The sequence below is a fragment of the Cervus canadensis genome, chromosome 16 (assembly GCF_019320065.1).
Source record: "Cervus canadensis isolate Bull #8, Minnesota chromosome 16, ASM1932006v1, whole genome shotgun sequence".
NCBI lineage: Eukaryota > Metazoa > Chordata > Mammalia > Artiodactyla > Cervidae > Cervus > Cervus canadensis.
Window position 1 is genome coordinate 44,718,050 of NC_057401.1, and position 72,089 is coordinate 44,790,138.

Sequence of the window (72,089 nt, forward strand, 5' to 3'; positions counted from 1 at the left end):
ATAAATTAGAAATTGTGAAGATTCTAGCAGTTATTTGAATATATGCATGTGTGCTCAGTCATGTCCTGCTCTTTGCCACCCTATGTACTGTAGCCTGCAAGGTTCCTCCGTCCATGGGATTTCCCAGGCAAGAGTACTGGAGTGGGTTGCCAGTTCCTCCTCCAGAGGATCTTCCTAACCCAGGGACTGAACTGCATATCCCGCAGCCCTGCATTGGCAGGTGGATTGTTTACCCCTGAGGCAGATGGGAAGCCCTGTTTGAACATATATCCATATATCAATAAAACAAATGTGATTAAAACTGATATTATTTAGCTATATAATGAAACAATAATAAACCAACAAATATAAGTTCAGTAGCTCAGTCATGCCCAACTCTTTGTGACTCCATGGACTGCAGCACACCAGGCTTCCCTGTCCATCAGCAACTCCTGAAGTTTACTCAAACTCATGTCCATCGAGTTGGAGATGCCATCCAGCCATCTCATCCTCTGTCGTCCCCTTCTCCTTCTGCCTTCAATATTTCCCAACATCAGAGTCTTTTCCAATGACTCAGTACTTCACATCATGTGGCCAAAGTATATCAGGTGGCCAACAAATAAAATTACACAAAAATATTTGCCTATAAAAATGACATTTAAAGTGCTGACCATTCTTTGGGTTTTGTGATTGGGTTTTTTATATTAATAAAAAATCCTTGTATAATATCCACATTTTCTCTACTGACCCTGCTGCTGTTACAACAAAGATTTTTTTCTTTATATGTTAAGAAAAAGTTAATTGCTGTCCGCTTGCATATCTCCAAGAGAACACAAAAGAATGTTGATGGTTGGCCAACTCCTGGGAATGTATCCCTCAGAAGCGTCTTAATGTTAATTATTGAAGATTTCGTTGTTACACCCATAACAACATATCATGATGCATCAGCTTGTCAGGCTTCCTTTGTTGTTGTTGTTCACTTGATAAGTCATGTCCAACTCTTTGTGACCCTATGATCTGCCACACACCAGGCTTCCTTGTCCTTCATTATCTTCCAGAGTTTGCTCAAACTCATATTCACTGAGTCAGTGATGTCATCCAACCATCTCATACTCTGTTGCTCCCTTCTCCTCTTGCCCCCAATCTTTCCCAGCATCAGGGTCTTCTCCAATGAGTCAGCTCTTCACATGAGATGGCCAAAATATTGAAGCTTCAGCTTCAACATCAGTCCTTTCAATGAATATTCAGAGTTAATTTCCTTTAGGATTTACTGGTTTGAATTCCTAGCTGTCCAAGGTACTCTCAAGAGTCTTCTTCAGCACCACAGTTTGAAAGCATCAATTCTTAGTACTCAGCCTTCTTTATGGTCCAACTCTCACATCCTTACAGGACTACTGGAAAAACCATAGCTTTGGCTATATGAACCTTTGTTGGCAAAATGATGTCTTGCATTTTATTACACTGTCTAGGTTTGTCATAGCTTTTCTGCCCAAAGGCAAGCATCTTTCAGTTTCATGGCTGTAGTCACCATCTGCAGTGATTTGGGAGCCCAAGAAAATAAAGTCTGTCACTGTTTCCATTGTTTCCCCATGTATTTGCCATGGAGTGATGGGACCAGACACCATGATCTTTTTTTTTTTTTTTTTTCCTTTTGAATGTTGACCTTTAATCCAGATTGTTCACTCTCCTCTTTCACTCTTTCACCTTAATCAAGAGGATCTTTGTTCCTCTTCTCTTTCTGCCATTAGTGTATTATCATCCCCGTGTCTGAGGTTGTTGATTTTTCCCCCTGCAATCTTGATTACAGCTTGTGCTTTATCCAGCCTAGCATTTCACTTGATGTATTCTCCATAGAAGTTAAACAAGCAGGGTGACAATATATAGCCCTGACATACTCCTTTTCCCATTTTTAACCAGTCTGTTGTTCCATATCTGGTGAAATCTTGCTACCTGTCTTGCATACAGGTTTCTTAGAAGGCAGGTAAGGTGTTCTGGCATTCCCATTTATTTAAGAATTTTACACAATTTGTTGTGATCCACAGTCAAAAGCTTTAGCATAGTAAAGAAGCCGATTCTTGAGATAGATTTTATGGATTTAAGGCTAGAATCAGAAAGATTTATTAGAATGCCATTAGTCTCATTTACGTAGCAGATTATTATGACCTGAGTGGAGTGAGGATAGTGGAGAGAAATGAACTCCCTTGAAATATTACTTAGAGATAGAATAGATAGAAATCAATGGGTGAGAATATATGGGGGATGCTACAAATTCAAAAAACATGCATTTGTATTTTTGCTTGGCCACAAATACATAGAGGTGTAGCTTACTAAAACTGTGGCAAAATCTTACTTGGCAATAATAGTTTTGAAAATGACTATTTAAGCAAAAATAATAAAGAAGGTGATTTGTGGAGTGTGTCTTATTTGAAAAGATAGAAAAGATTGTCATTACTTCTAAAACTGTGCTGTCTATCACACTAGTCACTAGTCATATATAATTTTTTAATTAATTAAGATTAGTAAAATTTAAAATTAACTTCCTCTGATGCACCAGTCAGATGTGAAGTGTTCGATAGCCACACATAGCTATTGACTGTTCTATTGGTCAGTACTAATAGCAGACCATTTTCATCATTATCAAATGTTCCAATGAACAACACTGCCTAAAAACTCTGGATTTGGGAATAGACAAAGGGATAGCAATTATCATACAAGCCTATGATTCAGTAGCTAGAAAAAGAGGAGAAAAGCAGGAGGAAATACTGTAGAAAAAAATAGAGAATTTTTAAAGGTCAATTACATCACATGTTAAAGGGAGCTCAAACAGCATTAGAATTAAAATGGCCCTTTCTCAGTCCCAAAACATTCAACTGTCTTTATAACTGACTTTCATATTCAAGCATATGTATTAACTGGCTAGAAGATGCTTAAACAAGTGAGATTTAGAAGCTACTTAGATCTCTTCAAGAAAATTAGAGATACCAAGGGAACATTTCATGCAAAAATGGGTTCAATAAAGGACAGAAATGGTATGGATCTAACAGAAGCAGAAGGTATTAAGAAGAGGTGGCAAGAATACACAGAAGAACCGTACAAAAAAGATCTTCACAACACAGATAATCACAATGGTGTGATCACTCACCAACCTAGAGCCAGACATCCTGGAATATGAAGTCAAGTGGGCCTTAGAAAGCATCACTACGAACAAAGCTAGTGGATGTGATGGAATTCCAGTTGAGCTATTTCAAATCCTGAAAGATGGTGCTGTGAAAGTGCTGCACTCAATATGCCAGCAAATTTGGAAAACTCAGCAGTGGCCACAGGACTGGGAAAGGTCAGTTTTCATTCCAATCCCGAAAAAAGGCAGTCCCAAAGAATGCTCAAACTATCTCACAATCGCACTCATCTCACACGCTAGTGAAGTAATGCTCAAAATTCTCCAAGCCAGGCTTCAGCAATACGTGAACCGTGAACTTCCAGATGTTCAAGCTGGTTTTAGAAAAGGCAGAGGAACCAGAGATCAAATTACCAATATCCGCTGGATCATCGGAAAAGCAAGAGAGTTCCAGAAAAACATCTATTTCTGCTTTATTGACTACACGAAAGCCTTTGACTGTGTGGATCACAATAAACTGTAGAAAATTCTAAAAGAGATGGGAATACCAGACCACCTGACCTGCCTCTTGAGAAATCTGTATGTAGGTCAGGAAGCAACAGTTAGAACTAGACATGGAGCAACAGACTGGTTCCAAATAGGAAAAGGAGTAGGTCAAGGCTGTATATTGTCACCCTGATTATTTAACTTACATGCAGAGTACATCATGAGAAATGCTGGGCTGGAAGAATCACAAGCTGGAATCAAGATTGCCGGGAGAAATATCAATAACCTCAGATATGCAGATGACACCACCCTTATGGCAGAAAGTGAAGAGGAACTGAAGAGCCTCTTGATGAAAGTGAAAGAGGAGAGTGAAAAAGTTGGCTTAAAGCTTAACATTCAGAAAACTAAGATCATGGCATCTGGTCCCATCACATCATGGGAAATAGATGGGCAGACAGTGGAAACAGTGTCAGACTTTATTTTTGGGGGCTCCAAAATCACTGCAGATGGTGACTGCAGCCATGAAATTAAAAGACGCTTACTCCTTGGAAGGAAAGTTATGACCAACCTAGATAGCATATTAAAAAGCAGAGACATTACTTTGCCAACAAAGGTCGGTCTGGTCAAGGCTACAGTGGTCATGTATGGATGTGAGTTGGACTGTGAAGAAAGCTGAGTGCCGAAAAATTGATGCTTTTGAACTGTCGTGTTGGAGAAGACTCTTGAGAGTCCCTTGGACTGCAAGGAGATCCAACCAGTCCATCCTGAAGGAGATAAGTCCTAGGTGTTCATTAGAAGGACTGATGCTGAAGCTGAAGCTCCAATACTTTGGCCACCTCATGCAAAGATTTGACTCGTTGGAAAAGACCCTGATGCTGGGAGGGACTGGGGGCAGGAGGAGAAGGGCATGACAGAGGATGAGATGGCTGGATGGCATCACCGACTCGATGGGTTTGAGTTTGAGTAAACTCCAGGAGTTGGTGATGGACAGGGAGGCCTGCCATGCTGCAATTCATGGGGTCGCAAAGAGTCGGACAGGACTGAGTGACTGAACTTTAACATACATCAGTTCAGTTCAGTCGCTCGGTTGAGTCCGACTCTTTGCAATCCCTTAGACTACAGCACACCAGGCTTCCCTGTCCAACATCAACTCCCAAAGCTTGCTCAAACTCATATCCATAGAGTCAGTATTTTCCAGTGGGTCAAATCCTTGCATCAGATGGCCAAAGTATTGGAGTTTCAGCTTCAGCATCAGTCCTTCCAATGAATATTCAGGACTGATTTTCTTCAGAATGGACTGGTTTGATCTCCTTGCTGTCCAAGAGACTCTCAAGAGTCTTCTCCAACACCACAGTCCAAAAACATCAATTCTTTGGTGTTCAGCTTTTGTTATGGTCCAACTCTCACATCCATACATGACCACTGGTAAAACCATAGCTTTGACTAGACAGACCTTTGTTGGCAAAGTAATGTCTCTGCTTTTAAATATGCTTTATAGGTTGGTCATAGCTCTTCTTCCAAGGAGCAAGCATCTTTTGATTTCATGGCTGCATTCACCAACTGCAGTGATTTTGGAGCCCAAGAAAATAAAGCCTATATTTGTATAGCTATATATACATAGTCTGAAAAGTTTGAACATTTCTGCTTCCTCACCTATTTTTCTGCATTCAGTAACCACTAATACAGTACACTTCAAGAAGGCATAAAGGGCAAGTTATAAGCACTTAATGTTTAAGTAATGAATCAACAAAGTTCCAAAGACTATTTTGTCTGTCTGAGCAGATTAAGACATATGTACACAGGATCATTCCCAGGATAAGTTAAGGATCATTTATATTGCTAAATAGAAAAGAAAAAAAAAAAAAAAAAAAACTGCTATCACAGATAGAGAAAAGTGGGCCCTTCCAGCAAAACACATATTTCCTTTCTACATTTTAAAAACATTGCTGCATTGGAGGCTGAATTTCTTATCTTTTATTCTTCAACATATTGGTTGTGTAAAATAGTTTTGAGAGTCACTAAAGTATATTCTACTTGCTTTTATTTTAAGGTGAGAGTCCTTCAAATGCTTTATATACTTCTTGTTACACATAATAATTTTATTCCTAGAGACTTTTGTTCCTTTTTTATTATATTACTGGTATTTTATTTCCATATAGGCTCTACACATTTCGTCTTTCAATATACAATATTGAATGTTGCCTTTCTTTAATATTTCATATAGAATTATCTTCATAGCTTCCTGTGAATGCTAAACTCTCCAGACATTAACCTATTGTCTACATTTTCTCCCTGTCTTTTTTTTGGTTTAAATATCTATTTAAGTTAGGAAAACCTTTTCACATTGTTACAATAAAATGATGACTTTCTGGAGACGAACTGAATGTGTAGGAATAATAAAAGTCAAGGAGAATAAAAAAGAAGTAAAAACACATCAATAGCATATATACACCTGGAAGCTTTATTAATACATGTGAAAAAGTGAATTTAAAATAATCACAGAGAAAGATCTGAAATAGTAGTGAGCCATTTCATAGGTTGTATAATAATCACAGAAGTTCTTGAAGAAACAAAACGCAATTAGAGCTGTGAAAACTGATTTAGGATTTATGAAGCAAATTATAATTTAATAAATATATATATATATGACACTAAAAGAGTATGATTTCTTGAAGTAAAATTTCTTGTATTTGGCATGACAGTGAAATATTAAAAGTAATGAAATTATAGTATCATTTGTGGAGAAGCATTTTGGAATTGATATGGGAAATAAAAAGGTAAAGCTAAGAAAATTATATGTGTAATCTGCCATATTTATTTGACTGAAAAAGCTGCTTAACTTAGCACTGTAAATTCTACTAACACTTTTTATTTGTTTGTTTATGTACATGATTTTTTTAATGTGGAAATTATAACCTTTCTCACTAAATATAGGGTCTTTGTGATGAGACAAGGCAACCATAAAATGAAATAATCACAACACTTATATGGGTCTATAGTTGATTATTTTTCTTAATTGATTTTCCCCTTATTGACATGGTAGAAGAAACAAATACTATAAAATATTTACTGTGGCAAAATGTGTCTTTTAATGCAGGAAAGAATATATCCAAAAATATTCTTTTATAGTATAATATTATGCAAAATTAGCAATGAAGGAAAGCTAATTGATAAATATTTGAAAAAAATCCCTTTCAATATTTGTCTTGTGAGAGTTATTCAGATGAAAATAACTTATCCTGAGAAAATCCTGTTTTCGATGGTATGAAATTTTGGTATACCATTTTGTTGCACATTGCAATGGACCCTGAAATTACACAGGTAAGCTCAAATATTCTTGTTGAATTTTTGTGTATGCCTTTGGGAAATGTCAGTTCCTTGCCTTACTTTTATCATTTGCAAAATGGGGATAATTATGCCTAAGCTGCAGGACCATTGCAAAGATCATAAGTAATCACATGATTAAAACATTTAGTTCAGAATACTGTATGTTATTTCTTTTAAGTATATTTAAAATACGTGCAAATAAGTGGATAGGATTTGACATTAAGGAATTGCTAGGCAGGTGTTTTTCTTAAGTCTACTGTACGTTTGCATTGCTTGCTATTCTTAATAACAAAATTTTCATATTCAGTAAAATGAAAATGTCTATACTATAAATGGGGCTTCCCTGGTAGCTCAGCTGGTAAAGAATCTGCCTACAATGCAGGAGACCTGGGTTTGATCCCTGCCTTGGGAAGATCCTCTCGAGAAGAAATGGCAACCCACTCCAGTTTTCTTGCCTGGAGAATCCCATGGACAGCGGAGCCTGGCAGGCTACAGGGGCTGCAGAGTTGGACATGACTGAGTGACTTTCACTTCCATACTGTAAATGAAAGGCACACTTATAATATTTAAGATAGAAAATGTTTGCACAAGATGGAGATTATGTTACTATTATGAACATTTTAAAATGTGTATATGATATAATTGATTAAACAAATTAATTTAATGATATTTATTACTTTATTTACTCCTGAGGGGTCACCTTTTTTTTTTTTTAAACTGGGAGGAAAAAATATTAAACAGAGTCTCACTGTGATATGATTTCCCAGATTAAAATTTGAATCTGAATGAGCTAACTCACCAAGTTTCCTTTGGCTGTCCTTATGGAAGAACTGTTCATTGTCATTTTATATTCATAAAGCAATCCAATTTTATACTGGAAAACAAATCTAAATTCTCAAAGGCACAAGAAAGCAGATTGTTGATGAGGCTATTTGTATATGAAACAATATTATTTTTCATCAAAATAGAATAATCCTCAATGTCTTTCAGTACTTAAAGTGACTTCTTATTCTTGGTATTGTGGAATAACACACACATATGCACAAACTAAATAAAAATTATTGGTTACTATAAAATTATCAGGGTTCTTATTTTTTAAAAATATATTTTTTAAAAATAAAAATAGTGAAATGAGGAATCCACTAATTTTCAATATCCCCAGATAGTAATGCTTCATTGAGTACATACACACTTTTGGATATTCATGTGACCTATAATTTCTATGAAACATTAATATGAATTCCCAAATTAATCATTCATTCTTAGTCTGTCATGAAGGGTTTGTATTCTCCAAGCTCTGTAACATTTTAAATGGATAGGCTTAGGGAAAAAGACAATTATATTGACAAACTCTTCGTATACTTTGAATTTAGTAATTTGTTACTGTCATATTTTCCACAATGGTTAAAGAGATTTTTAGACATAAAATTAGTGTCAAAAGGTGATAGAAATTTTTATGAGAAATCCAGGTACCTAACTCCTTATGTTCAGATATAAAATAATTTGTAACGAAAATGGTCAATACGTAAAAATCAGAATGTGCAAATGAATAAAGGGGAAAGGGAAGTACAATGTAAGCTATACATAATCCCATGTTGCAAGGACAGAGTCAGTAGCGTATTGTTACATATATAGCATAATAATTATAGGTATAATTAAAACAATATTTTATGAATATTTATTATGTGCACGCATTATACATATTTGTCTTATTTGATTATTAATAAATTTACAGGTCTTCTTGTCTTTTTAAATTTAAGAAGATTAAAATCATTCTTTGCAGTCACAATAAAATGATCCCATTTAATAAAATATTAATATTAATATCTTAATATTCATGTTAAATTTTACCTAATGTACTGAGAACATTTTTTATAATTGATTTATCCTAAGCAAGAGAACCACATTTCATCTTGTCAATATGTCCCTTGAGTCACTTAATTTAGATAAATATATTTCTTTGTTATTGAATTCTGAAGACATTTGAGCTGGTAGAATTCACCATGTTCTGGAATTTATTAAATGTATATTCATGGTGTCACTTAGCTTTTCTCCTCTCACTTTCATTACCTACTAAAAAATGTATCTACCAGCTGCCTTAAATCCAAGAAAATATTTTTAACACCAATGCGTCACATATGCTATTATGTTAATATTGTTCCATATCAGGGAACAACTAATATTTTTTTTTCCCATTATGTGTCCTGAGAAATTCATTTTAACAGTGTAATTTTCTTCACCCTTGAGACAAAAAGTAGTCTCTGCAATATCATACTGGCTCTATATAAGCTTTCAATTCCACATCAGACATTTACCTGATGGATTTACTACCAATTGATAATACCTGCTTGAGGAAATGTTTTTTATTATATTTTGAAAATGATGTTGTGATATCTTAATCATTTATCATTCTTCGGACTAATGCATTCCAAGAGTAGGTGATCTGTGTCACTTAAGAGTTTGTTAAATAAGCATTTGTTAAGTAAAACAGGCTCCAGGATGTAAGCCTTCAGTTTAATTCAGTTGCTCAGTCGTGTACGACTCTGCGACCGCATGAACCTCAGCACGCCAGGACTCCCTGTCCATCACCAACTCTCAGAGTCTACCCAAACTCATGTCCATTGAGTTGGTGATGCCATTCAACCATCTCATCTTCTTTCGTCCCCTTCTCCTCCTGCCCTCAATCTTTCCCAGCATCAGGGTCTTTTCAAATGAGTCAGCTCTTTGCATCAGGCAGCCAAAGTACTGGAGTTTCAGCTTCATCAGTCCTTCCAATGAACACTCAGGACTGATCTCCTTTAGGATGGACTAGTTGGATCTCCTTTCAGTCCAAGGGACTCTCAAGAGTCTTCTCCAACATCACAGTTCAAAAGCATTAATTTTTTGGTGCTCAGCTTTCTTTATAGTCCAACTCTCGCATCCATACATGACCACTGGAAAAACCATAGCCTTGGTTAGATGGACTTTGTTGACAAAGTAATGTCTCTGCTTTTTAATATGCTGTCTAGGTTGGTCATAACTTTCCTTCCAAGGAGCAAGTGTCTTTTAATTTCATGACTACAATCACCATCTGCAGTGATTTTGGAGCCCAAAAAGAATAAAGTCAGCCACTCTTTCCATTATTTCCCCATTTATTTGCCATGAAATGAGGGGACCAGATGCCATGATCTTAATTTTCTGAATGTTGAGCTTTAAGCCAACTTTTTCCACTCTCCTCTTTCAATTTCATCAAGAGGCTCTTTAGTTCTTCTTCACTTTCTGCCATATGGTGGTGTCATCTGCATATCTGAGGTTATTGATATTTCTCTTAGCAATCTTGATTCCAGCTTATGCTTCTTTCAGCCCAGTATTTCTCATGATGTACTCTACATATAAGTTAAATAAGCACAGTGACAATGTACAGTCTTGATGTACATTTCCTATTTGGTACCAGTCTGTTGTTCCATGTCTAGTTCTAACTGTTGCTTTCTGACCTGCATACAGGTTTCTGAAGAGAGAAGCCTTGGTTCAACAGAAACCACAAGAAAACTTAAATGTAGAATTTTGTTACTCACAGGGCCTGGAGGAAGTACATGGCATGTCTGGAGGGGACATATGGGGAGGTCAAGGCAGGCTGCTAGCCTAGAGAGAGGTACAACCTGGGGGCACTTACCTTAACTAGGTTTCCTGCTTCCCTGGTGGCTCAGTGGGTAAAGAATCCACCTGCAGGGAAGAAGACCCTGGTTTCATTCCTGGGTTGGGAAGATCTGCTGGAGAAGGGATAGGCTACCCATTCCAGTACTCTTGGGCCTCCCTGGTTGCTCAGACAGTAAAGAATCCACCTGCAATATGAAAGACCTGGGTTTGATCCCTGGGTTGGGAAGATCCCCTGCAGATGGTAACAGCTGCCCATTCCATATTCTGGCCTGGAGAATTCTGAGTACAGAGGAGCCTGTCAGGCTACAGTTCATGGGGTCGTAAAGAGTTGGACATGACAGAGTGACTCTCACTTTCTTTCTCTCTGGTTAGAGTGCTTTGGGGTTCCTGGACAAAGGCGGAATCTAAATCTATCAATTTACTCTAAAAAGAATGGGTTTGGGAAACTTTGGGTCAGGGGAGGGAGTCTCACTTAATGGGCACAGGAGGAGAAGACAGTGAGAGATGGAGGAGACTGCTTTTCACAAGGTTTGTTGGAAGAAATTTACATTTGCATGTGACTCTCCAGGCTGTTATATAGGAAGTTATATGTGCTTGTTATATGTGCTTGCAAGACAATGCCACTGTCAGTTTAAGATACCAGCAGGCCACTTTTCTCAGTAAAATGGATGACAAGGCAGTAAAACCATGGGATAGCTTAGCTAAAGTCTCAACAATCACTTTCTGCTTGAGACAGCTTGTTGTCTGAAATCTGCCTGTTTTAATTGTATGAGACCAGCAAAAATTTGTTCCTCTATGGATGCGAATGTCAAGAAAGAAATATTTAGCTAATCTTTTTAAATGCATATTTATGTAAAATTGTAAAAACTAAAGAAAAATATTACCAAAGTAAACCCTCCACTATAATACAAAATAAGGTAGTGCATTTTAACACAATAATTAAGACATAATAATACTACTTTTGGGCTTCCCTGATGGCTCAGATGGTAAAGAATCGTCCTGTAATTCAGGAGACATAGGTTTGATCCCTGGTTCAAGAAGATGTCCTGGTGAAAGGTATGACTACCCACGCCTTTATTCTTACCTGGGAAACCCCATAGACAGAGGAGCTTGGTCCATGGGGTCATCCCAGGTGGATCAATGGTAAAGAATCTGCCTGCAGTACAGGAGACGTGAGTTCAATCCCTAGTTTGGGAAGATCCCCTGGAGAAGGGGATGGTAACTTGCTCCAGTATTCTTGCCTGGAGAATTCCAGGGAGAAGAACCCAGTGGTGCATAGAGTCAAAAAAGAGTCGGACATGACTGAGTGACTGTATGTCTAATGGAAAGTTTAATACAAATTGACTAAGTAATTTCCAGTCCATAAATGCAAAAATGACTCAATGTAAGTTAAATACTTTTTAAAAATAAAATAAATTTATTAATCACAAATCAATTTATAAATGTAAATCCAATTAGAATTCTGCAAATTAGATTCAATAATTTATGTGTCTGCTTAGTTGTGTCTGACACCTTGCCATCCTTTGGACTGCAGCCTGCCAGGCTCCTCTGTCTATGGGACTCTCCAGGCAAGAACAGTGGAGTGGGTTGCCATTTTCCTCATGCAGGGGACTTCCCCGACCCAGGGATCAAACCCAAGTCTCTTGTGTCTCCTGCACTGCAGCTGGATTCTTTACCTGCTGAGCAATCTGTTGCTGATGCTAAGTCACTTCAGTCATGTCTGACTGTTTGTGACCGCATGGACTGAAGTCTGCCAGGCTCCTCTGTCCAAGGGGTTCTCCAAGCAAGAATACTGGGATGGGTTGCCATTTCCTTCTCCAGGGTATCCTCCCATCCCAGGGATTGAACTTGTGTCTCTTGTATCTTCTGGATTGTCAGGCAGGCTCTTTCTTACTAGCACCACCTGGGACAAATTCTGGAATCAAATTTCTGGGATTAAATTCTGAAAATGCACTCTCACAATCTTTCCGTCACCTATAAAACAGAGATGCTGCTGTTGATGCTTAACTGGATTTTGTGAGAATGAGTTGAATAAGAGTTGTAAAAGACAGAATAATGCTTGGCATATAGAAAGTAAAGACACTGTTGAGTAAACAAAAATTGAAAACATATATTTCAAGTAGGCACTTGACTTAATGGCATAGGGATCAGCAAAACTATTGAGGAAAGAGATTAGAAACACCCCCACATAGATCACTTTTCACACCAGTAAATCAATTGCTTGCATTTAATCTCCTCCCCTCATCCCCACCCCTATTCCATGTTACTTGTTTGACTCCTTGCTACCCATGTATTTTGTTCCTTTCATGTTCAACAACTGTAGTTGTTAAAGAATTATTTGATAATTTGTTAAACTAGCACTTGATAACACTATACCATACAGATGAAAAGTATTACAGTCTATAATGTTTCCTATTCATTGTGAACAAAAATACTGGCAGATGCAATATTAATTTTTGTAAATGAACAATGGCAACTGAAGTATCTTAGTTGTCTTAATTCTTAGTGACTTTTAAAATAGAATGCAAATCTTATTTCTAAGTCCTATAGATCAGTACAGGAAGAAAATGTCTATGCTGGAAAAGCTTCTAAATGAAAGATTGGTACACTGATATTTAGTATTTGTTGAAAAGTACTATTCTTCCCTTAGAATGATTTGATTCTTTATATCAAAGACAGAGCTTGAAAATACACAAAATAAAATGAAATAAAATCACCTAAGTGCTTGAGATAAGGACACTGGTTAGGAATAGGGAGAGATGATATTTTCCAGCCCCATTTTGGTTAGATTTGAAATTTTTGATTGAATTCCAGCTAATGGGATGAGAGTGGAAATGTATATAACACTTCTAGACCATGAAATCACTTACCATTCCACACTCCCCTTCTCATTCTTCAGAGACCATGATGGCTATGTATCATAAGACAAAAGAGGTCACAATTATCTAATTACAGAAAATTGAAATACACTAATTCAAGGCATAAGCACCAAGGATAGTGGTTCAAGCTTGTTCTCAAAAAAGAAGGAAAAAGAAATAGGGTTTGTTGAAATATGTTACTAAGAAAGGGCTTCCCTGGTGGCTCAGAAGGTAAAAAAACTGCCTACAATGCAGGAGATCCAGGTTCAATCCCTGGGTTGGGAAGATCCCCTGAAGAAGGGAATGGCAACCCACTCCAGTATTCCTGCCTAGAGAATCCCATGGAACAGAGGAAACTGGAAGACTACAGTCTATGGGGCTGCAGAGAGTCGGCACAAATGAGCAAATAACACACATGTTACTAAGATTTCAGAAAGGGAATGTTTACTACAAATTGTTGATACTAATTAGGCTACACAATCTCAAAAATGACAGAATGATCTCTGTTCATTTCCAAGGCAAATCATTCAATATCACAGTAATCCAAGTCATTGCCCCGACCAATAATGCTGAAGAAGCTGAAGTTGAATGGTTCTACAAAGACCTACAAGATCTTCTAGAACTAACACCCAAAAAAGCTGTCTTTTTCATTATAGAGGACTGGATGCAAAAGTAGGAAGTCCGGGAATACCTGGAGTAACTGCAGATTTAGCCTTGGAGTAGAGAATGAAGCAGGGCAAAAGCTAAAAGAGTTTTGCCAAGAGAATGCACTGGTCATAGCAAATACCCTCTTCCAACAACACAAGAGAAGACTCTACACATGGACATCACCATATGGTCTTCATACCAATATCAGATTGATTATATTTTTGCCGCCAAGATGGAGAAGTTCTACACAGTCAGCAAAAACAAGAGTGGGGACTGACTGTGGCTCAGATCATGAACTCCTTATTGCCAGATTCGGACTTAAATTGAAGAAAGTAGGGAAAACCACTAGACCATTCAGGTCTGACCTAAATCAAATCCCTTATGACTATACAGTGGAAGTGAGAAATAGATTCTAGGGATTAGATCTGAAAGGTAGAGTCCCTAGAGTACTATGAATGGAGGTTCATGACATTGTACAGGAGACAGGGATCAAGACCATCCCCAAGAAAAAGAAATGCAAGAAAGCAAAATGGCTGTCGGAGGAGGCCTTACAAATAACTGTGAAAAGAAGAGAAGTGAAAGGCAAAGGAGAAAAGGAAAGATATATCCATTTGAATGCAGAGTTCCAAAGAATAGCAAGGAGAGATAAGAAAGTCTTCCTCACTGACCAATGAAAATAAACAGAGGAAAACAATAGAATGGGAAAGACTAGAGATCTTTCAGGAATCTTTCAGGAATACAAAGGGAACATTTCATGCAAAGATGGGCACAATAAAAGACAGAAGTGGTATGGAACTAACAGAAGAAGAAGATATTAAGAAGAGGTGGCAAGAATACACAGAAGAACTATACAAAAAAGATTTTCATGACCCAGATAATCACAATGGTGTGATCACTCACCTAGTGCCAGACATCCTGTAATGTGAAACCAAGTGGACCTTAGGAAATATCACTATGAACAAAGCTAATGGAGGTGATGGAATTCCAGTTGAGCTATTTCAAATCCTAAAAGTTGATTCTGAAAGTGCTGCACTCAATATGCCAGCAAATTTGGAAAGCTCAGCAGTGGCCACAGGACTGGAAGAGGCCAGTTTTCATTCCAATCCCAAAGAAAGTCAAAACGAAAGAATGCTCAAGTGAAGTGAAAATTGCTCAGTCATGTCCAAAAGCTGGATTTGGAGAAGACAGAGGAATGAAAGATCAAACTGCCAACATCTGTTGGATCATCAAAAAAGCAAGAGAGTTCCAGAAAAACATCTACTTCTTCTTTATTGACTATGCCAAAGCCTTTGACTGTGTGGATCACAACAAATTGTGGAAAATTTTTCAAGAGATGGGACTACTAGACCATCTGACCTGCCTCCTGAGAAATCATTATGCAGATTAAGCAACAGTCAAAACTGGACATTGAACAAACTGGTTCCAAATAGGAAAAGGAGTACATCAAGGCTATATATATTGTCACCCTGCTTATTTAACTTATATGAGAGTTCAGTTCAGTTCAGTTCAGTCCCTCTGCCATGTCTGACCCTTTGTGACCCCATGAACCACAGCACACCAGGCCTCCCTGTCTATCACCAACTCTTGGAGTCTACCCAAACCCATGTTCATTGAGTCAGTGATGCCATCCAACCATCACATCCTCTGTTGTCCCCTTCTCCTCCTGCCCTCAATCTTTCCCAGCATCAGGGTCTTTTCACATGAGTCAAGTCTTCATATCAGGTGGCCAAAGTATTGAAGTTTCAGCTTCAGCATCAGTCCTTTCAATGAATACCCAGGACTGATCTCCTTTAGGATGGACTGGTTGGATCTCCTTGCAGTCCAAGGGACTCTCAAGAGTCTTCTCCAAAACACAGTTCAAAAGCATCAATTCATTGGCACTCAACATTCTTTATAGTCCAACTCTCACATCCATACTTGATTACTGGAAAAACCATAACCTTGACTAGATGGACCTTTGTTGAGAAAGTAATGTCTCTGCTTTTTAATATGCTGTCTAGGTTGGTCATAACTTTCCTTCCAAGGAGTAAACTTCTTTTAATTTCATGGCTGCAATCACCATCTGCAGTAATTTTGGAGCCCAGAAAAATAAAGTCTGCCACTGTTTCCACTGTTTCCCCATCTAATTGCCATGAAGTGATATGTAGAGTACATCATGAGAAATGCTGGGCTGGATGAAGCACAAGCTGAAATCAAAATTGCTGGGAGGAATATCAATAACCTCAGATAAGCAGATTATACTACCCTTATGGCAGAAAGTGAAGAACTAAAGAGCCTCTTGATAAAAGTGAAAGAGGAGAGTGGAAAAGTTGGCTTAAAGCTCAACATTCAGAAAATTAAGATCATGGCATCCGGTCCCATCACTTCATGTCAAATAGATGGGGAAATAGTGGAAACAGTGACAGACTTTAATTTTTTGGCTCCTAAATCATTGCAGATGGTGACTGCAGCCATGAAATTAAAAGACACTTGCCCCTTGGCAGAAAAGTTAAGACCAACCTAGACAGCATATTAAAAAGCAGAGACATTACTTTGCCAACAAAAGTCCATCCAATCAGGGCTATGGTTTTTCCAGTAGTCATGTATGGATGTGAGAGTTGGACTATAAAGAAAGTTGAGTGCCAATGAATTGATGCTCTTGAACTGTGGTTTTGGAGAAGACTCTTGAGAGTCCCTTGGACTGCAAGGAGATCCAACCAGTCCATCCTAAAGGAAATCAGTCCTGGGTATTCACTGGAAGGACAGATGTTGATGCTGAAACTCCAATACTTTGGCCACCTGATGGGAACAATTGACTCATTTGAAAAGATCTGATGCTGGGAAAGATTGAGGGCAGGAGTAGAAGGGACGACAGAGGATGAGATGGTTGGATAGCATCATCAACTCAATGGACATGAGTTTGAGTAGCTCCAGGAGTTGGTGATTGATAGGGAGGCCTGGCATGCTGCAGTCCATGGGGTTGCAAAGAATCAGACACGACTGAGCTACTGAACTCAACTGAACTTTCTATTACTTTATATATATATATATATATATATATATATATTTATTTATTTATTTATTTATTTATTTATTTATTTATTTATTTATTTATTTATTTATTTATTTATTTATTTATTTATTTATTTATTTATTTATTTATTTATTTAGGCTGTGCTAGTTCTTACTTGAAGCACCCAGAATCTATAGTCTTCCATGCTTGATTTCCTTTGACATTAGTTCCAGCATATGGAATTTAGTTCTCTGACCTGGGATTGAATCCATGTCCCCTGAACTGGGAGCATGGAGTTTTAGCCACTGGACTACCAAGGATATCTATTTATTTACTAGATCTTTTGAGGGCATTTTCATATAATGTATTCTCATTCATAATTAATCCTCTTTTCTTATTTATATGTTTCTAAAATTATTCTATTTTCTTTATAAGGAGTTGTGATTATTCTCATGAAATTTTGTTCAAGATCATGAAAATTGTTCCTGTTGTACAACCTCATGTAGCATTTTTCATTTCATTTTCTTTGTAACATTTATCATGGATGTACTTTCTGCACAATAGCAATATTGAAATAGCAATAGATCTGTCTATATCTCTATTAACTCAACAAAAGCATTCGTGCTTGAGGCAGTATCCTGGAGGGAGGAGGGTGAAAAATAACCACTGTTTAGTTTTTGTATATATTTTTGGGCCAGGTTACCTCTTATAATTGTGGGGCTTCTTTCAATGTGGATGAGTTTATACTCTAGGTGAGAAATCATCATGATGACAAATTGTATATTGAGTGTTCTCTTTGGTGATTTACAGTGTATTCATTACTCTTCAACCGACTTTGGAAGTAATTAGAGAAGGCAATGGCAACTCACTCCAGTACTCTTGCCTGGAAAATCCCATGGACAGAGGAGCCTGGTAGGCTGCAGTCCATGGGGTCGCGAAGAGTGGACATGACTGAGCAACTTCACTTTCACTTTTCACTTTCACGCATTGGAGAAGGAAATGGCAATCCACTCCAGTGTTCTTGCCTGGAGAATCCCAGGGATGGGGGAGCCTGGTGGGCTGCCGTCTATGGGGTCGCACAGAGACGGACACAACTGAAGTGACTTAGCAGCAGTGGCAGAAGTCTTTGACACTTGATCTCTTTTCTCCTGTGATCTCACTCCAGACCATTTTTTGGTGTGTGTGTGGTGGGAGATACTATTGTCTATGATGTGGTAATGGGTCAAACCAGGAAAATGTCTCCTCTTTTCTATGCCCCATTCATGTCTGTAAACCTATAAATCATCATTAGTCAGTGTTTTTTTTTTTTTTCTTTTCAAATCATTTCACATAGCTTTATTCTAATTTTATACCAATTTTAGTTGCTGTTTTATTACTTTGTATTCTTTATAGTTGTATCATTTATAATTTATTATAATAAAGATATTTTTCTAATTTTGTATTATCTGTCTTCAAAAAATACAGAAAAGGAATTAAAATAGCTAGATTTTGCTACCTTTTAAAAAATTGAATATTATAAATTTAAAGTCTTATTTTAAATAACTAAAAACTGTATTCTTATCCATCAGGTGCATTTTTTGGATGAGATAATACCTATCTTTATAAAATATAAAATTATGCAATGTAAATTCATATATATAATGCATACATTTAATGTCTTCCAATTTTCCCATTTATTCCTTAAAATTCAATAAAGTTGTGTGCACATATCTTATAAGTAACATCTCAAGGCACTTTATTTTTTACAGGATATATCCTATGTAACCTCTTTCCTCCTGTAGATTGTTATCATGATAAGAAACTATGAAAATTAGATTTTTGTAAATTAGATGCATAGAAGTATTTTTCTTATTATATTCAGTAATATAAGTAAGCACTAAAGTAATAATAATTACTTTAAAAAGTGCCACTAGCCCATAACTTATTTGATTTAGATGTTTTCATTTACTAATTATTCATTGTTGTTGTTGTTCAGTCACCCGATCATGTTTGACTCTGTGACCCCAAGGACTGCAGCATGGCAGGCCTCTCTGTCCCTCACCGTCTCCCAGAGTTTACCCAAATTCATGTCCACTGCATCGGTGATGTCATCCAGCCAGCTCATCCTCTGACACTCTTCTTCTGCCCTCAATCTTTCCTACCATCAGGGAATTTTCCAATGAGTCAACTGTTTGCATCAGATATAATGAGCTTCACTTGTGGCACAGTAACAAAGAATCCTCCTGCAAATGCAGGAGACTCAGGAGACACGGGTTCAATCCTTGTATCAAGACGATGCCTTGGAAGAGGACATGGCGACCTACTCCAGTATTCTTGCCTGGAGAATCCCATGGCCAGTGGAGCCAAGCTGGCAACAGTCCATGGGATTTCAGAGTCAGACATGAATGAGCACAAGCCCTGACATATACAGCAATTGTTTGATACCAAGCACACGGTTTCCTTGTTCTCAAGTCTATGAAGTCTCATCTAATCAGGGAAATACATTTATTGGAAATTTTATGAATCTGAAGCTTCAGAAGTCATTATGATTGTGGTTAGAGGAGATCACTTCCTATTCCTCCTAAATTTCTTCCTCTGAGGAAACACCCATACAGTAATTACAGGCAGCCGTCGTTGCAGGCCATGTTCACTTTGAAAGCTGGCACATTCTGTTATGTGTGCAGAGAAATTCCTTAAATGTGCTGCAACTACAGGGTACAAAAGCCATTCTCTCAACACACTTCTCCTATCAGAGATTGCTGAGACAGAAGACACATAGATAGCCTCACAGTTTTTTCTACGTGTTTATGTTTTTTTTCTAATTTTAAGTGTTTTAAAAATAAATTTAAAAGCACTAACAAAAATGGAAAGACGATTATAGTAAGCATCTATAGGCTTGCTATTCACATCCAAGAATTTCAACATTTTGACCGTGTTTTTGATTCTATTTCCTATCTTTGCAACAGTGCTGTTTTATTTTAAAGTAAGTCTGTGACTGTGTTGTTTTTTCCCCTATAAATGCCTCAGTTTGAATGTCTAATTGATAAGTGATTTGATTTATAAAACCACATGACTTGTATCTTGTACCAGTGGGTAAATTATATAACTTCTCTATGATACTTTCTCTCTCACCTAATTTGCCTCACCATTATTCCATCTAGTTTCTTGCAACAAATATCTATTTTTCTTTTCCTTCAGTATTATTTTCTCTAATCTGTATCTTAAATGGTACTTTCTCTGGTCTTTTGTAAAGCAAACCTGATCACATCACTCCCAAGTTTAAAAACTTCTAAGAGCAATCTGTTACTTTCTGAATAATGTTCAGGTTCCTTAATAAAATATTCCTTTTATTTCTTAATACAAATCCGATACATGGAATATCAGATTCCATAATATTCCTCATATGGTCCTTTGTAGATTGGCTACTGATTACTTTTCCAGCCTTATCTTATAACTGATTCAATGTAATGGCCACATAGTCAGGATTTTATCTAATATTAACCAATGGGTGTTTATATACACCATTTCTTTGATGAAATAATCATTGCCGATTTTTTGGGTTACCTTCAGATATTTTTTGGCGTGTTATGCTAACTGATCTCCCAAGTCTTGGATAGCCATTCTTTCTGAATGTTCACCTGCTGCTGCTGCTAAGTCGCTTCAGTCGTGTCCAACTCTGTGCGACCCCATAGACGGCAGCCCACCAGGCTCCTCCGTCCCTGAGATTCTCCAAGCAAGAACACCTAGCATACTATAATTTACTACACTGAGGAGCAAGTTCTTGAGCACTTCTCTCTATTATTATTGATTTATCTTTCAACCCTGTAGCTAGGCTAATCAATCCGCAGATTTAGTGGCTGTTCTGTCCTGTGCTTTGTCTATCAGTTGTGTTCAACTCTTTGTGACCCCAGGGACTGTAGCCTGTCAGGCTCCTCTGTCCATGGGATTCTCCAGGCAAGAATACTGGAGTGGGTTGCCATGCCCTCCTCTAGGAGATTTTCCCAACCCAGGCTGACTGCATTGAAGGCAGATTCTTTAACAAGTGAGCTACCAGGGAAGCCCAGATTTGGTTGATCTTACTGCAAACAATTTGAATGTGTTCACTTCTCTCCATAACCACTGTTTCTAACCTAACCTAGTCACCACATGCTATGGCTTAATTACTAGTCTCTGCTTCATTTTTTACTCATTCGACAAATATCTACAATATGATTTTTTAAATATCCAGTGAAATTTACTATCATACTATTTTAAAATCACATGATAATGATTAGTCTTTGAATAAATTACTTTCTTTTCCCCAATATGATCTATATGGTATAGTCTTTGCCCACTCCTTCTACTTTATCATTTTATGTCACTGCTCCTTTCAAAGTGCTCAAGCCACACACATTTTATATTTTCCTAGAAAATGTTGATTTATTTTTTTTTTTTTTGGTCCATCCAAGGGAATTTTAAATTCTGCTTCTTCTCTCTAGAGGGTTCTTCCAACAACTTTTGTAGCGATGGCTCCTTCGTATGCTTTATGTTGAATGTTTTGATCAGGGAAACCTTGTTTGAATTCTTCCATTTTCTCATTATCATTTAATGCCTGTGACCTATTAAATTTGTAGACTAAAGAGCAGTTGAAACTTGAAAGATGCAGGAGTTGGGCACTGACTCCCTACACCCTCAAAAAATCCATGCATAATTTATGGTGAGCCCTCTCATATCCATGATTTCATATCCATCAATTCAACTAACTGCAATCACAGATAGTATGATGCTGTGTATGTGATATGCACTTGTTGAAAAAAAAGATCATATGAAAGTGGACCTGTATAATTCAAACCCACTAGTTGTTCAAGGGTCAATTGTATAACCATTTTTCCTTCATTGTTGATGAATATTCTAACAATTCTTGAAAATAAGTAGTTCTTTTTACTGGAGGTGTTTATTGGTCACAGTTTTCAGAAAAACAGAAACAATCGGGTGTATACTTATACAGAGCTATTTATTATAAGGAATTATAAGGGTCATACAATTATAAGAGCTGGCATGTCCAAAATCTACAGTGTGAGCTAGCAAGCTAGAGACCCAGAGTAGCTGATATTCCAACTCAAACCTGAAAGCTATCTGCAGAAGAATTCTCTTTTATTCAGGGGTGGATCAGTCATTTAGTTACACCAGACCTCCAACTGATTGGATGAGGCTCTATGGAGACCACATGGAGACCAGTTTGTTTACTCAAGCCCACCAATTTAGATGCTAATCTCATTCAAAAACACCCCACATAAATGCTTCGAATAATGTTGGCCCAACAATTTAGGCATCATGACTCAGGCAAATTGATACATAAGATTAACCATGAGAAGGTCCAAGTTCTATAACTATGTGTAATATCTTCTCTATCTATTATGATTATGTGGTTTAGATCTACTCAACTCCACCTTTTCCTTCACTTTTTGTATTTAGATTGAGAGAGGTATATTGATGACATCTATTGATACTATTTTTTTCTCCCTTACATCTCTTAGATTCAGATTTATGAAAATTAGAGTTGTACTGTTTTTAGATGAATAATTAATAACATACACTCTATAATAACATACACTCTTCATTGTTATTTGTAGGTTGTATCATAAAAAAAGATTTTTGCCTCATTTATTTTATTCTAGTTTTAACCTTCTAAGCATCTCTAGGTGTGTTACTTTCATTTAGAATGATTTTAGATTTTGCTTTGATAGTCAATCTGAAAATATTTTTGATGAATGAGTTGAAACTACTTATAGTTATTTTGTCAACATTATTAATTTTTAACCCCATTTGCATAATTTAATTTTGTTCTTTTTTTGACTATGTTGTACAGCTTGCAGAATCAGAGTTCCCAACCAGGGATTGAACCTGGGCCCTAGCAGTGGAAGTGCAGACTCCTAATCACTGGAAGCCAGGGAATTCCTTGTGCTGTTCTTTCTTTAAAATATATTCTGCTTTTAGAGAAGGTTTGGATATTTCTCTAGTGGTTGTTGCTATTGTTCTGTAGATAAGCCCTCTCTGATTCTTTAAGACCACATGGACTGTAGCACGCCAGGCTCCCCTGTCCTTCATTATCTCCCAGATTAGGCTCAAACTCACGTCCATTGGGTCAGTAATACTATCCAATCATCTTATCCTATGTTGCCCCATTCTCTTTCTGTCCTCCATCTTTCCCAGCATCAGAGCTTTTTCAATGAGTGCACTCTTCACATCAGGTAGCCAAACTATTGAGCTTCAGTTTCAGCATCAGTCTTTCCAATGAATATTCAGGGTTGATTTCCTTTAGGACTGACTGATTTAATCTCCTTGCAGTCCAAGGGACTCTCAGGAGTCTTCTCCAGCACTACAATTTAAAAGCATCATTCTTTGGGGCTCAGCCTTCTTTATGGTCAAATTCTCACATCCATACATGATTACTGGAAAAAATCACAGCTTTGACTATAAGGACCTTTGTCGGCAAACTGATGTCTTTGCTTTTTAATACACTGTGTCTAGGTTTGTCATAGTTTTTCTTCCAAGGAGCAAGTGTCCTTTAATTTCATGGCTACAGTCACCGGATGGTGACAATGCTTTTGGAACCCAAGAAAATAAAATTTGTCAGTTTCCACTTTTCCCCCATCTATTTACCATGAAGTGATGGTACCAGATGCCGTGACATCAGTTTTTTGTGAATGCTGAGTTTTAAGCCAGGTTTATCACTCTCCTGTTGCACTCTCATTAAGAGCCTCTTCAGTTCTTCTTCACTTTCTGGTATTAGAGTGTTGTCAGCCTGCATATCCATGAAGTGAATGTTGTTCAGTCATGTCCGACCCTCTGTGACCCCATGAACTATACAGTCCATGGAATTTTCCAGTCCAGAATACTAGAGTGGGTAGCCTTTCCCTTCTCCAGGGGATCTTCCCAACCTAGGGATCAAACCCAGGTCTCCCATATTGCAGGCAGATCTTTTACCAGCTGAGCCGCAAGGGAAGCATATCTGTGGTTGTCCATATTTCTCCCCGCGATCTTAATTCCAGTTTAAGATTTATCTGGGCACTTCACATGACCTACTCCATATATAAGTTAAATAAGCAGGGTGACAACATGCAGCTTTCATGTGCTCCTTTTCCAAATTGAATCAGTCCGTTTTTTCAGGTAAGGTTCTAACTGTTGCTTCTTGACCTGCACACAGGTTTTTCAGGAGACAGGTAAAGTGGTCTGGTATTCCCATCTCTTTTAAAATTCCACGTGTGTGTGTGTGTGTGTGTGTGTGTGTGTGTGTGTGAGAGAGAGAGAGAGAGATCTACACAGTCAAAGGATTTAGTGCAGTCATTGAAGCAGAAATAGGTTTTTTTGGGGGGGGGGGTTCCCTTGATTTTTCTATGATCTGGTGGATGTTGGCATTTTGATCTCTGGTTACTCTGCCTTTTCTAAATCCAGCTTGTATGTCTCGCAGTTCCCGGTTCACATAATGCTGAGGCCTAGCTTCAAGGATTTTGAGCATAATCTTGCTAGCATCTGAAATGATGGCAACTGTACCATAGTTTGAACATTCTTCGGCTTTCCTGGTGGCTCAGACTGTAAAGAATCCACCTACAATGTGGGATACCTTGCTTTGATAGCTGGGTTGGGAAGATCCCCTGGAGAAGGGCATGGTAAACCACTCCAGTATCCTTGCCTGGGAAATCCCCATGGACGGAGGAGCCTGGTGGGGTGGCAAAGAGTCAGACATAACTGAACCACTAAGCACAGCGCAGTGAGCATTCTTTGGCATTGACTCTCTTTGGGATTAGAATAAAAACTGACTTTTCCAGTCCAGTGGCCACTGCTGAGTTTTCTAAATGTGCTGTCATGTTGCCTGCAACACTTAAAACAGCATCACCTTTTAGGATTTGAAATAGCTCAACTTGAATTCCATCACTTCCACTAGCTTTGTTTGTAGTAATGCTTCCTAAGACCCACTTGATTTCACACTCCAGGATGTCTGACTCTAGGTGAGTGTTCACACTATCCTGGTTATCTGGTCATTTTGACCTTTTTGTATAGCTCTTATGTGTATTCTTGCCACTTCTTCTTAATCTTTGGCCACCTCATGCGAAGAGTTGACTCATTGGAAAAGACCCTAATGCTGGGAAGGATTGAGGGCAGGAGGAGAAGGGGACAACAGAGGTTGAGATAGCTGGATGGCATCACCGACTCAATGGACATGGGTTTGGGTAGACTCCAGGAGTTGGTGATGGACAGGGAGGCCTGGTGTGCTGCGGTTCATGGGGTTGCAAAGAGTCGGACACGACTGAGCGACTGAACTGAACTGAACTTCTTAATCTCTTTTGCTTCTGTTAGATCTTTGCCATTTCTGGCCTTTATTGTGCCCATCTTTGGTTACACTTATACTAAAGTGAAAGTGTTAATCACCCAGTCATCTCCAACTCTCTGACACCATGGACTGTAGCTTGCCGACTTCCTCTGAATATGGAATTCTCCAGGCAAGAATACTGGAGTGGGTTGCCATTCCTTCTCAAACATTTATACTAACACTTCTGTAAATTACCCCTTGTTGGTCCTTTAATGGACCGGACCCTGGTGGTCTGGAGTCGACGATGAGAAAGTGAAAGAAGAAAAGAGGCTAATATTCCCTGGGTTATGCAGCCAGCTTTCGCGTTCCAGGGAATCAGCCAGAAATAGAAAGATAAAAAGAAAGAGGAAGAGAAAGAAAGAAGGAAAGACACAGGTGAAGAAGGAATTCATAGGGCCTGGACTCCATCTCAGGCCTGTCCGTGCCGGCCGTGCTCTCCAGAGGACTCTGAACTCTCTGCTTAGTGCCTGTGGGGACGACAATGGAAGGATAAGACCCCCTCTGGACAGGGGAACCTTGAAGATCACATCCAGGCTACTCATTGCCTAAGAGGAAGCATACCGTAATCACCCCTGTCTCTGGACAGGTCATAAACTTTTTTTCATATCTATCAGGCTTATCAATTATTAACTGGTTGGAATGTAACTGCGGGCTTATTGACTATTGACTGTTTGGACACGTACACATGGGGTAGGTGGTGGGTTTAGACACGTACACATGGGGTAGGTGGTGGGTTTAGACACGTACACATGGGGTAGGTGGTGGGTCTGGACACGTACACATAGGGTATAAAAGATTTTCACAAATGCTGGACGGGGTCCTTGGCTAAGAGGAGACTCTGCCTTGGGCCCGCCGGCGTAATAAACTGTACTCCACTATCTGCATTGTCCTGAGTGAGTCTGTTTCCTGGAAAGCGTGGCTATAACACAGGGACCAAAGCTCTGATGGAGCAAAGGTGTTTTAATAAACATGGTGTAGGCATATATACTGTAGTTATTTTCAGCAAAGATAAAGATTAAAATTCCAGACTTACAAAACACGAGGGGATCCCTATTAAAGAAAGAAGAGGGTACTTATCAACATAATGAGAAAATAACAAAGGAAATGCCTGGATTCCTCAGCCCCCAGGAAAGGCGTGCCTCTCCTCTTAATTCCTGAATATTCAGGAATTAATAAGGGCCAAAGGTTTCCTGACAGATCCAAAACAGCACACAGGAAGCCTCCTGTTAAATGCATCCTGACTTTATAAAAATAAATGGAAAAAATAATAATAATAAATGCATCCTGACAACTCCTATTCCCCTTTGTTACTCTAAATAATGTTTCAATTTTCCAGTAACTTTTCCTTCATCCTCTCTTTTTTTTAATGCACAACCTAGTTTATATCTGAAAGTGAAAATGTTAGTAGCTCAGTTGTGCCTGAATTTTTGTAATTCCATGGACTGTAGACTGCCAGGATTCTTTGTCCATGGATTCTCCAGGCAAGGATATTGGAGTGGGTAACCATTCCCTTCTCTAGGGGATATTCCTGTCCCAGGGATCAAACCAGGGTCTCCTGTTTTGCAGGCAGATTCTTCACTATCTGAGCCACCAGGGAAGCCTCATTTATTCATAATTTTAAAGGTTTTTAGAAAGCTTTATCTATTTTGACATACTCTATTCATTCTTCTCTCTCAGGTTTTAATAGTTGTACTGGTTCTACCTTGGTCTGAGAAACCATCTGATCTTTTCTTTCTAACTATATGTAAATCTTACTGCAAAAGAAATATATATGCAAAAAAAAAAGAAATATATATGCAGAGATCACCTAAATTCTTCATGTTAACAGTATTTCTATTCATTGTATTTAGTTGAAGATCTTTTGATAATTGACTTTTTTAGACTGTCTCAATAAAAAAAAAAAAAAATGTTCTAAGAGGCTTTATGCTGCTAAAAGCATATCAAAGGATTTTAAATGTGAAAATGAGTATTTTTAGGCATATCCTTGGTTCACAATTCCTGATAAAAATATTTTCTGTACACTTACTTTCTTTTTTATTCCTGATAACTTTTCTCCTTGCTTGGGAGTTAGACAATGAGAAAATCCCTCTAAATACTTGCTTCCTTCTGTTGTGCCTTCCAAATGCTTGCACTTAATCTCACACATTTGAAGAAACATTGCTGAGCTCTTAAAAGTTTTTCTTACTGAATGTGTGCAAGAGTGGTGTCCATTCATTTTCCCAACTTGTGCACAATCCAACCAAATATTTCATACATATTCTATACATATATATTCTATGCATGCACACGCACAGATATACATGTGTGTGTGCCTGTGTATGAGAAAGAGAGTTAGCAAAGGAGAGAGATTTACTACCTGAAAAGTAATTTAAAAAATACCATTGGTTCTTTTGGGTTTACATTGAACTGTGTGTCCTATATGGGACCCATCCTTGCAAATACATGATGAACACACTAAAACATATGAAGTATTATAAAAGAAAAAAGTCAGAAAATTAGAAAAGTGTTTTGATTAACCATTGAAGAGGAAGCCCTAGCCTTATGCTTAGAGGACAGGGAGAAGGTTAATAATCAAAACAATAAAAGACATAGAGAAGCTGTACAGTGCACTGGAGGCCAAGGGGAAGGAGAACTTCCCCAAACCATCTGTTAAAGCGCATTTAGTACCACAAAGAGTTTTGGCCCTTTCCCCTCACTTACTAACTTTCCATACAACACTCAGAGGAGTCCTTTTGTAATGTATATAAGAATATGGATCTCTTGTGCTTAATCCACAAATAAGTTTCTCATCTCACTCAAAACAGAATCCAATTTTCTCCCTTTAATTTCTCCTTCCTTTGAGCCCAAGTAACCTGGTCTCATCACCTAGCACTCTCTCTCCTGACCATACTATTTTTGATCCTCTGTAAGTACCTTGAACAGATCAAGCTTGCTTGTGCCTTAGACACCATTGTCTCCTCCTTCCCTTAGAAGAACTCGCCCCTTTCCTGCAGATTTTGGCTGAAACGTTGCCATATAAGAGAGCCTTTCTGATCTCTCTATCCTTAAGACCACCCTACATTCCTCTATTCACTTGTCAGGTTTTGTTCATCCTCAGTGCGTTTTCATTTTCTACATAGATCCTTGTTGATTATCTGTTTTAAATATAGCAGTGTGTAAATGTCAATCCCAAACTCCCAATCTATCCCTTCCCCTACCCATCCCCCATCCCCCATAACTATAAATTATTTTTCTAAGTTGTGACTCTGTTTCTGTTTTGTAAGTAAGTTTATTTGTATCTTTTCTTTTTTTCCTTCTGCATATGTTGCTATGCAGTCACGCAGTTGGTTCAGACTCTTTGCAACCCCATGGATTGCAGCAGGCCCAGCTTCCCTGTACTTCATCTCCTGGAGCTTGCTCGAACTCATGGCCATTGATTCATTACTGCCATTCAACTGTCTTGTCCTCTGTCATCCCTTTCTCCTCCTGTGATATCATATGATATTTGTCTTGCTCTGTCTATCTTACTTCACTTAGTATGGAAATTATGATAATCTCCAGGTCCATCCATGCAGCTGCAAATGGCATTATCCCATTCTTTAATGGCTAATATTCCATTGTATATATGTACCACATCTTCTTTATGCATTCTTCTCTCAATGGATACTTAGGTTCTTGTGTATCTTGGCTATTGTAGTTAGTACTGCAATAATATTGGGGTGCATATATCCTTTTTTTTATATGCTTTTGAAACATGTTTTCCTCTGGATATATGCCTAGGAGTGGGATTACTAGATCACATTGTAGCTCTGTTTTTAATGTCTTAAAGAACCTCCATACTCGGCTTTTTATCATCTGAAAAATCATTTATCTTTCCAGTTGTTGAAGTTCTGTCGACCTCATTGAAATGTTAGCTTTCTAAGGTAAGTGGACAATCTCTGTTTCAACTTTGTTTTACCAGTTTGTTGTAGTTGTTCAGTCATTAAACTGTGTCAGACTCTGTGTGACCCTAGGGACTGCAGCACCGCAGGCTCATGCCTCCTCCACTGTCTCATGGAGTTTTACCAGTACTGTTAACTAGTGTTTGCTGAACACATGAATAGATGATCATGCCCTTCTGTGTTTTCATCTCTGTAACAGTACATTTAAAACAACAATTTTAATTTGGTAATAGGCAATAAGACACATTCCTAAGAGAGTATGGGAGTAATTGGGTAGGCAAGTGGTTGACTTTTGAATCAATATTTTTTGCTTAATAACTGTAGTTCACTAGCAAAAAGAGGGAATGTTAATTAGCAAACCGTTATAGATAAAAGCTTGTTAAACATATTTGACTGAGGAAGAGATTGATTCACTGCAGATTAAATTTTGATAGATCAAGAGCAAGATATCCGGAGACTAATTGGTCAAACAGCATGTTCATAAAAGCTAGAATGTAATGTGAGTGGAAAGAATAAAGATTCAATATAGGTTAAACAATATAGATATTTTGCAGTGTAAAATAAGCCAGCAAAGTGTAAAAATATTTTTGAATTATCTTCTATTTTTAGCATAGGGATTTCACATTTTACTAGCAGAACAGATTGAATGGCTCAATATTCACATAATTTTCTCTGGTATTTATAATTTCTATTGTATTGATTGTTGGGCTGAGAAAGCTCTATAACTTACTCCTTCCCACAAACACACACCCGTAAATGTGACCTGCCCGTCTCCAATATCCTTTGCTACCTGATTCTCAGAAATCTGACTTGCTTCAACCTTTGTGAACCCATGCTCTCCCTCTCATTCTCTGTATGTGTGAAAATGTTAATTAAGCTGCTGTATTGTCAAATTAAATGCTGAATTTGACACTGGCTGTGTGAGGATCTTCTGAGACAATATTAAAAATAAACATGGGATCAGTTGCTGTATCAGCTCCCATCTCCCTTGGTAATAGCATATTGCTTAAATGGGGATGGAGAGAGGTCAGTTCCATACAAACTAGGGAAGTATAAGTGGAGCCATAACTGATTTTAAATATATAAATCTTATGCAATAATGGCTTTGGCTTCTGCTGGTTAGGTCTTTATCATTTTAATAAGAGTAAGGTTAAAATTAATGAAAAGCACAAATGTCTCCAGAAGCATTTGGTAATGTAGCAGGACAGAACTCTCCTAATAGCAATGATTATTCTTTATTTGTTCGAAGTCAGACTGGATTATAAAAAGTGGATTCTATTTAATGCTATTAATTTTTACTGGTGATTAGCAATTAAGCTGATCTATAAAATCAATCTAAAGGCTCTTTTTTCACCTTTATTGTATTTTTTAAAAATATTATGATTAGTTTGTTCACAATTAGTTGAACATCAAAGCTGTTAATTATCTATTTCTCTGAGAAAAAGTCTTTAAGTACTCTATTTTTAATATTTCAACTAAACATAGTGCTAATTTCTAAAGTGTTCCTTTTTTATTCAAGAGTGGGTACTGTGCAAAATAGAATGATCAATTATGATATTATCAACTGTACAGTTCTAATGATGATTTATTAATATGATCTAGAAATTGGCCATTATTCTGTCAGACAATTAAAAAGCACTTACAGATTGTAGTATGTAGACAAAGCGTTGTTTGTTTGTTCTTTTTTCAAAGGATGAATATCTAAATTCAAATATTCTCAGGAAAGGGCAGAGAATTAGCAATGGATAATGAACAACTCAACCAACTGAAAAGCTAACAGACATGCCATATATAAAAGTTGAATGTTTTTGGTGAATTTTCCGAGGTTTGGGTAGATTTCAGATTTATTATAAGTGATAGAAGTATGTGATTGTATTTAAGCAACTTAGGTAGACCAATGAGACATATTCACTAGAGCAATTCCACTGAAACTCCTCACCTCCTCACTTCATCTGTATCAGGATCGATCCAGAAGTTCATTTGCAAAGAACAGTTGTACATAAGCTATCCGAGATAACAACTTGAAAGTAGTATGACAACAAATCTATACAACCCTATACCTTCAAGAATGTCCAGTATTTTTCTTCATTTCACCGGAATATATTCCTTTTAAAGGTTTCATCCATAATCCCCAAGAAACTCAACATCACAGGGATGGCTTACAGTTTGTTTATTAAATGTCAGACTGGTTGAAGCCAGATCAACTCTCTTCTCATTTTAAAAGATAACTTGGATTTTTTTTTTTTTTTTTTTTTACAATAACTTGTCATTCACAGGATCTGGATCATATTACACTTACGCAGACAAGCCTTTACATGACAAGTGTATAGTGGTGGTGGTGCTGGTTTAGTCGCTAAGTCGTGTCCGGCTCTTGCGACGCCATGGGCTGTAGCCTGCCAGGCTCCCCGTCCAAGGGATTCTCCAGGCAAGAATACTGGAGTAGGTTGTTATTTCCTTCTCCAAGGGATCTTCCCGACCCAGGAATCAAACCCAGGTCTCCTGCATTGCAGGCAGATTCTTTACCGACTGAGCTACGAGGGAAGCAAGTGTATAGTAAATGTATTGAATTAATAAATTATCTTTTCATGGAATTTGCATTAGTTTAGTACATCGTTAAAAGTTACATATGTTTAATTTCTAATATGTTACAGTTCCATGCTCTCAAGCCAGTTAAAAAGGCCCTCAAAGCAGCTTATGTGTTCAATAGGGGGATTACTTGTAACTATTACATAGCTAAAATTATTTTTGGAAAATCACAATATGCTTGTAGGCTTCAAAAGAACTGATGTATTTCTGCTTTCATCTGATATTTTTGATGTCAAATTTTTTAAGTTAAAGGTATTTTTTAAAATATATGTATTTTTCAGAGACTCGGTCATTTTCTTTCCCCGCTAAGTAACATATGGATTCACAGGCATTTTTACCTAATTTGCTGGTTTCTTTGTGTTGATGACAATTAGTCCTTATTATTCCCCATTGGGGTACTCAAATTTGGTGAGTATGTTAGCTATCTACAATGTTAAAATTGTATGGGCTTTTATGTATTTTTCACAAAAGATTTGCTTATTTAGCCTAAAGATATAGTCTACTGCTGTAATTGGCATTTAGTGAAATTTGTTTCCAGTAACCCTCAACTTAACATTTTCTTGTTTCTCTCTTTTAATAGTGCCTATTTTATTAGCTTTATGTTTTCCCTTTCAAATGCCTCATCAGCTTTTGAAAATACTTTTTTAAGTTAAAGAAAATCACCAATTACAGAGAATCTCTTAACCCCGTATAACCTACTTGATCCATTATCTTTTTCATAAGAGTTTTTGACTATAATTTTCTTATGATCATTACACACTGCCATAGAGAACATTTTCAGAGTTCCTACCTCAAAAAACAGCAAAATAACAATGAAAACAAATAATAACTTCAAACATAGGCAAAATGAAATAATAAAGTTTTCTAAAGACATCAAATTTTAAAAGGAAAGTCAGAGAAAACAGAATATAAGTAGTGAATATATATAGATGAAAGATAATAAAAAGAGACTTTTAGCTCTCAAAAGAGAACTATCAGTACATTCATGTTGGATACTTCACTAATCAGCATAAGTCTGATTATAGAACAGACTAATGTATTTGAATCTGAAATTATTTGAAAATTTAGTTTTAAATCTCATTAGTGCTAAGTTGCCTATTCATGTCATACTTTTTGTGACCCCATAGACTGTAGCCCACTAGGCTCCTCTGTCCATAGGATTCCCCAGGCAAGAATACTGGAGTGGGCTGCCATTTCTTTCTCCATGGGATCTTCTCAACCCCTGGACTGAACATGGTCTCCTGTGACTCCTGCCTTGACACGCAGATTCTCTACCACCGGAGAAGCCTTTAATTTCAGTATTTGTAAGTATGTATAAAAAACACTACCTATAGAATTAATTATTTACAAAGAGAAACGGTATTTAAAAGGTAAACAGACATATTTGTGTACACATACACGTACACATGCACATAATGATGGATCTAAAACTGTGCTCAGTCACTCAATCATAGCCAACTTTTTGCAACCCCATGGACTGTAGCCCACCAGGCTCTTCTGTCCATGGAATTTTTCAGGCAAGAATATTGGAGTGGGTTGTCATTTGCTTCTCCAGGAACTAAAGATACCAGAGCAAATACCAAATACATGTTTTATCTCTTATTTCCAATAAAGAGCTATTGGTAATGAAACTATGAAAGTCAACAAATACTTCTATTTTCCTAGAAGTAAATTTCATCTCTGTTATTAAAGCTATTAAGTTATTAACATTTACTTCTATACTTTGGCTACAGTGATACATTGGTTAACTTCCTATGTAAAATGCATGTATTTTGTATGATACTTGAATCAATTTCTTAACCTTAAAATCTATATGCTGATTTATCCTTATTTATATGAGCCTGAAAATTAAATTTGGTAAAAAAATTAAGCGCTATTTAATAGTATCCTCATATTCTAAGAAAAGCTTGAATAAGTCCATTTGAATCACATTACATTATATTTACATGTTATATTTCAGAGTTAGCAATAGAAGAAAGCCTTAGTGAGGTGAAAGCTACTTTTCTGCCAATGAAGCGACCAGTGATGACTATGGTTAGCTAAGTACTAGGGACTTTTACAGAGAAGTATATTAAACTTATAATAAAATATATAGTTAAAGCACAGATAAGTGTACTATAGTAATGAAATGTGGACATTTACTCGTTCTGTAAAATAGAGTGATTCAGAAAGATAATTCATTTGCTGTTTCCCCTGTGTGATTTGATCTTTTCATTTATTTCCCTCTGGTGACTTTCCCACTGATTATCTCTTCCACTAGATGTCAGGCAAGAGGAGGGAGTGGTACTGAATCTAAAATGAACACATTTGCTTTTAAAAAAGTGTTAAAATTGATGACTAAATGCAGCCAAACTGAGTAGCGATTAGGCATATGGAAGATAAAATGCTCTGATAATTAGTCTGAACTAAATATTAATAACAGCAGCTGCAGGAGGAACCATATTCTTTTATGATAATATCAGTCTTTATTTTGTCTTCCTCTGGGAAATATTCTCTGTTTAGAAAGTTTAGCTCCACTTACGCTTTTGTAAAACAACATGTACATGTCCTTTGTATAACTCAATATGATTTTAATTGAATAATTAATTTTGTCAAGGTTGATTGAATGCACATCCCACTACCATCTCCTACATGTAAATCCTGTAAGCTAGGAACTAAGTCTGTTAATTTCTTTATGCACAGACCCAGCATAATATATTGGGATATTGTCCATATAGTCAAAGCTATGGCTTTTCCAGTAGTCATGTATGGATGTGAGAGTTGGACCATAAGGAAGGCTGAGTGCTGAAGAATTGATGTCTTTGAACTGTGATGCTGGAGAAGATTCTTGAGAGCCCCTTGGACTGCAAGGAGATCAATCAATCCTAAAGGAAATCAACCCTGAATATTCACTGGAAGGACTGATGCTGAGGCTGGAGTTCCGATCCTTTGGGCACCTGTTGCAAAGACTGACTCATTGGAAAAGACCCTATTGCTGGGGAAGGTTGAGGACAGGAGGAGAAGGGAGTGACAGAGAATGAAATGGTTGAGATTGCATCACCAACTCAGTGGACATGAGTTTGAGCAAACTCTGGGAGATAGTGAAGGACAGGGAATCCTGGCATGATGCAGTGCAAAAAGTCAAATTCGACTTAGCAACTGAACAACAAATGAAAAATAAAAGTGTATTGAAGGAGTGACTAAATTTTTTAAAAAATGAATAAATATGAGTGAATGAATGGATGAAACAATGAATGAATAAGATTATAGAGCTTTCCATTTCAAACTTGAATGCAGTCTAGATTCATTGTTTGGGCTCAACTTACATACATTGTCTTAAACAATGAGACATAAGAATTATAAACGAAGGCTTTGTGGTCTCTTTATTAGACTGGCTATAATATTTGGTTAAGATGTCCTCAGGAAGACAAATAAATAATGGTATTGATACTGAATAAAAAAGACAGAAATCAGGAAGATGTACCCAATGCACAACAGGTATATGGCCCTCAGAGCATATCCATGTTTTAGCATGTTATAGTTCACTTTGTTGCATGCCGATTCCTCTGATGAGAATGTTATGATTGTACCACAGAAGATAACTTACCATCCTTGCTGCTTCTTGTCCAACTCATGCCCTATACCATTGAGTGAACTCTTTTCCCTAGAAAATTCATCTTCCTTCTTAATGGCTGTGAACTTTTCTTACTGATTTCTCAGGGGACATCTATATATTACCTTCTCAAAAAAGCATTCCCTAGTTTCCCATGTATGTAATTGCTCAGTCCTCTGTGTTTCCATTGCATATGTTGTAGCCTTTGTAACTAAACTCAGCAAATTTTATTGAGTTTAACTGATTGTATGCACATCCCTCCCTAACTATTGAATCCCCTTATATAGCGGTCATCTTTGTATCTATAGTACTTTGCATAGCCCTTGACAGGAGTTAAACTAGTAAAGCTATCAAATACATGATAAAGTAATAAGAACATTTGCACTGAGGGGGAGCTAAAGATCTTCATCATTTAGAGGAGACATTGCAATAGTATAATCAATCAATGATTTAGCCCTATTAAATTGCATAATTTAAGTATAAGACGATAATCAGGTTTTAAGAGTTTTATCCCTGTTTTCAATTTTTGATCTGATATTTATCTCTTTAACTTCAGGGTTATGGAATTTCTTATTTGCTAGTTTCCAGGAATTATTTTCCTTTGATTCAAGACTTTAAATTCCAGTTTCATGTGATGTCTTCATCACTCCACAACAAATATTTCATCTTTAGGAATTTGTGTTCTTTCCAGAGTTCTAAACATTTAAACTATAATATACATGGCTGCCAATCATCAATCAATAATAAATTTAATATTAATAAACTTGATATTTAATACACTGTCTTTAATATCAGAAAAACATGGTTATAAATATAAAATATGAAGTTTAAAGTTGATTACTTATGCTCACAAAAATCTCCTATTTTGAGAAAATTCTATTATGATAATAAATGTATAGAAATAGAATCAAGAATGGAAGAATTACTTCTGTACAGAGAAAGGAAATGATTTTTTAAGCTTTTCTTCAGTGCACTGATTAAACAGGAGGTTTAGGATTTCAGTAGAATAAGCGCATGGTGGAGCCAGCCATATTTATCATAAGCATATCTCATTTCATTATGCTTCATTTTATTGTACTTCACAGATAATGTGTGTTTCACAAATCCTAGATTTATGACAACCTCTGCAGCAAGTGTAGGTGCACAATTTTCCAGCATCTGCTCAGTCCATGTCTCTGTGTCACATTTTGGTAATTCTTACAATAGTTCAAGCTTTTTCATTATTATTATATTTGTTACAGTGATCTGTAATCACTGAACTTTGAGGTTATTATTATAATTGTTTTTGGGCACCACTCAAACCCTGCCCATATAGGGAGGCGAACTTAATTGATAAATATTATGTGTGTTCCACCTGCTCCACCAATTGATGGTTCCTCCTACTCAGGCTTCCCTTTTCCCTGAGAAATAGTAATATTAAAATTAAGTAATTAATAACCCTACAATGAACCCCAAGTGTTCAAGTGAAAGAGTTGCATGTCTTGCACTTTAACACAAAAGCTAGAAATGTTTAATCTTAGTGAGGGAGGCATACTGAAAGCTGAGATAGGCTAGGCTTCTTGCGTCAAATAGCCTAGTTGTGAATGCAAAGAAAATGTTCTTGAAGGAAATTAAAAGTCTTACTCCAGTGAACTCACAAATGATAGGAAAATGACACAGCCTTATTGCTGCTAAGGATAATGTTTTAGTGGTCTGGAGAGAAGATCAAACCAGCTATAACATTTCATTAAACCAAAGCCTTGTCAGAGCAAAGCCCAAACTCTCTTCAAATCTATGAAGGCTGAAAGTTTGAAGCTAGCAGAGATTAGGTCATGGGATTTAAGAAAAGAATCCATCTCCATAACCTCAAAGTGCAAAGTGAAGTAATAAATACTGATGTAGAAGTTGTTGCAAGTTATCCAGAAGATCTAGATAATATAATTAACAAAAGTGGTCATATTAAACAAAATGTTTTTACTGTAGACAAAAGAGTTTTCTATTGGAAAAAGATGTCATCAATGACTTTCATAGCTGTAGAGGATGAGTCAGCGCCTGGCTTCAAAGCTTCAAAGGACAGACAAAATCTCTTATCAGGGATTACTGCAGTTAGTGTCTTTAAGCTGAAGCCAGTGCTTACTTATCAACCCAGAAATCTGAGGACTCTTATTAATTATGATAACTGTACTCTGCCACTGAACTATAAATGGAACAACAAAGCCTGGATGACAGTACATTTGTTTATAACATGGTTTGCTGAATATTTTAGGCCCACTGCTGAGAACTACTACTTAGAAAAAATAATCTCTTAAAAAATATTGGTGCTTACTGACAATGCACTCAGTCAACCAAGAGTTCTGATGGAGATGTGCAAAGAGATTTGTTGTTGTTGCTTTTCAGTTGCTAAGATGTGGACTACAGCAGGACAGGCTTCCCTATCCTTCACTATCTCCCAGATTTTGCTCAAGCTCATGCCCATTAAGTTGGTGATGCCATCTAACCATCTCATCCTCTGCCCTTTCTCCTCTTGCCCTCAATCTTTCCCAGCATCCGGGTCTTTTCTAATGAGTTGGCTCTTCGCATCAGGTGGCCAAAGTATTGGAGCGTCAGTTTCAGCATCAGTCCTTCCAGTGAAAATTCAGCATTGATTTTCTACAGAATTGACTGGTTTGATCTCCTTGCTGTCCATGGAACTCTCAAGAGTCTTCTCCAGGACCAGTTTGAAAGTATCATTTCATTGGTGCTCAGCCTTCTTTATGGTCCAACTCTCACATCCATATATGACTACTGGAAAAACCATAGCTTTGACTAGCTGGACCTTTGTTGGCAAAATGATGTGTCTGCTTTTGAATATGTTCTCTAGATTTGTCATAGCTTTTATTCCAAGGAGCAAGCATCTTTTAATTTTTTAGCTGTAGCCATCATATGCAGTGATTTCAGAACTCAAGAAAATGAAATCTGTCACTATTTGCACTTTTTCTCCATCTATTTGCCATAAAGTGATGGGACCAGATGCCATGATCTTTGTTTTTTGAATGTTGAGTTTTAAGCCAGCTTTCCCACTCTTCTCTTTCACCTTCATCAAGAAGCTCTTGAGTTTCTCTTCACTTTCTACTGTTAGGATAGTATCATCTGCATATCTGAGGTTATTGATATTTCTCCCAGCAGTCTCGAGTGCAGCTTGAGATTTATTCAGCCTGACATTTTGCATGATGCACTCTGCATAAAACTTAAATAAGTAGGGTGACAATATACAGCCTTGACATACTCCTTTTCCAAATTTGAACCAGTCCATTGTTCCATTTCCGGTTTCAACTGTTGCTTTTTAACATGCATACAGGTTTCTTAAGAGGCAGATAAAGTGGTCTAGTATTCCCATCTCTTTAAAAGTTTTCCACAGTTGATTGTGATCCACACCATCAAAGGCTTTAGCCTAGTCAGTGAAGCAGAATTAGATGTCTTTCTAAAATTCTCTTACTTTTTCTATGATCCAATGGAGATTAACACTGTTTTTATGCCTGATAACACAACATCTGTGGCCCATGGATCAAGAAGTAAATTTGACTAAGGTTGACATCAGTTCAGTTCAGTTCAGTCGCTCAGTCATTTCTGACTCTTTGTGACCCTGTGAATCGCAGCACGCCAGGCCTCCCTGTCTGTCACCAACTCCCGGAGTTTACTCAAACCCATGTCCGTTGAGTTGGTGATGCCATCCAGCCATCTCATCCTCTGTCGTCCCCTTCTCCTCCTGCCCCCAATCCCTCCCAGCATTAGGGTATTTTCCAGTGAGTCAACTCTTCGCATGAGGTGGCCAAATTATTGGACTTTCAGCTTCAGCATCAGTACTTCCAATGAACACCCAGGGCTGATCTCCTTCAGGATGGACTGGTTGGATCTCCTTGCAGTCCAAGGGACTCTCAAGAGTCTTCTCCAATAACACAGTTCAAAAACATCAATTTTTCAGCACTCAGCTTTCTTCACAGTCCAACTCTGACATCCATACATGACCACTGGAAAAACCATAGTCTTCACCAGACAGACCTTTGATGGCAAAGTAATGTCTCTGCTTTTTAATATGCTATCTAGGTTGATCATAACTTTCCTTCCAAGGAGTAAGCATTTCATGGCTGCATTAACCATCTGCACTGATTTTGGAGCCCCCAAAAATAAAGTCTGACACTGTTTCCACTGGTTCCCTATCTATTTTCCATGAAGTGATGGGACCAGATGCCCTGATCTTAGTTTTCTGAATGTTGAACTTTAAACCAACTTTTTCACTCTCCTCTTTCACTTTCATCAAGAGGCTCTTAAATTCTTCTTCACTTTCTGCCATAAGGGTGGTGTCATCTGAGGTTATTGATATTTCTCCCGGCAATCTTGATTTCAGCTTGTGTTTCCTCCAGCCCAGCATTTCTCATGATATACTCTGCATATAAGTTAAATAAGCAGGGTGACAATATACAGCCTTGACATACTCATTTTCCTATTTCTAAACAGTCTGTTGTTCCATGTCCAGTTCTAACTGTTGCTTCCTGACCTGCATACAGGTTTCTCAAGAGGCAGGTCAGGTGGTCTGGTATTCCCATCTCTTTCAGAATTTTGCTGACATAGATGCTGATAAATCTGATGGATCTGGGCAAAGTCAACTGAAAATTCTATGGAAAAGAATCACCATTCTAGATACCATTAAGAACATGTGTGATTTGTGGGAAGTATTCAAAGTATTAGTATTAACAGGAGTTTGGAAGAAGTGGATTCCAAACCTCATGGTTGACTTTTAGGGATTCAAGAACTAAGATTAGAAATGGAACCTGAAGATGAAACTGAATTTCTGCAATTTCATGATACAACATTAAAAATGAGAAATTGCTTCTTATAGATGAGCAAAGAAACTGGATTCTTGAGATGAAATCTACTTGTGATGAATATGCCATGAAGACTGATAAGATGATCGCAAATGATTTATAATATTACATAAGCTTAGTTGATAAAACAGTGGCCGATTTTGAGAGGACTGACTCCAATTTTGAGAGAAGTTCCACTATGAGTTAAATGCTATCAAACAGCATTGCCTGCTACAGAGAACTCTTTCATGAAAGGAAGAGTCTATGGTTGTGGCGAATGTATTATTTTCTTATTTTAAGGCATTGCCATGGCCACCCCAACCTGCAACAACCGCCATCCTGAACAGTAAGCAGTCATCAACTTGGAGATAACACTTTCCACCAACAAAAATATTACAACTTGCTGAAGGCTCAGATTATGTTTACTGTGTTTTAGCATTAAAGTATTTTTAAATTAAGGCATGTGTATTTTTTTTAACATATTGTCATTGCACACTTCACAGACTACAGTGTAGTGCAGACATAACTTTTATATGCACTGGGAAACCAGCGCATTCCTGTGGTTTGTTTTATCATGATATTTGCTTTATCATGGATGCCTGGAACCAAACCCACAAAATTTCTCAGGTATGGTGTATCCTCACTTAAATGTATTTTCAACACCCACCTTTTATAGTTCAACTGCATTCACATGAGGAAGTGGGTTCTAGTCTTTCTTATTAAAATAAAGAGCAAAATCACACACACAAAGTTCAATCAAAAAGTATTTCTTTTTTCCTTGTTCTTCTGTACCCTACTACCTACCATCCTATTTCTTTAAAGTTCTATACTAATGATTTCTTTTTCCTGACTCTTACTGTCATATCATTACACATTGCATCAGTGAATTTAAATTTTTATTCATAATTTTGCCATCAAGCTTTGTATTACTAAATTCAATGTTTATATCATTTTTCATGTTTGTATTATCTCAACATTGATCTCCTGCAATGGATCTTTTTCTTTCTTTCTTTATGTGTGTTTACACACATAACATGAGTTTTTAAGGACCATGTTTTCTCTTTTTAAATGTCCTTGACAAGAATACTTAGGCTATAAATACTTCTAAATAAATACTTATTGAAAGAACAAGTAAAAATTTAACTTAATAAGCTAATGAATTAGAGTTACAAATTTCCCTGATGGAATGATTTTAGAGGTGTTAGTCTTTAAATTTAGGTCTGCAGATATAGCAAAGGGAAAGATATCTCTTATACTGAAGCACTGTTATAAAGATTACAGTCGACTATCAAAGGAACACTTAACATACATCGTTATTGCAATTTGTTGACCTTCAGGACCATGGTACATCCGAGGGAAAGTCCAAAAATAATTTGCAAATTGTTTTGGAGAAAGTTCCTTAGGAAATAATCAGAGGGAGAAGTTTGTACATTTGCTCTTTTAGAATTTGGCAACTATTCTGCATTGTATAAAATGTGTGGGCATTTCTGACAAGATTCAGTTTTTGAGGTTATGTATTATTAAAGGTGAAAATGCTTAGGCATGGTCTTAGATGCAATATTTGTCCACCTACATCATAGAAACTCAGTTGTCTTTAAGTGGTTAAAAGAAAGAAAAAAAAAAAGTCCTGTGAAGCTATTAGCACCATGCTCTACCCTAGTTAACTTACTGTGCTTCGAGTTAAGTCACTTCAGTTGTGTCTGACTCTGTGCCACCCTTTGGGCTGCAGCTCACCAGGCTCCTCTGTCCATGGGATTTTCCAGGCAAGAATACTGGAGTGGACTGCTATGCCCTCCTTCAGGGGATCTTCCCAACTCAGGGATCGAACCCTGGTCTCCTGCATTGGAAGCGGATTCTTTACTGTCTGAGACATGAGGACCCAAAACATTCTGTTCTTATTCTCAAATAGAAAATGAGAAAGCTGAGACATTAGCATCATGTCAAATGCTTATGGTATTTCCTCACAATTAGCATATTCTTTGTTGAACTGAAACTGGTGATAGCTATTTCAGAATAAATGAAATTTTATTCACATCTAGACTATCATCCATCACTTACTGCCTGCCTCTATAAAATAATATGATTAAAGCTCTAGTCTTATGAATATGCTTTATATTATGAATATACTTTATGTTATGCCTCATTTTTTCATGAATATATTTCTAAATGTCTACATTGTTGCTATTATTTATTCATAACAATCTTCAAAGAAAAATAAAAACAGCAGGTTGCATAAGCAATAGTGAGCTAATATTTTGACAAGGAAGACATTTCACCAAAATTGCATTATACATTTGAGGAGTTGAAGACAATGTCACCCATCAAATGCAGTGATGATGTTTATTTAGGAACTGAAGTTTAGAATTACAGCAGGTATTAAAGAAACATATGGATCTGCATATGAAGAAAGTGTTGGGATAATTCTTGGTATCTATAATAACATAAAGCATATGTTTTGATTTTAAGTAGGTGACACCAAGATCAAGGGCTCAGAAGAAAATGAAGTTAATACTGAAATATATGGAGTTAAAGTAGAGATGCATTATCAAAGTATAAGAAAATTTTAGCAGTTACTTAAAAAAATACTATTTAAATATTTGTAGTAATAATATATATCAAAAATTCTCCTAGGTGTCAGTATATCACAGATAATTAAGATGGACAAGTTCTTTCCCAGATGGAACTTATAGTATAATGGAAGAGCTAAAAAGTAACATATATATAGTATTTTATATATACATATGTATACAGGCCTCTCTGGTAGCTCAGCAATAAAAAATCTGCCTGCCAATGCAGGAGACACAGGTTCGATCCCTGGTTTAGGGAGATCTCCTGAAGAAGGAAATGGCAACCCACTCCAGTATTCTTGCTTGGAAAAACCCATGGACAGAGGAGTCTGGCAGGCTACAGTCCATGGGGTCATGAAGAGACAGACATTACTTGGCGACTGAATAACAACAATATATACACACATACAAATATTCAATATGGAAAATATTCAAAAGCAGTAAAGTGTTACTTGCTTAGTTATGTCCAACTCTTTGAGACCCCATGGACTACAGTCTGCCAGGCTCCTCTGTCCATAAAATTGTGACCCCATGGGCTGTAGCCTGCAAGGCTCCTCTGTCCATGGGATTCTCCAGGCAAGAATTCTCCAGGTAACCATTCCCTTCTCCAGGGGATCTTCCCCACCCAGGGGTTGAACCTCAGTCTCCTGCATTGCAGGTGGATTCTTTACCATCTGAGCCACCAGGGAAACCAAAAGTATTATTATTATGTCTTAATTATTATGTTTCATTTTATTACAGACCTGAAAGAATGAAGAGAGCCTGAGAAACATGAAATTACTGGGAGAGTATTCATATTAAGGCCTATACATCCATTTATACATGGGTGTACACAGCAGCTTCAGGTGTAATTATAAAAACTGAAAACAACCCAAAGGTCTTTTTAATTCTTTACAGTCATACAGTGGAATACTACTCAAGGACAAAAAGGGACAAACTATTGATACACATGAGGACTTAATGGATTGCAGTGGCTTTATGCTGAGTGAAAAAGTCAATTTCCAAAGGTTATGTACTGAATTATTCCATATATGTAATATTCTCAAAGACAGAAAATTATAATAATGGTCCCAGATAAGTGCTTGCTGGAATTTAAGATTGGTGAAAGGGTTTGACAATTAAGAGTTTATGTCAGGGAATTTCTGTGTTTTGATGCATGGAAACTATATATTGCTATGGTGGCAGTTATTCAAATACATTACATTTATGTGCCGTGTTGCAGTCCATGGGGTTGCACAGTCAGACACGACTGGGTGACTGAATAACCACAACATATTTTTTGACAAAACTTTGCAGGCACATCCATTCCACTACCCAAAATAGTGCATGTAAAACCTGATGAAATCCAGATAAGTTATGTATCCCAAATAATCATACTATAATCACATCATTTCCCTGGTGTTTGCAGTGCCCTATAATTATGCAAGATGTTATCTTAAAGTACACTTCAAATGTGCTATTTTGCAAGTTCTGCAAAATAGTAAAGCCATGCCAAAAATTAAAACAAAATACTAGAAAAAACAGCAACTGTTAAACATCCAGGTGTGAAAGATCATAGCATGTTAGAGGAAACTATTCAACTTTCACTGCCCACCAAGAGTACTATGCTCATATTTGTAAAATAAGTAAAAGTAATTAAAAAACAAATCTTCAAATGTAATTAAATGGGATAATCAAGAGATATATGTAGAAGAAAAGGCTAATGGTAACCAAGGTCCCATTACTATTTAAGTTTTATTTTAACTGTTAATGGGAAAACATTAGGGTATTTGAGCAGGAAAATAAATTGAATTCATCTATGCTTTACAAAATAGCCAGATTTCTCTCTGAGACCAGTAAGATTCAGCATTGTACCAGTGACTTTAGTCAAAGCAGTAGATGAAGAAGATAAAGAAGATAAAATAAATTTTAAAAGAATTGTTATTACTGGAAGTTAGTATGATCTATTCTTTGAAAAGTGTAAAGAATCTATGAGCAATTTTCATTTAAATAGATCTAAAAAGTTAATTGTAGCAAGGCCAATAACAGTAATCAATATATTTACATATGTCAGTGATACAAAACAGCTCTTAAAAATGATACAATACAACTGAATGAAAAATAGTAAATACATAGGTAAAAATTCTAACAAAAGGTATGCCAGACTCTGAATAGAAAATTAGAAAGCCTTATTGTAAGACATTAATGAAGACCTAACTCAATGGATGATTCTTTAAAGTACTGTCAGTTCATCATTGTGAGAATTTAAGTTTTCTTAATTTTATCTGCTGATTCAATGCAATCCCAATCAGAAAACCCTATCGAGTGTTTTGGCAGATTCTGAATACCTGATTCTAAATTTTATACACAATAATTGCTCCTAGAAGAGTAGAAATGTTCTTGAAAAATGTAAACAATAGATTTACTCTACCAGATATTGTTAAAGCTATAATAATTAAACAATTTTCACATGGGTTTGTCATGAGTAAACCCATATAGCCCACCAAGTATTAAAATGAGTCCAAAAATAGGCCAATATTTTTAAAATGGCATTTTAGAGCAGCATTAAGAAAGCCTGTCTTTCAATAAGTGGTAATTACTAAACTGCATATCCATGTGAAACATAAATTAAACTTGGGGCATACTTCAACCTTCTACAGAAATTGGATTTAGGTAGAATTTATATCTAAAAGAGAATGTTAAAAATGAGTATTATATTAGATGGTATATAAGAATACTAATTGAAGAAATATATTTAATTGCAAACCCAAGTTTTTGGCATGATTTTGCTATTTCTCCTTCTTTAAAAAAATTAAGTACATTTACCTGTTCTCCCCTCTTGACTTCAGATGTGACTATTTGACTTGCTTAGTTAATTAAATGATCCAGAAGTGACAAGATATCAGTTGCAAGCTTAGCACTTAGCAGGCTTGACTGTTTCACCTTCTACTCTGCTCTGCCTAAAGAAGATGCACCAGCAAGCCCTCTAGTTCTAAGAGGAGGATGAGAGGCACTTGGAGGACCATCCCAGCTGAGCCGAAGCACAGGCAACACAGCTGCAACACATATGTGCAATGAGAAGCAGTGTTGCCCTGCCAACACTAACCCTCCACATACTTGTTAACAAAACTTAAACATCGTTGACTGAGGCCACTGAGTGTTGGGTGGTGTTGGGGAGAGAGCAAATTGACCAGGATGGTGTGTTCAGGCTCTCTCAGCCCAAAGCCTCTAGCTCTTGCCCCCCTGTTTTGTAAATAATGTTTATATAACAGGTGAGATCACTTATAGCACTGGGCATGCCCTTCAGAAGGTACTCACTTGGTCAGGAGCTGCTTTGTGTGGTATGCCTGAAGGAGCCTCATCATGAAAGACCTGGCTACGGCCACCTTGGAGCTATAATGGATCAACATCATGATTATATTATATGAAATGATGTCATGGCTATGTTATGGCTATGTTCTGGTAATGTTGTGGCTGCTTTTATGGCTGCAGCATCAGCCAGGAGAAAGTCTTTATTATGATTGCAGTGCCAGGGGAGAGAATAAATGTGTCTGCAATTCCTGGAGTTCCTCTAGTCTCCTTCCCATCTCTTATCCCATACCTTGGCTATCCTGGGTTCAGCGAACAGTGTGAACATCTGTCACTGTGAACAGGATGAAGGGTGATACAGGTGGTTTGATAGTAAGAATTATTTTGGAAATAGCTAACTTATGAATCTGAGGGAGAAAACTATATTTTTTTAAACAGAAATCAGATAACACTCAACATAAAGAAAACACTGACAAATTGAAATACATTAAAATTGAAAACATCAAAACTTCATCATGGAGTAAAACTTAAAGGAGACTTTTTTCAGAAAACATGAAGATATTTTACAAATCAAGAGGAAAAACACATTTAAATAGAAAAATGAGCTAGAAGTTTTCAAAGGCACTTAATTAAACAGCATATCCAACTGACCAAACGTTTGAAAAGATGCTTCATCTTATTATAAACTGTGCTAATGTAAATTAAAAACAAATCAATGGAAACTCATGGTGTTATTAATGAAAATTAAAACAAATACTAGATACCACTAAATACCCGAAAATAAAATTTAAAGGCCTACAATAAAAAGCATTGAGTGTGAGATGACATTGCTTGTGGGATTATAAATCAGTAGAGCAAAGTCAGAAAACCTTTTTAGTAAATTTAATAATACCTTCACTCAAGATTGATAATTCTACTTTTATGTACAAATGAGTGTTCATGAATACAGAGATCATAAGAATGTTCAGAGTAGCATTACTTATAATGACAAATAGCTGAAAACAGACAAAATGTTCACTGATAGTGCAATGATGGAAAATTAACAAAATATACTTACAGTCAGCAAAGATAACTCATGAGATAATGTTGAAGAAATAAGTCACACAAAGTATGCATATCTTATAATTCAGTTTATATTTCTATTTTAAACTAGACAAAGCTGAGATAGTACTAGAAGGCAACATGGTGGTTATCATCACAGAATAGGGGGTTTATAAATGTTGCAATGTAAAATTAGGGTGGCTTCTTCAGTGTGAGTGATATTCTTTACCTGGACCACAGTTATCAAGGATGCTCAATGGCAAGTTGCATTCAGTTGTCCATTTAAAAAGCATACGTTTTTGAGTTGATTATACATTGAAAATTTACCTATAAAGATAGGTAGAGAAGAGACTATAGTGAGCCTCACATGAAGTTAGAATGCTAGCTGGAATTAGATTATTAGTGGAGGGGATGCTGAATAATATTGAATTGTAGCAGGAAACTATGGGCCAATTAACCTTAGGTAAACTTATGATCATCATAGAGATGACCATATAATGATTTTGTCACAACCCATGACAACTCTACCAAAATTCCTTTTTCTCCCACTTTTAGATCCAATTTTTGAGACTTAACAAATGTTTGTTCTGAGGAGTGTAAGGATTGACATTACTACCCAAAAGGAAACAATTTTGATTTTAGAATATCAACAGTTTTCAGCCATTGTGTAGTCAAAATAGGCATTTTTTACTATTCTTCACTCTCTAGCCAGGCACACTATAAACCCATAATGAAATATTTATAATAGGTTATCTTGATGGTAAATGTATGCCTGCTAAAGTTTTTTGTAAATCAAGACCCTGTAGTAACATTCCACTAGTAAATACCATTAGAATGTTTATTATGAATTCTGATATGTTGCTAGTCGCACAGTCTTTGATGTGGAATGTAGCCTCTGTCCATGGAATTCTACAGGCAAGAATACTAGAGTGGGTTGTTATTCCCTTCGCCAGGGGATCTTCCTGGCCCAGGGATCAAACCCTCATCTCCTATGTCTCTTCCATTGACAGGCTGGTTCTTTACCACTAGCACCACCTATGATCCATGCCACGTAGGGCTGCTCAAGATGGACAGGTCATGTGGAGAGTTCTGACCAAACGTGGTCCACTGGAGAAGAGAGTGGCAAAGAGCTTCAGTATTCTTGCCTTGAGAACCTTATGAACAGTATGAAAAGGCAAAATATATATGACACTGAAAGATGAACTCCCCGGATCGGTAGGTGCCCAATATACTACTGGAGAAGAGTGGAGAAATAACCCCAGAAAGAATGAAAAGACAAAGCCAAAGTGAAAACAATACCCGGTTTGGGATGTGACTGGTGATGGAAGTAAAGCCCAATGCTGTTAAGAGCAGTACTGTATAGAAACCTGGAATGTTAGGTCCATGAATCAAGGTAATTAGAAGTGGTCAAACAGGTGATGTCAAGAGTGAGCACCAACATTTTAGGAATCAGTGAATTAAAATGGACTGGAATGGGTGAATTTAATTCAGATGACTATTATAACTACTACAGTGAGAAGAGTCCCTTAGAATAAATGGAGGAGCCCTCATAGTAAACAAAAGAATCTGAAATGCAGTATTTGGGTGCAATCTCAAAAATGACAGAATGATCTCTATTCATTTCCAAGGCAAACCATTTTGTATCTCAGTAATCCAAGTATATGCCCCAAACAAAATGCTGAAGAATCTGAAAGTGAGTGGTTCTGTGATGACCTACAAGACCTTCTTGAACTAACATCCAAAAAAGATGTCCTTTTCACCATAGGGGACTAGAAATCAAAAGTAGGCAGTCAAGAGATACCTGGAGTAACAGGCAAATTTGGCCTTGGAGTACACAATGAAGCAGGACAAAGGCTAACAGAGTTTTGCTCAAAATTCTCTAAGCAAGGCTTCAACAGTACATGAGCCATGAATCTTCAGATGTTCAAGCTGGGTTTAGAAAAGATAGAGGAACCAGAGATCAAATTGCTAACATCTTTTGGATCAATGAAAAAACAAGAGAATTCCAGAAAAACATCCACTTCTGCTTTATTGATTACACCAAATCCTTTGACTGTGTAGATCACAACAAACTGGAAAATTCTTAAAGAGATGGGAATACCAGACCACCTTACCTGCCTCCTGAGAAATCTGTATGCACGTCAAGAAGCAACAGTTAGAACCAGACATGGAATGACAGACTGGTTCCTAATTCGGAAAGGAGTACATCAAGGCTGTATATTGTCACCCTGCTTATTTAACTTATATGCTGAGTACAGCATGAGAAATGTTGTGCTGGATGAAGAGCAAGCTGGAATCAAGATTGCTGGGAGAAATATCAATAACCTCAGATATGCAGATGACACCACCCTTATGGCTGAAAGTGAAGAACAACTAAAGAGCCTCTTGAAGAAAGTGAAAGAGGAGAGTGAAAAAGCTGACTTAAAACTCAACATTCAGAAAACTAAGATCATGGCATCCAGTCCCATCACTTCACAGCACATAGATGGGGAAACAATGAAAACAGTGACAGACTTTATTTTCTTGGGGTCCAAAATCACCACAGAAGGTGACTGCAGCCATGAAATTAAAGACACTTGCTCCTTGGAAGAAAAGCTATGACCAATCTGGACAGCATATTAAAAAACAGAGAGATTACTTTGCCAACCAAGGTTTGTCTAGTCAAAGCTATGGTTTTTCCAATAGTCATGTATGGATGTGAGATCTGAACTATAAAGAAAGCTGAGCACTGTAGAACTGATGCTTTTGAACTGTGGTGTTGGAGAAGACTCTTGAGAGTCCCTTGAACTGTAAGGAGATCAAACTAGTCAATACTTAGTCCTGAATATTCATTGGAAGGACTGAGCTGAAACTGAAACTCCCATACTTTGGCCACACGATGTGAAGGACTGACTCATGGGAAAAGGCTCTGATGCTGGGAAAAATTGAAGGCATGAGGAGAAGGGGACGACAGAGGATGAGATGGTTGGATGGCATCACTGACTCAATGGACATGAGTCTGACCATCTCCAGGGGTTGGTGATGGACAGGGAAGCCTGGCATGCTACAGCCCATGGGGTCGCAAAGAGTTGGACATGACTGAGTACCTGAACTGAACTGAACTGAACTGATATGATGCATTATTTTTCTCCAAGAAGATTTGATTTAGATTATTTCTTCTCTGAGACATCTGTGGTGGAGTAGGTAATTGTAATAGTCTTTGAGCTTACTTTCATTTCTTTCTCATATGTAATTCCTTTTTTAAAAATAATAGCATATATTATCAATATGTAATAAAAGATATTAACTCACCTATTTAGGTGCTATATAACATATTAAATCATTATATGAGATAAATAGTTTGTTTTACTTTGTTCAATAGACTGGCCACATATTTAAAAAATAACATTTTATCAAATACCTGATTGTTTATTTGTAACCATTTACCTCCCCAAAAGAAATGACTTTAAGTTCTAATTTTTAAAGATATAACTGAAAAATATTATAAGAAGTGATTTAAATATTTAGTTGAAAAAAGTGAGCTCAAATATCTTTAATTCTATTATGGAATGCTGCATTATATTTCAAGGTTTATATTCTAATTAACAGGTTTATCTACAATAATCAATTTGTAGATTTTCCTAATGAGTCCTGCAATATTTTGTCTTTATGAAATCTAATTTTCCTCCACTCAAAAAAAAATCCCCAATACTGACAAAATCAATTAAATGAGAACACATTCCTAGATATACTGTTGACTAACGCATCTCTCAGGAGTGGATGAGATCAGTAAAAAAATAAAATGAAATAATAATAGTAAGTAGGAATATAAAATATCTAAACTACATAGCATAAATTATCTAAATAATATATAGTGTGCACAAAAGAAAGAAATCCCATTGTTTTCTATGATGTATGATATATTTACTGAAACTAACTATATGCCTGTGTCATAAATTATTAAGATAATTAAAATACGTTCTCTTCTTACAGTGGATTAACATAAGAATAAATATTAAAAAAGATAATTCATTCACTTGGAATAAATCACATAAGTAACCTATGAGTTACAAGAAATATTTAAAACTTTAATAAAGGATAATAAACAAATAACATATAAATCTTGTGGGATGCAGTTACACTATGCTCAGGGTGTAATTTCTGACTCAAGTGGATATATTCAAAATGAAATAAGGTAGGTAAGTAGGTAATCATTGACAAAATATTCCATTTCAAAATGCCAGGAAAAAATTAAATCAAGAGAAAAACACAGAATAAGGAAATAGCAAAATAATATACATTGATTAAAATATAAATTAAATGTATGGTATAGTAAAATTGAAACAAAGAAAATAGCTATTTTGAAAAGATTATTAAGTTTGATAACTCCTCCATAACAATGATGAAGTTGATTAAAAATACAAAAAAATTAATTCAGCAAAGAAATTCATCCTCAGACATTTAACAAGAGACTTTTAGATTTAATAAATTTGGCAAAGTTGAGTAAATGTAAGTTCATTTTTAAAATAAAATCATAAAAACTGTCACACAGTGATGAAAATCTAGTGGCTCTAAACATTTAGAAGGAATCAAGTAATTTAAGAGATCAGGACATAATAGATTATTCTTCACTTTAGATGTAGTTTTATTGGGAAGACATAGAGTGACAAAAATATCTTCAAAGAAACCATTAAATAAAATTTTTCTATCAGAAATTTTGTAAGATGACTTTTTTCCAATTTGATCAAAGGTATGAATGAAATTTCATTTGAAATGGAAGTGAAAGAGATTTTAAATATGTGGTAGCATTTTCTGGAAGAAAAAAAATAAAAGAAAAAACTCTCCTCCATCATGGCTGAGTGCAACTCCTGTTTCTATATTAAGAAATGCAAATCTCATAGCTGACCCACATTCCTTTTTAACACATTTATATGAACATCTATAAGCTGCTCAGCCTCCAATTACTTTTTTATTGCTTCATAAGAAAAGCGCTATGTTCTGAATGACATATGCCCTATATTAAGCTGCATTTTGCATTTTACAAGGAAAATTAATCTTCAAGGTAATAGTACAAAATTGCCACTATGACTTAAAGATATGACACCAACTGAGGAACACCACTTTGTCATTGTGCAAAAAAGGTCATTCTTTAAAAAAAAAATTGTTTTTTTCCAAAATTAACATATTACTTCAAATCTTTGAATCCAGCTATATAAAATTCAGGAAGTCCACCAATTATTTCTCAAAATTATTCTAGCTTTGTCACTTTGAAGTAGTTAAATACAAGATCATTTTTACTACTTTTAGAAAAGTTCACACTATCTTGACCAAATAAATCTATCAATATGTATGACTTATACCATCTAAGAGATGTTATTTCAGATGTGTTTTATCATTATATGACATGTGAGTATTTTATATCAAGTAGTACAAAAATTAAATATTGTCACACTCTTTCATTCTACAGCTGATTCTCAAAATATGAAACCATATGTAATATGGAGACAAAATTTTCTATTTTCAGAATAATTACAAACATGCCATTCTATTTATAAATAATAACAGAAATATAATTTTATATTATATATTGAAATTAGTTATTTCTTTATATAAATGTTTAGTGAAAAAGTGAAAGTGTTAGTCACTTAGGCCTGTGCAACCCTTTGGGACCCCACGGACTGTAGCCTACCAGATTCGTCTGTTTATGGAATTCTCCAGGCAAGAATCCTGGAGTTAGGTGGTAGCCATTCCCTTCTTGAGGGCATCTTCCCAACTCAGGAACTGAAGCCGTGTCTCTGGAATTGCAGGCAGATTTTTTACCTAAAGTTAAGATACAAAATTGTAACATTAGTAAATTAAGTTTAAAAAAAAATACTCATAGTATCATGTGAATTATGGAAATGCTAACAACGTAATCAAGCTATAAATTAGTTCAATATCAATTTAGGATCAACTAATACCAGACCACCTACCTTCCTCTTGAGAAACCTGTATGCAGGTCAGGAAGCAACAGTTAGAACTGGACATGGAACAACAGACTGGTTCCAAATAGGAAAAGGAGTACGTCAAGGCTGTATATTGTCACCCTGCTTATTTAACTTATATGCAGAGTATATCATGAGAAATGCTGGGCTGGAGGAAACACAAGCTAGAATCAAGGTTGCCGGGAGAAATATCAATAACCTCAGATATGGAGATGACACCACCCTTATGGCAGAAAGTGAAGAAGAACTAAAGAGTCTCTTGATGAAAGTGAAAGAGAAGAGTGAAAAAGTTGGTTTAAAGTTCAACATTCAGAAAACTAAGATCAGGGCATCTGGTCCCATCACTTCATGGAAAATAGATAGGGAACCAGTGGAAACAGTGTCAGATTTTATTTTGGGAGGCTCCAAAATCACTGCAGATGGTGATTTCAGCCATGAAATGCTTACTCCTTGGAAGGAAAGTTATGATCAACCTAGATAGCATATTAAAAAGCAGAGACATTACTTTGCCATCAAAGGTCTGTCTGGTGAAGACTATGGTTTTTCCAGTGGTCATGTATGGATGTCAGAGTTGGACTGTGAAGAAAGCTGAGTGCTGAAAAATTGATACTTTTGAACTGTGTTATTGGAGAAGACTCTTGAGAGTCCCTTGGACTGCAAGGAGATCCAACCAGTCCATCCTGAAGGGGATAAGTCCTGGGTGTTCATTGGAAGTACTGATGCTGAAGCTGAAAGTCCAATACTTTGGCCACCTCATGCGAAGAGTTGACTCACTGGAAAAGACCCTGATGCTGGGAGGGATTGGGGGCAGGAGGAGAAGGGGACGACAGAGGATGAGATGGCTGGATGGCATCACCGACTTGATGGGCATGAGTTTGAGTAAACTCCGGGAGTTTGTGATGGACAGAGAGGCCTGACGTGCTGCAATTCATGGGGTCGCAAAGAGTCAGAAATGACTGAGCGACTGAACTGAACTGAAATATAAACTAAAATTGAAGATTGTATTTTCTCTTATCTTCTTCAAGAACACGAATTAAACATAAATCTAGCAGTTAATTTACAAGTGCCCACAGAAAAAGCTCTGTGGTGTTTATTATAGAGCTGTGTTTTCATTAAGTCTGAGGATTGTAGTAGATCCTTGTCTTATTTAGAAAGAACAAAATAAATTATATATGAATAGTGAAATAGTATATGATAATTTGTACAGCTATATTGTCATAATGAAATACTTGAAAATGAATTTCCTTCCTTAAAGTGCATATTTGAAAGAAATTACCATAATGACTTGCTATATGTATCTATGTTATGATATGCATGCAGGAAAAGTATCATTCACTGAATAGATTATCATTACTATGAATAGATGATGATCTACATATATTTTCAAGCACAAAAATATTTTATTAAACTTAAATGTATTGCATATTTCTAGCTTTTAGAAATAGAATTTCTCATTAAAGCATGCTAAAGGTAAAAATAAAACTCACAGTAGTGAAGACTAAAGTTTGGAACTGCAATTAAACAGAAATAAATTAATATCTCTGCCCATTCCACCTAGATCATAATAAAAGGGATAAAAGATAAACAGGAGACAAAGCTATGTCGTCTATGAAGCAAGGAACCCCAGAAATTCTAACAAGAGTTTATATTTGAAGAATAAATGCTAGCTAATGCAAGGTCCAACCAGTCCACCCTAAAGGAGATCAACCCTGGGTGTTCATTGGAAGGACTGATGTTGAAGCTGAAACTCCAATACTTTGACCACCTGATCCGAAGAGCTGACTCATTTGAAAAGACCCTGATGCTGGGAAAAATTGAAGGCAGGAGGAGAAGGGGACGACAGAGGATGAGATGATTGGATGGCATCACCGATTCAATGAACATGAGTTTGGGTAAACTCCGGGAGTTGGTGATGGACAGGGAGGCCTGGCTTGCTGCGGTTCATGGGGTTGCAAAGAGTCAGACACGACTGAGCCACCGAACTGAGCTAAACTGAATGTGAGGTAAAGTCCCAGGAACACGGAGATCTTGTAACAAGGAAGTATTTATGTGGAAATGTGTGGCACAAACAAAAATAGTAAAGAGAGATTAAAACTAAAATTCAGAGAAAGTGTACTGTGAATCATCTAAATTATAAACAATGGAATGACATCATTTAATTTGGTGGAGTAGGAAGCTCTAAGAATCGGTCCCCGCACTGAAACAGCTATAGAGGTGGCGAGAACAGTCAGAATAAAATATATCAGAACTCTGCTATCTAGTCGAACACTTACAGTGTCCAGGAGTGTGTTTATTCTTCACATAGTAGCTATCATTCCCTTAATGGCTTCCCTGGCAGCTCAGATGTTAAAGAATTTGACTGAAATGCAGGAGACCTGGGTTCAATCCCTGTGTCAGGAAGATCTCCTGGAGCAGGAAATAGCAACCCACTCCACATTCTTCCCTGGAGAATTCCATGGACAAAAATGCTTGACGGGCTAGAGTCATAGGGTCACAAAGAGTCAGACATGACTGACCAAATAATGCCATTCCCTAATTCCCTATAGAAGCCACTCCTGGGGCCAGCAATCTACATTATTTATGTAATTTGCTGGTACCAGGTGGGCATGTAGACCGTGCTGCCTGAAAATTGGGGTTGTGTGTTTTAGGCAACTCGGAGGGTCACTGGACATGGACTGAATGCTGTTTCTACCCCACTGGTCTGAAATGACTTCTTGGAAATCATCTATCAAAAAAATTCAAAGAGGCAGAACACATTTTTGCTTAGCTCATCTTTTTGGATCCAGACATTTAAGGAAATCATTCTGAGGTCACTGACTGACTGAAAAGATAATGAAATAGGGATTCGAGTGACCACACACAATAAGGAGTACCTCTGCAAAAACATATTCTTTCCAAAAAAAAAAAAAAAATCTTTGCAAAAATGTTTTGAAAAGGTCACTAAACAAATGGACGACTACAGTTCTCAACAAAACAACTGCAAACACTGGGAAGGGGAGAATCGGATTCCAAATTTACTAGATTGCAATCTCTACTATGTTCAGTTCTCTACAATTACAACTACAACACAAAATGAAAAAGCACACAAAAGAAACAAAAGAATAAAAAAAAAAAGAAACAAAAGAATAAAAAGAAGGAACGTGACCAGAGCTTAAGAGACTTATGGAGCACCATCAAGGAACCAGCATACACATTATGTGAGCTTCAGAAGGAGAAGATGTAAAGGGGGAGAACATTAGAATAATGATGATCTTAAACTCCCTGTTGAAAGTCAAAGTTAAAGAGAGTATCTTAAAGTAGCAAGAGAGAAGTGACATACAAGGTGTATCAATCAGGGTTATCCAGAGGAAAAGAACCAGTAGGAAACAGGAAATGTATAGACCGATTTCTGGAGATGGTTTATGAGAAAACTGTGGGACTGGCATGTCCAAAATTTGTAGGGCAGGCTGGCAGCCTGGAAATTCAGATAAGAATCAAATAACCCAACTAAAAAATGTACAAAGACTAGAATAGACATTTCTCAAGTAAGGTATACAAAAGACTAACAAGTACATGAAAACACATTCAACATCATTGGTTATTAAGGAAATGTAATTCAAAACCACAATTAGATACCAATTCACACTCATAGAATGGCTACGGTAAAAATAAAGAAAAATAAAGGAAAATAGCAAGTGGTGATATGTCTATGCATTTAACCCTCTCACTTAGAACAATAATTATCAGACCTCACTCTGTTCCTATTCAGATCCCACTCAATTCACAGATTTTCAACCTCAATTGCTCTGTGCCTCTGAAGTTATTTCATTGACAAATTACCTGACTAATCTTGGGATTTATTATTTTTGTATCTGGACACTATACCTGATCAAAACAACCTGCAGTCTGTGCTTAATCCAGCCACTTAACCACAAGAACCCTTAGATCTCACTAATCTGTCTTCCTGTGAACATTAGTCACTGGCTGACAATGTACTCATCTCATTATTGGTTCTTTTGAATGGAGTCTCCCACCATCATAGTGGCCTATTCAGTTCTTCACCCATGCAATGGCATAGAAAGACACTCCATATGAATAGCCATTCTGTGTTGCCTGTGAATTATCTGCAAGTATCACAAAGAAGAATCAGGCTGCTACTCATTAGCAATGAGTTAGCAGTTATATGGACAATATACTGTGGAGAAGTATACTTTGGCTGGGACAAAACTGTGTGCCCTTTGGTTTCTGGAGTCAAATAGAGAACCATTCCTCTGAGTCTCTTTCATTTTATAAACAAGCTTGGGGGTAGTTTTTGGGTTATGGGAGATACTTCTTGTGGGTTAAGGCACCAAGTAGTCTGAGATGGGAAATATTCAAAACAAAGAAAACTTAATTTTGATGCCATCGGAAGTTAAGTCTATGTTGGAGTTTTAAGTAGGAATTGAAAAATTTTGTTTGCAAACAGAAAGATGTTTCAGGAATCAATTACATTTTTTTCAAATACTCCATTGTAGTCTGTGAATTTAGCTTATTATTATATGAAAGAATTATAAACTATAAGAATAAATCAAATTTTTATTACTTTTTAACTTTAGAGATTTTACAGATTTATATAAATATCCACAATTCAGTAAAGGATTATTGACACTGGGAAGGCACATTTAAAATAAGGAGAATGAATTAAATTTCTACAACTTTTGAGTCAGAGTATAATTGAGTGTATTTCTATTTTATCAACTTAAACTGAGGCTTTGTTCACAGGGTCTCCAGCTTTTCACTGTTTTTGCTCAATGAATGGAAAAACAGAATTGTAATGCAATAACTCTAAATTATTTTAATTTTTGTACCATTTAAATGGTTGAATGGATATTTATCTATTTCTGTTGTTGCATAAAGGGAGTGCTTTTGATCAAATACTGTAATTCCTTCATGTTAATTATAACAGTCATACAATGAAACATCTAATTTAGAGGTCAAGAACCAAAGAACTAAGTCCTACTCAAATATGGAATAATCTGAATAACTGTCCCCCAGAGATAAGGTTGAAAACAAATCCAGTTTCAAACTGTAACACTCTTCTCTTGAATAATTTCCCACATCTCTAAATTTTGTCTTTTAGACTGGTTACATGACTTTCATTCTACTGTACTATTAACAGATCTCCAGAGACACAGAATTGATAGGATGTGTTTATAGGCAGAGAGAGAAATTTAAGAAATATCTCAGGTGACTGTGAAAGCTGTCTAGTCCAACATCTGCTAGGGAGGCCAAGAGGCTGGAGACACAAGCAAGAGTTGATGTTATAACTTGAATCCAAAGGTAATCTGAAGACAGAATTTCCTCTTCCTTGAAGGATCTCAATCTGTTTTCTCTTAAGGCCTTCAACTGTTTGGAGGAGACCAACTCAAGAGTTGATGTTATAACTTGAATCCAAAGGTAATCTGAAGACAGAATTTCCTCTTCCTTGAAGGATCTCAATCTGTTTTCTCTTAAGGCCTTCAACTGTTTGGAGGAGACCAACTCACATTATGGAGGGTACTCGGCTTGACTCAAAGTTGACTGATGCAATAATGTTAATGTCATCTTAAAAATTTCTTCACAGTAATACCCAAACTGGTATTCAACCAAATGTTTTGGTTACCATGGCCCAGCCAAGTTGACACATACAATGAACTATCAAATATATCTAATAATAAAGTAAACCAATGCATTCCTGATTTTCTTTTTCTATACCTTTACTATGTGGAGCTTAATGGAGATTCATAAACCTACAGGTGCCTCAGTTAGTGTTGATGGTGCTTTTGGTTGTATATGTTAAAAGTAAGCCAAAGAACAACAGAAGGCACTGATGGCAAACATGTCTGATGGAAAGGGGAAGAAAAAGAAAAAAAAAAAAAAAGATTACTAGAAAGGAAGAATTGCTAGACTATGAGAGGTGCGTGCTACAAGCTCAGTCACTAACTCATGTCTGACTTTGCAACCCCATGGACTGCAGCCGGCTGTGCTCCTCTGCCCATTTTAGTGAATCAAACTGAGTCAACAACTTTTGGTCCTAAATAAAGTATGCACTATCAACTTTTGTCCTTTCTTCTTTTTTGTACTTTTGTGGGATTTACATTTTCCTAGCGTAGAAATAACTTTCAAGTCTTTGTGGACTTTTATTTAGATGCACAAAGGGTTGATGTCAACTGAATTAAAACTTTAGTGCTTAGGTATTTCTGTACTTTAATAACCATATCAACTTTAAACAGATGCTACCATCTGTTCTTAAAGCCTCCAGGAAATTTTAAACTAGGTTTAAGCTATAAATGGAGGATGACTTATTTCTCATTAAGAAGGATAAACTAATGTGGATAAAATGATTTAGAATAATTTGACAATTGAATGACTGTCAATCAAAATTGTTTATAGAGATTCCACAGTGTGAAAAATTTTAGTTTCTATGTTCAGTCATTTTATTTATTTATTTATTTATTTATTTTTATGTTCAGTCATTTTAAATATTTTGCCTTTAGACTTGAATGTTCTCAAAATCTTCACTTTCCATGTACTTATATGCTATACAAAATAGGGGAAAATAACAGCAGGAAAGAGGAAGACATGATATCCAGTAAAAAGGTAATATAATCTGGAAGAGAAATGAAGGAAAGATTCAGAAAAATGTAAAAGCATAGAGATCAATCTGTAAAAACAATAGAAAAACACAGTAATCGAAAGAAAAGACCAAAAAAATAGAATATCTGTTCCTTCATAATTTTATCATATAATTAGAGATAAATTAGCAATAAGAGTAGAGTATACATGACCACACAGGGCATGATTCACTACAAAACAATCATTGTATAAGAAAACAAGTGTCATATTAATTCACTTGGCTTGACAGTAAACAATGGGTTTAAAATTACAATAAAATAATAAATATTGATATAATAAGGTTATGTTAGAAGAACAGAGAAAAGCAAAATGTTCATGTTTTTGCTGAGGTATGTAGAAGAGACTATAAAACTGACTATTGAAATTGACTATTGGAGGGATTCAACAGATAATATCATAAAACATAATTGTGTAAATGAGTTGGTTAAAAGGAGTTAAATAAGAGAAGGAAGGGAAGGAGACATATCAAAAGACACCTCTGTTTCCTACAAGTCTAGTAGGAGAGTTGTGAATTTCCTCCAGTCAGTTCTGCATATTCAGTTTTAGATGAAGAGTTCCAGAAGTTCTGTTTGAATGACAAATGGGCAGTGCTCTTCAATTAAATTTTTTATCACCCCAAATCAATCTGTTTCAACTTGGCTTTCCTTTTTATGTTTATCCCACAATCTTAATGGCTATGATTACCTAAGTTCTCCAGAATCTTGTCTGTATGGTGCAAGTAAATAGTGGTCTTGCAGGTGAGTTACAGTTGTAGCTTTTCCAATAACCTGTCTCTTAATTAGCCCATTGGTAATTAGAGGAACAGTCTTCAGATTATTTACAGGTGTGTTGCAAATCATTAAGTCTTTAGAGCAGATGTCTGGAGAAGAATAAAGGCAAAACTTCAGATTGGAGATTTGCATCTTCCCTTCCCTAACCTAGCTGGTAACTTTAACAGATATGGTGTATTTTCAATACACATTTATGGTCTCTTCATATAAAATTTATCTGATATTTTAACCTTATCTGGTATTGAAAGCTAATATTTTCTTCATAGAAGATTTTTAACTCTATATTCTTTCTATAAATATATAATGTACATAAATATATATATATATATATGTATAATTATTATATATGAAATTTATACTTATAGATGTAACTGTTGTGTTATTCAGCCACTAAGTCATGTCTGACTCTTTGAAACCCCATGGACTGCAGCATGCCAGGCTTCCCTGTCCTCCACCATCTCCTAGAGTTTGCTCAAATCCATGACCATTGACTCTGTGATGCCATCCAAACACATCTTATCCTCCACTGCCTTTTTCTCCTTTTGCATTCAAACTTTCCCAGCATCAGAGTCTTTCCTAATGAGTCTATGTTACGTGCATACAAGAGTTTTGAGATATTGGGATCCTAGAAGTTTATATATTCAAAGGTGCTTTGTTGTATTTCTTTCTAAATTTTAATACTTATCAAATAATTGTTCCTTAAATTTTATACTGAGATTTTTCTATGGCAAAAATAAGTGATTATTAATTGAGGACAACTTTAATAGCTGTAGCCAACAAACAATCATTTGCTGCCAAGTCCATTTGGCTATAATGAATTTGACTTGTTGCCCTCCTTAGGGTTAATATTATGTTTACAAATTTAAGTTAGGAAATATACACTATTTCCAACTTTCCAAGTATCAGCTTTTATTGCTTGATACAATGATTATCCCCTAGATGGGGGTATAGTTTTATTTTAATAATTCATGCTATGGAAAGCCTCTTGGCTCATCCCTTTTAGAGCAAAAGATTTTTCTCTCAAAATTTTAGTGAACTACATCAAAATACAGTGTATTTTTAAGTTTCATACAGATCAGCAAGTATGAAAATGGAAAATGAAAATGGGAAACATGATCAAATATTTTACCCACCATGTTTCCATGTAATAATTATCCTCTCAGAAAAGGAAAAGCCTTACGTTTTCACTTGATAACATATCAGAGTACTGAATTTACTCACAACCTTATCTTGCTGCCTATACTTGAATTTTTATGGAAATTCTTGCCTAAATAGCAGGAGAGAGTTCTTTCTCCATGTCAGACAACAAATTGGATTCATTTTATGATTGAAAGATTTGGACCTCAATAAGACAGATAAAATTGATATGATTTGTATTAAAATTTTGTTTTCTCCTTTACCTTTTAACCCGATTGTGGTCTCTCAGACATCTGCTCATTCTTTAACTTCTTTGGCAGCTTCACATATTTGAATACTGATAATCACTTCTGTTAAGAGTGGCCGACAAATAAGGCTTCAATCACTGTGATATTCCACAAATGTGTCCTTTCTACTTGGACTGGTAAAAGCAAAATAAGTAAGTGTTAGTCACTCAGTCGTGTCCAACTCTTTGTAACCCCATGGACTGTAGCCCGCCAGGCTCCTCTGTCCATGGACTCTCCAGGCAAGAATACTGGAGTGGGTTGCCATTCCCTTCTCCAGGGGATCTTCCCAACCCAGGGATCAAACCCGAGTCTTCTGCATTGCAGGTGGTTTCTTTACAGCCTGAGCCTCCATGGCAGCCCAAAAGCAAAATAAGTACTTACAAAACAGAAAAATATTTCACAGACTTAGAGAATGAACTTACGGTTGCCAGGAAGAAGGAATAGGGGGAAGAGATAGTTAGGGAGTTTTAGCTGGACATGTACACACTGCTATCTTAAAATGGATAACCGACAAGGACCTACGGTATAGCCTATGAAACACTGCCCAGTGCTATGAGGCAATCTCGATGGGAAGGGAGTTTAGGGGAGAAGATTCATGTATACGTATGGCTGAGTCCCTTCACTGTTCACCTGAAACTCTCACAACATCGCTAATTGGCTATACCCTAATATAAAATAAAAAAAGTTTTAAAAACAGGCAAAATAAACAACTCAGTATTTTTAAGGAAAAAAAAAAATCAGATTGACATAAATGGTCACATTTAATGAGAATGTTGTCAACTACAAATTGGCACTTGCCTGTCAACTGCGAATTGGCACTTGCCGAGACAACAGCAACAAAAGCATTTGCCATCTGCCTCTGCAGAGACTGAACCCTACGCTGCTGCAGCTGATGACCTTTGACACCCACTGAGGGTAATTCCGGGTAAAGGATGAGTCACTCTGTGCTCCAGGGAAACTGGTAGAACAGGTCTTAGATATTTTCTAGAACTGATTTCATGATCCCAATCTTTGCATCTCTTCATATCTAGAAAAGCACCAAATCCCTTCATGGTGACATCAGTTCCTCAGAACTAGCAGAATACCTCTTGTAAAGTAAGTGCTTGATTGCACTGAATTCTCCCTTCACCAAAATCCTATATATTGACCTTCCCCCACTACCCTTTTGGAGTAGTCTCTCAGAGCTATCTGAGGTGCTGTCTCCTGCAGTCCTCATTTTGTCCCAAATAAAACTTAACTCACAACTCTCACATTACGCATCTTTTTAGTCAACATTATGCATGCAGTAGGTACTGGGGTACTCTCACATCTTGCTATTATTCCCCTGATTCTTGGTTGCCACTCATTTGTTGGATCTGCTTCGGCTTTCTAACATGTCTGTCTCTGAAAACAGGTTCAGTAAAAAATAAATAAACTACTAGTTAATCTAAGAAACACCTAACATAGTTTTTTTTTATAAATCAGCCTTGAAATGAATGTGATCTTGGGGATAGTTATATTATTTTTTAATGTAAAATGATTATCATCTTGGGAGACAGTGTCTCAGACTTTTTCTTCCTCACCATTCAGCAGCAGGAATGACAAATTATACACTAGCGAAGAGTATCTGGAATACATGTGAAATACGCATGTAAATATCATAATAATATAATTTACATAGATATTTCATCAGAATTTCATGCACAAGCAGAGTCTTAATGAAAGGAGTTTGTACTCCATAATGGACTTTAAGCTCCAATATAATACCTAAGGAACAAGGGAAATATCTCAATGATGTAGGACTGTATGCTGAGAGGAATGAAAGGAGGGTAGCCCTATTTTTGTTATCAGGCTTGGTGTACTAGTCAAGGTATTGCTTTTATCTGTTTGATGTGCACACTTTAATTAGATACTTGAGACAGCATCATGAAACATTCTCACTAGAAATATTTCAGAATTCTGAATATACCCCCAATGAGTGCTAATAGGTTTGAAAATATATCTCACCTCTTGCAGCTTTATCACTGCATAGATAACCAGCTGGGATATATGTGTTAATACTTTTGACACTCATGGTTTTCTTCCCTGAAAATATTCTTCCATAAAAGTAGAAGCTCAAATGTTCTTGAACTAATTAGCATACATTTTTAACAGTGAAATTCAAACTCTTATAAGACTGCATATTATAAAGCATACTATTGGGTTTTTATATTTTTCCAGATTTATTAAGATATTGAGATATAACATTTTGTAAATTTAAGGTGCACAATATGTTGATTTGATAAACATATAGTGTGGACAGATTTTAAAAACTGGTTTTGGAGTATTTCTGTATTCGAAAAGTTTAGGGCAGAGGTGAATACACAGAACATGCATAATTCAGTTAAAGTGATACAAATACAACTGAGCCATGAGATTTTAGGGGGGACAAGTTTAAAAGTAAAATTGTCAGCAAAAAATAGTCACTTAGATATAAGACATATTGCCAACTAGGAACTATAAACTATATTTATTAAAAATAAAACATTCTGAAAATTAAACAATTTCTATGATTATAACTGGAATGGGTTAAGGCTAACTTGATATATGAGTATTATATATTCCTAACTAGTTAATCCTTAAAGCTTTATTAACTCCTAAATAAAAATTGGTTAAACTATTTCTAATTTTCAAATAATTCCTAAGTAATTAATTCATGTACTAATCAATTTATGATACATCATATATTAAATTATTTAAATTTTCTGGACTCTTGAATTTCTTTTTCTTTGTAGTCATATGGTTTAAGTCGTTTTAAAATGTGACATAGAATTTAAACATCTTAAAATATAACTGATGACTGACTTCCTAATTTTCATACAAGATTAATAAATTCTAGGCTATTAATTATGTGCAGCAGTTTTTGGAATTGTTCATTGTCACATATCAAAAGTTAAGAAATCAGTTCACCGAAGAATTGATGCTTTTGAACTATGGTATTGGAGAAGATTCTTGAAAGTCTATAAGGAGATCAAACCAGTCAATCCTAAAGGAAATCAGTCCTGAATATTCATTGGAAAGACTGATACTGAAGCTGAAGCTCCAATACTTTGGCCACCTGATGTGAAGAACTGACTCACTGGAAAATACCCCAGTGCTGGGAAAGATTGAAGGCAGGAGGAAAAGGGGACGACAGAGGATGAGATGGTTGGATGGCCTCACTGACTCGATGGACATGAGTTTGAGCAAGCTCTGGGAGCTGGTGATGGACCTGGAGGCCTGGCCTGCTGCAATCCATGGGGTCGCAAAGAGTTGGACATGACTGAGTGACTGAACTGACTGAACACATATCAAAAATTAAGAAATCAGTTCACTTGGGGAAAGAGAAATCTTTAAAACCCATTCAACAAATAAAAGGGCTTCCCAGGTGGGGCTAGTGGTGAAGAACCAGCCTTCCAAGGCAGGAGACACGAGACACAGTTTCGATCTCTGGGTCGGGAAGATACCTTTGAGTAGAAAATGGCAGTCCACTCTGGTATTCTTGCCTAAAAAGTTCCATGGACATAGGAGCCTGGAGGGCTACAGTCCATGGGACCAGAAAGAGTTGAGCACAACTGAAGTGACTGAGCATGCACGTAACAAGTAAAAGATGCAGATTCCCAACTTTCCCAGTACTTGCATAAGAATTATCCGGGTCCAGGCTGCTTATTGGACATCAAGTATATGTACATGTCTTAGTAAACAAGTTTTTTCAATATTGCTATAATGGCACATTCAAATATTGAATGTCAATTATGAGAGTGAGTTTATCCATGAAAAGTTCTACTGGATGATCTGTACTAGCCCTCTCTGGATTTAAGTTCCAGAAACACAAAAGGGATGTCTGGCATCAGCTGGCCTCAGGGCCTGGAAATCTTGGTGAAGGGAACACTGTAGCCCTCTTACCAGATTGTGGAAGCCCTAGAACAAATGGAAAACAGGCTATCCATGTGCATGTGCCCATTGTGAGAAGAGGAAGACAAGTTTCCTTCAACAAATGTTGCCCAGACAAGTTGAATTAAGAGCACAGCACCATTTTTGGATAATCTGATTTTGCATTAAGTAACATCACTGTTAACAGTGATATATCTAAAATACACCATTCTGACATGAAACCACTAGAGTTACTAGTGTCAACTGAAAAAAAGCACAACCCAAAAACTGAGACTTATGTTTTACTCAATGGACATTCTGAGAGCTTCAATACCAGGAGACCAGTCTTTCAGAACTATCTACAAGGAAGTAAGGGAGGAACCAGGATATACAGGAGATTTTGCAACAAAGACCAGGTATTCAGAGCATCACAGATTACTGATAACTAAAGAAAACCATACATGTCAAGTTAATGCATAGTGTTTTCCTATGTATAAGAGATGCAAAACTCTGAGCTCATTGAAATCACTCCTTTGATATGCACCTCAGGTGTCTGGGGCCAGTACCCTATGCTTTCTCACCCTGAGTCTCCTCAGGGTGCATCCTTGGGGTGGATGCAGTGACTGACTGTTTGATGGTGGGCATCCTGTTTCTATCCTGAGTTTCTGTAGGGCTCACCATGGGGGCCATGGTAATGTGATGGCTTGATGGCTGAAGCATCCTTTGTTTACTGATATGACAGCCAAATGTTTTCATTCACACTATCATGTGAAACCAAAGAAAGGCAATAAGAATGCTTAAACTACAGCACAATTGCACTCATCTCACATGTGAGTAAAGTAATGCTCAAAATTCTCCAAGCCAGGCTTCAACAATACGTGAACCGTGAACTTCCAGATGTTCAAGCTGGTTTTAGAAAAGGCAGAAGAACCAGAGATCAAATTGCCAACATCCACTGGATCATTGAAAAAGCAATAGAGTTCCAGAAAAACATCTCTTTCTGCTTTACTGACTATGCCAAAGCCTTTGACTGTGTGGTTCACAATAAACTGTGGAAAATTCTTATAGAAATGGGAATACTAGACCACCTGACCTACCTCTTGAGAAATCTGTATGGAGGTCAGGATGCAACAGTTAGAACTGGACATGGAACAACAGACTGGTTCCAAATAGGAAAAGGAGTACATCAAGGCTGTATATTGTTACCCTGCTTATTTAACTTATATGCAGAGTACATCATGAGAAACGCTGGGCTGGAGGAAGCACAAGCTGGAATCAAGATTGTCAGGAGAAATATCAATAACCTCAGATAAGCTGATGACACCACCCTTATGGCAGAAAGTGAAGAGGAACTAAAGAGCCTCTTGATGAAAGTGAAAGAGGAGAGTGAAAAAGTTGGCTTAAAGCTCAACATTCAGAAAACTAAGATCATGGCAGCCGGTCCCATCATTTCATGGCAAATAGATGGGGAAACAGCAGAAATAGTGGCAGACTTTATGATTTTGGGCTCCAAAATCACTGCAGATGGTGATTACAGCCATGAAATTAAAAGACACTCCTTGGAAGGAAAGTTATGACCAACCTAGATAGCATATTAAAAAGCAGAGACATTACTTTGCTAACAAAAGTCTGTCTAGTCAAGGCTATGGTTTTTCCAGTAATCATATATGGATGTGAGAATTGGACTATAAAGAGAGCTGAGCACCAAAGAATTGATGCTTTTGAACTGTGGTGTTGGAGAAGACTCTTGAGAGTCCGTTGGACTGCATGGAAATCCAACCAGTCCATCCTAAAGGAAATTAGTCATGAATATTCATTGGAAGGACTGATGTGTAAACTGAAACTCCAATACTTTGGCCACCTGATGCGAAGAGCTAACTCAACTGAAAAGACCCTGATGCTGGGAAAGATTGAGGGCAGGAGGAAAAGGGGACAACAATGGATGAAATGGTTGGATGGCATCACCAACTCAATGGATATGAGTCTGAGTAAACTCTGGGCATTGGTGATGGACAGGGAGGCCTGGCGTGCTACAGTCCACGGGGTTACAAAGATTGAATATGACTGAACAACTGAACTGCACTGAACTGATTATGAGTAACAATCCACTCCAAACCTAGTAGTATAAGTCAACATTTGGTTGCTCTTATGAATTCTTTAATCAGGAATTTAGACACATAGAGTAATCTGTTTCTGCTCTACTCAACAACATGGCACTAGAGTCAGTTGGATGCAGCTTCAACTATATTGTCTGAAAACTGATGTGTGATGGAACCTCATCTAATCTGTCAACCCTAACAACCCACCAAGATACTCCACATGGCTTTTCTGCACAACCTTGTTGCAGTTTCTTTACAAAATTCCATCTGGGTTCAGAAAATAAGTATCCTGAGAAAAGGGTGGAACTTCATGACATTTTTTGTAATGCAGTCTCAGAATTCAAAAGCATCACATTGGTTATATATCATTAATCAAAGCAATCTGAAAAGCCCATCAGATTTGAGGAAAAATAAAGTCAAGGGGATTCTCCTGATCAGAGAGTATCAGGATTCAAGAAGAGTTTAAGGGATGAGGGGATATATTCTTGGCATCTTTGGTAAACATAAAGCATTTACATGATACAGTTATACTCAATATAAAAACATTTGCATTTACCAGGTCTATTTCCTGCTTTTAATCAAATTCACTTTGTTTCTGCCTGTAAAGTGTTATTGTTTTACAGGCAATAGACACGTAAAGTTGAAAGACCACCTTGGGCAAACAAAAATGACTGAAAATTCTAAAAGGGTCAAACACAGAATATTCATCTGTTAATTGCCTATAATGGTGAAATACATCTAGAAGAGCTATTAATCCTAGGCTAAGTGGCTCATGAAACTTCCTTTCCTTCTTTTTCTATTTATTTATTTTTTTGTATGTGTTTCAACCTTTTGTTTTTGTACCACCATTGAAAGTTTATAATGCGTAGATTTTGTTTTCTGAGATTTTGTGCTGTGTTTGTCTTTATCTTAGCAGTGATCTTCAGTGTCGGCATTCCAAAGGATCAAAGAACAACAAAATATTTTTTGTGGTAGGTGATTACATAACATTTGTTCTACTTAGTAAGAAAGTGGAAAATAAACATGTGTGTGATAAATTGTTCTCTAGGTATACTCTCCAATTGCTTGGTTAATATAAACAGAGTAGGAAGGTAGACAATGATTGATTCTATTTGTCAATATCACAGAATTTAGAACATAATGGTAGAGAAGCATAAGAAATTCTAAAAATATTTAAACATAATATGGAAGCATCATTTAATATTATAAGTTATGAATGTATTATGTCAATGTAATATGCCAATCTACATTATAGCTATATTTTAGCGGTTTGGAATAATTTCTGAGGCAAGAGGCAGATGCCCCTCCTCAGGGTATAGTGATTGGAGATTCATTCCTTATGGACAGAAACTTCAAGATGAGAATAACAGAAAATCTAAGGGAGGAGGCTGGGCAGACCACATATTTCTCATTCATGAGTCAGTACAACTCCCTGACCACGCCGCTGTGAAAAAGCACTTTGGAAGTCAAGGGGGAGTGATGCAAACTAATGCCAAGATACCTACAGGCCTCTTTGGTAGACTCCATATTGGCTAAGAAATGCCTGAGCACTCATGGGAGTGATCTTGGGTGGCCTCAGCCTGCAATAGCTTGGAGTAGGGCTTAGGTTCCCAGCCAGAGATTGGGCTGAGCCATAGCAGTGAAAGCACCAGATCTAGCCATTAGATCAGTGGTCAGTCAAGGGTGCTGGCCCTTTGGCTTTGCAGAAAAGAATTCCCACAAAGACAGAAAGCAGTGAACCAAGTAAAGTATTTATAAAGAGGGAAAAAACTGCAGTGCATGTGGGGAGACACATGGGCAGACTCAGAGAAAGAGAGGGTAGCTGAGTCACACCCTCATGGCAGTTTGAATTATTTTCATGAGATATTTCTTCTGGGATTCCTTTGGTCAATCATTTTAATTTGCCTGGTTCACAGTCCATGTTTGGTATATCTCAAGATCCTCACATGTGTGAACACGAATCTCTTAATCAAGATAAATTTTACCAAAAAGGTGTCTGGATAAAATATCCCTTGACATAACTCCCCTTTGGCCTCCAAGGAGCCTTTCTGTATATATGTGGTTAGGGAGGTCTCCTGACCTCCAGAATGAGAAATACATGGTCTGGGCAGGGCCCAGCATCCTTGCTTCAATTGCCTTGCTATTCTTGTTGTGGAGTTTGTTAATAGAGAATGAATCCCCAGTTGCTTTACCCTGAGGGTGGGAGCCATCTGCCTCCTGCCTCAGCAGGATCCTGAGATATACCAGACATGGCATGTGAACCAGGCAAATCAAAATGATTGACCAAAAGAAACCCAGAAGAAATAACCCATACAGTTAATACAAACTGCCAGGAGAGTGTGACTCAGTCACTCAGTCGTGTCCAACTCTTTGCGACCCCATGAACCACAGCACACCAGGCCTCCCTGTCCATCACCAACTCCCGGAGTTCACCCAAACCCATGATCATCGAGTCGGTGATGCCATCCAACCATCTCATCCTCTGTCGTCTGCTTCTCCTCCTGCCCCCAATCCCTCTCAGCATCAGGGTCTTTTCCAATGAGTCAGCTCTTCCCATCAGGTGGCCAACATAATGGAGTTCCAGCTTCCACATCATTCCTTCCAATGAACACCCAGGACTGATCTCCTTTAGAATGGGCTGGTTGGATGTCCTTGCAGTCCAAGGGACTCTCAAGAGTCTTCTCCAACACCATAGTTCAAGAGCATCAACTCTTCAGTGCTCAGCTCTTTTTATAGTCCAACTCCAACATCCATACATGACCACTGGAAAAGCCATAGCCTTGACTAGACGGACCTTTGTTGGCAAAGTAATGTCTCTGCTTTTTAATATGCTGTCTAGGTTGGTCATAACTTACCTTCCAAGGAGTAAGAGTCTTTTAACTTCATGGCTGCAGTCACCATCTGCAGTGATTTTAGAGCCCAGAAAAATAAAGTTAGCCACTGTTTCCACAGTTTCCCCATCTATTTGCCATGAAATGATGGGACCGGCTGCCATGATCTTAGTTTTCTGAATGTTGAGCTTTAAGCCAACTTTTTCACTCTCTTCTTTCACTTTCATCAAGAGGCTCTTTAGTTCTTCTTCACTTTCTGCCATAAGGGTGGTGTCATCAGCTTATCTGAGGTTATTGATATTTCTCCCAGCCATCTTGAGTCCAGCTTGTGCTTCCTCCAGCCCAGCATTTCTCATGATGTACTCTGCATATAAGTTAAATAAGTGAGTGACAATATACAACCTTGATTACTTTTGACCTATTCTTGGTATTTAAAATTGAAAAGAATTGAGGATCCAAGAGCAAATAATAATTCAGGGTATCAAAACAGGAGTGGTACAAAATGATAACTTTAACGGTGCTAGTTTTATTTTGCAATAGTCTGTATAGTTTTTTCTCCAATCCTATAAATTCATTTGCCATACATGATAATATATGTGCTGTACTTAGTTGTTCAGTTGTGTCCGACTCTTTGCGACCCCATGAACTGTAGCTCATCATGCTTCTCTGTCCAAGGGTTTCTCCAGTCAAGAATACTGGAGTGGGTTCCCATGCCTCCTCCAGGGGACCCTCCCAATCCAGGGATCGAACTTAGGTCTCCTGCATTGCAAGTGGATTCTATACCAACTGAGCCACCAGGCAAGACCAAAATATGTAACCTTTCAAGTTCCAATGTATTTTTAAACCCGAACTCATGCCAATAGATGCAAACTGACTTCCAGATTTTAAATTCCTCTAGTTCTATCAGAATCTACTCTCAAGAAGGGCAGTTAACTCTACTCTTTACCTAGTATCCATTGTCATGTAATTATAGATTCATTCATATTTTTGGTTAAGCTACTGCTCTAATATAATGTTTCAAATATCTTTGTGCGTTATGACAAATGTATATTTATAAACTATGTTCTACTCTGATCCCTATTCAGGCCACTATTAAGTTTAACTGTATCAAATATCCTTTGTATACAATAATAGGAGATATCATTTCATATGAAAAAGGCTCTTTCATTTAGCAAAAAAAGAAAACAATCTTTCACAGTTTTTATTCCCTTTAACTTTGAAGGAATATATGTGTTTCTCATAAGGACTCTTGGAAATAAAGCATTCATATGTACTAAGGTTTGACTGTTGTTCATTGAAATTAAAAGACATACAC